Raw genomic sequence first — 70,930 nt, 5'->3', positions numbered from 1 at the left:
TAAACTAAGGTAATGTGACCTAATACCTTGTTTTCATTCCAAATAGCAGAAAAATCCATTTTCCCTCTAATTTCTTCACTAAAATTACTATAATTGTGCTTGGATCAAAAGATACCATAGAGAATACTCAAGTAATGATTTCTAGAATTTAGCACTATTTTTTTGCAATCCTTATCATTTTAAGGCTCACAAATTTGAGCTAATCAAAAAACAGAAACTCAAAGGGCTATTCCTTGTTTTTTTTCCCCCCATATTTTTCCTAATAAAGGGAAGTTTTTCATTCAGGACATTTTTAACAGGATATTTTAACCAAATCAAATCTAAGTTTTATATAATAACTGCTAAATCCTCTTCTATTTACCTTTGTAAGAAAGACCAGAGAAGATCTATTAGAAGCAATGAAAAGTTTAAAAAAAAATAGATACTTGGGGACAATTTGAGAAGTTGAGGCAGGAATCACTCTCCTCATTCTACTTAATTCTAACAAATTCCTCAAATCTTTCTCTTACATACTAGAACTTTCTCCCTTAAATTCTATACCATTCTTCAGGTGGTCCTGACACTATCCCTGTGTTATTCTTTCACTAATTCTCTCCATATCTTAGATGCTTTTACATACTTCACTCTAGTTTTGGCACACAAATGCTGTTAAACAAAAGTTAATAATTCCCCAGTTATGTAGTAAGATTTCCCCTCAGACAACCCTTTCTCACTAATTTGCTTACTTATAGATCGTTATCATTATTTTTCAAAAGATTGTGACTTTGTATTTATTCTCTTGCTTTTTCCTAAGGCAAGAGACTGGGTGGGAAGGAGAGAAAATTTCCTTTTTTTCTACTCAATTTCTAATCCAATATATAAAGAAGTTTGTGGAATAAATTCCTTTTAAAAATCCATTAAGATCTAGCTGGGTGACCCTGGGCAAGTCACTTGACCCCCATTGCCTACCCTTACCACTCTTCTGCCTTGGAGCCAATACACGGTATTGACTCCAAGATGGAAGGTAAGGGTTTAAAAAAAAAAATCCATTAAGATGTCCGTAATTACAAAATCTTTAAAAGGCATAAAATGAGCCACATTCCTGTGGAGCACAGGATTAGTTTTTAGCCTTTTTAGTTACAGCGCAAACTAGCGAAATTAATGCTTACACAGAATATTTTCCAAATTAAACTGTACTCTTTTTTTCTGCTCACCTTACAGAATCGGAAGAGAACTAGTAATCTAAATTGATAGCATCTAAGAAACTGATTACATTTAGAATCCTCACTTTCCTCTGCAGCTGCAAACACCTGGCCCCGATACAAGATACCGTGGAGAACAGAATGCCATTAGAGTGCAGAGCCATATTAATAAATAAATAAATATTAATACACACTTTAGTTTTGGGATTCAGCTAAACCTTAATTTTACAAACTTTTTTTAAAAAAAATAACTTTTCCAATTTAAAACACAAGTTTTCATTCCCAGATAAAAGTAAGAGGGCATGGCGGGGAGAGGGGGGGACAGGAGCTACAGTCCTCACCCTAGTTCCCTCCTAATGAGACCAAGAGTTTCAGCTGAGTGAGAGAGCATTTCATTAATGATAAGCTGCTGGAAAGGAAGGGGTGTTATCACAGTCTGGCAGCTTGGCGATAGCAGGGAGGGAGATCCAAGGAGGAGGCATGGTCAGGGGAGGAAAAGAGGAAGAGGAGGAATTTTGAGGGGTCCTCAAACTAACTGATTAAATCTTAGCAGTGGGGTTGATATTGACCATTCCTCTTTAAGGCTCTGTGGGGTTTAGGGGCTCTTAAAACCCAGAAAATTTTCTGGGGTCCTTCCTGAAAACTGAGTTCAATATGTCTTTTCCCCTCTGGGAAGATTCCTTCCCTAAGAAATTAGACCAATGTGCCTTTGGGAAATATTTTATGCCCATTTTGAGTCCTGGAAAAGGGAAAAATGCCTCAGTTTCCCCCAAATGATACCCACTTATTTGGCATGTTCTTATATACACACACAAACACATATACAAATATGTTCCATGATTTTCTCATGGGACCATTTCTAAAAGCAAAACTAATATGTTCTTAGAATTATTATTCTTTCCAATTAAATACTTCCCTTTTAAAAAGAGATCTAAGTCCAAAATGGTGAAAGACCTAGCGCTCTAAGTTCTGAATGATTAATTTTCAAAAGTTAATTTAAAAATGCAAAAGACTCATATACAAAACTGATGTTTTACCCAGGAGTGCGTGCCAGCTCTAAGTAGGATATTTTAAAGCTGCAAGTTTATTTCTTTTATTTTTTTTGCTCTAAAAAAAATTCTTTATTTATAAGAAAAATAAAATAAAGTAAAACAGAGGACAAGTAGACTCACTATATTTCCCTAAGCTCTAGACTCTAGGATAGCATGTGAAAGTAAAGCACCATACTTTAAGCCTGTTAGTTCCTGAATAGAATAAGCACTGTCATGGAGGCTCACTTCTACTTCTAAGTTGACTTGCCATGTGGTGGCTGTCATGGTGGCTTTTGTGATGGCCAGCAGGGCAGCTTTTATGGCAGACTTTGTAGAACTCCCAGAACTCTAGGTTCAGAAAATGCCAAATGGTGAGTACTTCACTACCCTCCACTCTTTTTTGAGAGTCGGTGCTTGTGTTGAGGTAGTTCATCCCAATAAAGTTTATAAAATATATATCTGGGTAGAAATATTATTTTAATTATTACATGCTGCCATGAAGGATTAAAAAAAATTATGAAAAGTCCTTCAGGGGGAAACATCTCCCAATCCTATTTCAAATATAGATACAACAAAAAGAGGGGTGGACACAGAGCTGCCTTAAGAAGACGTTTCCCCTTTTTCCCAATCCCCCAATGTAATTTGGGGGGACTCTAAGTTCCAATTTGAAACAAAGATACAAAACAGAGGAAACACACAATTACTCATCCACTCTTCTCTTTCCTGAGAGAAGATCTGACCGCAGTACATCAGGAGAGTCTATCCACAACCCTAGATCGCCTCAACCCAAAACTCTCCCTTTAGGGAAAAATTTGTCTCTCCTTTGGGTCCATGGATTAGAGAGAGATTTCTGGCAAGGTCCCCAAAATTGTTGTGCCCAGATTTTAACCAATAAAGAATATGAAGTCATTTCCCCAAGAATAACATTGCTGATCAACAGATGCATGCATCTGCTACCAAGAATGTTTCTTTTACCACCTTCTTCAGTGGAAGAAGTTCAGTCCAACCTCATTTTTGCTTTTGATTGACTTACCGGTTCAATCTTTGGACCTCCCCTGACAGTCACCATTGGTGGATATTTTGAAAGAGGAGATGGAGTTAGAGACCTCAACACAGGGGAGGTGGATCCTTGCATAAATCAGGAAAATGGCAGACATACTCTGCTTTCACCAGCAAGGGAAACATGGTTTAATCACCATACCTCCAACAGCTAGAGAAACATGGGTGACATGCCCTTCTCTGGCATGTTAAGAAATTAAAAGTTAGGGAGCCTATGAAGATGCTTTTCTTCTAATCTTTGACTAGAAAATACACGTTGACTCAAACAGGCTTTCAGTGGCACTTCCTAGTTATTCCAAATCTAAATTATGTATTTAGCAAAGACAAAGAGGGCTTATGCTTTTTAAATGCTTCAGAGTTTTTGATTATTGACAAAGGAATAGGTCCTCCCCATCCTGCCTCCAGTGAGAGATTTTTCCAAGATGGGACATTTTTTTTGGAATTCTATAGGAATGAGGGATAAGTCTGAGTCTCAAAAAGAAAGCTTGAAAAATAGAAATAACTCAATATTTTAAAAAATCCTGTTAGCTAAAAAAGAAGAAACTTAGGAGGAATAAATATAGTACCTGATATTTCATTCGTTTAAAGAATTCTGGGTAGGGAAACTTCCCAAAGGACTTTGAAGCCTATTAGATGGAAGAATGATTAAGACTTTGCTTGGTCTCAAAGAATAGATCTAGAAGCAATGGAAGAGCATTACACTGAGGTAGCTTTCAGATCAGCATCAGGAAAAGCTATTATTCCTACAATGGAAGGGGCTGCCTCAGCAAATAGTGGGATCTCCCTCTTCAGGGAGAGATTGGCTAACTACTTCCCAGAACATATTCTCTGGGATAGAGAGGATTCTTCAGGCACAGGTTGGTGGTTGGTCTAGGACAGTCAGATAATCTTTGGTGTTGGTTCCAACTCTGAGACTCTGGGTGAAATCCTGGACTGGTTCTTCAAGGGAGGTGGCCATATTCCTTCTCTGGATATTTCAGAAGACAAAGAAAACTGGATTCTATATGGCTGGTACTATTTAGAGGAGTCCTGTACAAAGGAGGAGGGGGAAAGACAGAAATTATGAGCTCCAGTGGGCAGGAACTATCTTTTGTCTCTTTTGGTATCCCCGAACATTTAACATTGTGCCTGGTACATGGTATACTCTTAATCATGTCAGACCTGAAAAAAATCAGAACTTCTAACAAAATTATAAAAGGGTAAAACAGATCAATTAATTATTCATGATCAAGGTAGACAGATTAATTTGGGGAGATGCACAGAACCTCAATCCTGGGACTTCCACTGAACTGCAGAAGAATGGGGACTTAGATCTTGGGAAAGGGGGGGAAGGACAACTGCCTGGCATCATGAAGTCACCCTAAAGGGACTTGAAATTGATTCTCTTTAAGAGGCTGGTATGAATTGGGAGTAAATCTCCAGTTCTTTTTCAAAATCAGTCCTCTGGGACAGAGAAGTATTTTCTGGGAGCTGAAACTATTGTTGATTCAGCCCAATTTGGTCTTTTTGTTTTAGTCTCTGTGAGAGTCAGTAATGGGATTAACTAACATGATCTTGTCAATCATTTGTGTCTCTTGATTGATTCATTATTGATTGAGAAGCTTCAAAAGGTCATTTTCCTCTTTGGATGTGTTTCATTTATAGAAAATCATTAATGATCGACTGGAGTTTTATCAGCAGCTGAAACAGAAAGGGGTCAAAGTCCCCCCCCTCAACCCGAATGAGGTTGCTACTGCCCCCAAGACCAAGAAGGGCAAGTAACATCTGGGAAGTAATATCCACTCTGGAAAAATCTCTTAGGATTTCTTCAAGCAAGTTGAGTCAAAGAATCTATTTTGTATATAATGTATTGTGTTTTGGTATCTTTGTTTTTTAAATCCAATTTCTGGGACCTCTGGCTAGGATGGACCCAGAAGTATGCTTAGGATGTTCAAGGGTTGTTCCTCATTCCGGCAGCTGAATTTAACCTCCCACTTTCTTCTAGGGATGCTCTTGGCAGATAACTAGTACTGTTTCCCTCTCCTCCACCCCATTCCTTGTTTCTCTCTTACCATTCACTCCCATTCTTCTGTCTCAGACCTTGGCTCTTTTCCTTTCCCTTTCCACATTACTGCCAGTTCAGTTTGAGTTCCTCCAGTCCTTCTATTTTTCCTCTGGTTTGGACCCTAAAGTCACATGGATCAGGCAAACACTCTGAGACCTTCCTCACTTATCCCCTAAACCCCATTCCCTTTGGATGTCTCAGTGGATAGAACCCCAGGGTCTGGAGTCAGGAAGATTCATCTTCTTAAGTTCAAATTTAGACTCAGGCATTTACTAGTTGTGTGATCCTGGGTAAATCATTTAACCCTGTTGGCCTCAGTTTCCTCATCTGTTAAATGAGCTGGAGAAGGAAATGGCACACTCCCACTTTTTTGCCAGGAAAACCCCAAATGAGGTCACAAAGAGTTGGACAGGACTAAACAATAAAAATAGTGTCAGCCAGGGATTTTTAACTGCAGGTGGATGATATGAGGAAGCAGTAGGAAAGAGCCCTACAGAATGAGACATCTCATTGGATAGTATATTAACATTGATTATACCAAAGAACTACCCAAATAATTATGGAAGTATAAATGTTTTTCATTATTATTATTCTCAAATAACTTCTATTTCTGAAGGCCCTCTAAAGATTCCTGCTCTTTATTCCATTAAAATTTTTTATTATAATTTTTTGTTTTTATATCACTTTCATTTCCAAATATGTTCTTCCTCTTGGCCCTTCCCAGAAAACCATGCCTTCTAACCAATGTGGCTCTGTCTTGGCCTTTCTGGGGCAAGTCAGATATAGCAATAGACCTGCTGGCTCCCAGAGTCCTTTGGTGTTCCATGTCACCCACCAAGGGGTCCCTGCTGTTGTAAGGAAAGTGGTGACATTTTGCAGATATTGTGGGGTACATCTCTGGAAGTCTATCCTTTCCTGATTTCCTGTTTGCTGTTTGTCATCGAGGCAATCCCTGGTGAACCTGATCCAGCTACAAAGACTGTGAGATCAAGTCTGGATCTGGATCTAAGACCTTCCCTGGCCTTAGCAAATCCTTACTCAGACCCTTTCCTTAATTCTAACCAAGGGGGGGGGGGGCATAGTTAAGGGTTAATTAAGATTAGGGACCATAGATTTGGGTGAGGGAGAAGTAGAGAAGGGAATTCTCTAAGAAGAAATCCTTTTGCAGGGATTATTAGATCTGGTGGGGATAGATAGATTCAAATTAGATTAGATAATCCCAAATCCCTTTTTCACCTTTCCCTTATGTATTAAATCCAAATTGTCCTGAAAAAAAAATATATATATATGTATATATATATAGTCTGTGTTTATTATTAGCTCAGGGTCTGGCTCTGCCTGCCCTTGACTTGGCTACCCTTCCCAAACCAGATTACTGGCCCTAAACTATCCTACCTGAACCTAAAAGTTAACCCAGTTATCTGAGATAGTATATATAAGTGTAGAAATAGTTATATCACCGCTTCCAGAATTAGAACTGGGGATGCCTGTCTTCTAAATTAAGGGTTAAGACTTTTTCTCAATTTCTCTAACTTATGTTCCAAGCCTAGAATCATGGGGGAAATTCATTACAGCTTAAGTTTGGCTCACGTTCACAGTCCTCTCCAATGGGAGCTGAAAGGTTCGCAATGTGCGATATGAATCAGGTATAGAGCAGCTCCTTATTTCTTCTACCATATAAGAAGAAATTCTTAGAATACAAAAGATGTATAAATGCACAATGACAGAGCCTTAAAATGGGAGACGTTAACCCATCACTCTTATTAATAGTCTTTAAAAAAAAATTAAACCCTTACCTTCTGACTTAAAATTGATACCAAGTATTGGTTCCAAGGCAGAAGGATGGTAAGGGCTAGGCAAAGGGAGTTAAATGACTTGTCCAGAGTCGCATAGAGGTCAGATTTGAAACCAGACCTGGCTCTCTCTCTATCTAATGAGCCACCTAGTTGCCTGATTTTTAAAAAAAGAGCTACTCTATATATTTTAGTGTATATTAGAATTTTCTTTTCTTTCTTTTTTTTTTAAACCCTTACCTTCCATCTTAGAATCAATACTGTGTATTAGGTTCAAGGCAGAGGAGTGGTAAGGGCTAGGCAATGGGGGTCAAGTGACTTGCCCAGGGTCACACAGCTAGGAAGTATCTGAGACCAGATTTGAACCCAGGACCTCCTGTCTCTGGGCCTGGCTCTCAATCCACCCAGTTGCCCCCTATATTAGAATTTTCTTACTCTTTTCAACCTCCTTGAGGTATGTGCCTAACAGAGAGATCTCTTTTTTGGTCAAAGGGATGATAATTATTTTGATAAATTTCTTAGCAAAGTTCCAAATTTCTTTACAGAATGGTTAAACCAATTCACAGCACTACCAGCAGTCTATTAGTGTGCCTGCCTTTCCACAGTCCCTCCAACACGAATTTCCATCTTTTGCCATCTTTGCCAGTACACTAGTGGGAAGGGGAGGGAGGGAGAAGGAAATCCCTAGAGCTACTCTAATTTTCATTTCTCTTATTATTAGTGATCTGGAGAAATCTTAGCTAATAGTTTATGTCTCTTCTGGTGGGAATTTTTTATACACAATCCATTGTTTCCTTTAAAATTCTACCTATGCAACAACGATATGAACATTCTCCTGATTTCTCCCAGCTGCTAGTGTCCTCTCTTCCCTGCCAAAAATTACCTAATTTAAAAATAGAACTTATTTGTGCCAATTTATGTACGTGTTGTTTCTCCTGATAGAATGTAAGCTTCCCGAGGGCAGTGACATTTTCATTTTTGTCACTGAATACATAATGCCTAACATATCACTAGTTCTTAATAAATTATTATTGATTAATTAATTAATGATCCAAGTCCAAATCTGTGTGACCTTGGGCAAGCCACTTAACCCCAATTGCTTAGCCCTTGAGGCTTTTGTCTTAAAATTGATATTAATAGGGGGTTGAGGGGAGGGGAGGAAAAGAACATGATTTTTGTAATCCTGGAAAAATGCTCTAAATCAATAAATTAAATAAAAATTTAAAAATTGATATTAAGTTAGAAGGGTTAAAAAAAAGAATAAGTGAATCTTGGAATTGTCGAGCTAGATGAGGCCACCTTGAAAATTCTCTGATTCAACTCTATCACTTTAAAGATGCAAAAATGTATGACATGGACATATCATCTTTATTTCTCCTCCATTCATGACATTCCCTCCCCTCCCTTCCCACATTCCTGGAATGCACTCAATTCTTATTTCTGCAACTCATCCCTAACTTTTCCTCAAGGTTCACACTTCCTACAAGAGTTCTTTCTGATTCCTTCCCTTATTCATGCTCCCCACATTTCCCCACAAAATTATTTGGTATTTAGGTTCTATATACTTAATTTTCTTATCTGCAGGTATGCTGCATGTGCCCTCCCTCCCTCCCTCCTTGAATGCAAGTTCCTTGGGAACAAGGGCCTTTTCACATTTTTTTTTCATTTCTCTAGTGCCAAGCACCTTTGTTAAGTTGGGCTTATTCAGTCCTGCCCCACTCTAATTCATCATCTCCAGGATTTTCTTGGCAAAGATACTGGGGTCATTCGACATTTCTGTCTTAGTGTGTTTTGATTTTCCAGATGAGGAACAAATAGGGGTTAAGTGACTTGCCCAGAGTCACACAGCTACTAAGTGTCTCAAACCAGATTTCAACTCAGATCTGTTGAGACCTCAATGTGCTTTTTGTGTCTGAGTGCAGGAGATCTTTTAGAAATCATTTACACTTAGTTTTCAGATCATCCGGGCTTCTTGGCCAGGGTGTTCCCATCTCCGCTGATCCCATTTCTAATTCCCTCTCTGCCTATACCACAGCTATAGACTGTTTGTCCAGACCCAGCCAGCTCTCTCTTAGAGGTCGTGAGAAAGATCAGAAAATAAAAGGTGAATGGCTCAACAGCACATTCCCATTAAGAGAAAAAACAAGCGAAATGACATTTGTTCAATCATTCATTCAATAAACTTCTCAAGTGGTGATGATCTTAAATTTGGTTATTTAAATACTTAAATTATATTAATATTATTTATCTATTAAATACCTTATAAACATTATACTATAATAATAATACTTTTTTGCTAAGTTGTGTTTGGTACATAGTAAGATTTACTCTTAATATATCTGCCTTTTCGTTTCTTTGGCTTCCTTCAAGACTGATCAAATCAGGGCAGCTAAGTCAATCAGTGGACAGAGAGACAGGAGGTCTTAGGTTCAAATCTACCTTAGGGGAGCAGCTGGGTGTTCAGCAGATTGAGAACCAGGCTCAGAGATGGGAGGTCTTAAGTTCAAATTTTCCCTCAGACTTCCTAATTGTGTGACCCTGGGCAAGTCACTTAACTTCCATTGCCTAGCCCTGATTGCTCTTCTGTCCTAGAATTGATGCTTAGTATTGATTCTATGACAGAACATAAAGGTTTAAAACAACAAAAAACCAGAAAGTAGAGGTAAGTTAAAAATAGGCTGACCTGCAGCCTAGATTGGATGAGGGGGAGAAGGGGAGAGAGAGAGGAGAGAGATAGACAGAGACAGATAGACACAGAGAAAGAAGCAGATTTCAGTGTGTTCAGAGGATGGAGAAGTAGGATCCCATTTCCTAAACTTCTACAAGGCAAGTCAGTCTCAGAGGAATATGAATCACTCATAAATGAAGTCCTAGAAGCTGTCAAAGGATACAATTGTGATGAGGAAAGAGGAGCTGTCCAAAAAGACCAATGTAAGTGCAAAGGGAACTCATCAATGTAGATTTTAAAAAGACATTATATGATCAATCAATCAGTCAGTGGGCCAGTCAATAAATATTTTTAAGCATCTACTATCTGCCAGGCACAGTGCCAAAAACTAGGGATATTAAAAAATAAGTAAATAAAAGACAGTCCCTGCCCTTGAGGAGCTCCTAATCTAATCAGGGAGACAGATAACATGCAAGTAACTATCCAAACAAGCTAGATAACAGGATACATTGAAAATCTGATGTGGCAGATGGAAACAAGAGTAGGTAATGGAAAATGAATAAAAATGTTTTGGGAAGGTCCTGTAACAATAGTGTCCAGAATGTTAAAGCTCAGAATGGGTGGAATCTGACCAATCTGATCAATCTGACTGGGAGTACAAAAGGAGGTATGTATTGCTTTTTAGGTCTATTGGGTGGGTGGATTGGGGAGATAATCCTGAGCTAAAATAACTCTCTCCTTTTTGACCAGATTGCTAAACTAGTAGGTCAAGAGAACCCCAAAGCTAAAATTTATGTAACTTCTAGCCAAATGTTAGGTAAAGCTAGCTTCTATCCAACATATCTCCATTTCTTCCACTAGGATATCACAGGATACTTTACCAAACATTTGGCATCTTAATTTCCAACTTAGAATTAATACTAAATCTTGATTCCAAAGCAAAAGAGTGGTAGCAAGGGCTAGGCAATTGGTGTTAAGTGACTTGCCCAGGGTCACACAACTAGGAAATCTCTGAATCCAAATTTGAACCCAGGACCTCCCTTCTCCAGGCCTGGTTTTCTATCCACTGAGCCACCTGGCTGCCCCATAATCCATAATTGGTTGACTGTCCAAGATGCAAAGACTATCAACTATTGGTTTAATGTCAGCGTTGAAAGAGTGAAGTTCTCCAGGATTTGGTCCTGTGGTGTTTGCTTCACCTTTTAATCAATGATGTGAATAAAATGATAGATGGTGATGCTTATCAAGTTTGCAAAATCCATAAGACTCATAGAGGCAGACAGCATACTGAATAATGAAATTTTCAAAATCTCAGCAAACTGGATCATTGGGCTAAAACAGATAAGGGGAAATATAAGAGGAATAAATGTTAAGTCATATACTAGAAAATCAATTTCACAAATAAATGGGGGAGATATGGCTAGGCAGCAATTTAAAGAAGATCTGAGATCATAGTGGGCTACCAGCTCAATGTGTGCCAGGATTATAATATGGCAGTCAAGAAAGGTAATGTGGCCAGAGGATGCAATAGGGGCTGGCAGAGTTAGTTGCATTATATTCTTCCCTGTTCAGACTTCAGACCATTTCTCTGGGTATTTTGTTTGGTTTGAGCTATCTTTTTTAGGAAGGACATTAGTAAATTAGAAAATTTGTTCTATAAATAGAAGATCAACTCGGAATTAGAGAAGGGAGGAAGAGGAAGGGGGTAGGGGGAGAGAGAGAAAGGAGTTGAGGAGAAAGTTGAGGAGAGATAGAGAGAAGAGGGAAGAGGAGAAAAGAGACGAAGAGACAGCAGAAATGGAGAGAGTGAAAGAGGAGAGAGAGGAAGAGAAATAGAGAAGACAGATCAAGAAAGTGTGAGAGATGGAGAGCAAAAGGGAGAGAAAATAAGAGAGAAGAAAGAGATGAGAGACAGGGGAGCGAGAATGTGAAATGGAGAGAGTGAAAGAGAAGAAAGATAAGAGAGTCAGGGAGAGAACACGAGGGAGACAAAAGACAGAGAGAGAAAAACAGAGAGGGGATGGGAGGAGAGAACATTTGTTGCAGCTTTACTACATTTTGGTCATGGTGGGGGTTACCCATACAAGCAAACACAACTATCACTGTCTCCAAGGATCTTAAATTCCAAAGGGGAAGACAGTATAAGGGGAGCTGGAAAAGGGGGAGGAAGAAGCATGCCTTGATGGAACTGAACAGGCACTTGTTGAGTACCTTGTAGATGGGATTCTCTGCCACAAATGTGTTTGACTTTGTGGCCCCCGAAGTCTCTTCTGACTCCAAGATCCCATAATCTATTCTCATCGTCTTTGCCATATCATCCTTGAACTTAAAAAATGAGTAACTAAAAGAATCAAAGCCTCTGCATACTTAACTGTTACTATATTAAGCTCATTAAATGCTGCCTGAGGACATGGAGAACCTTTCTGGTTCTGAGATTGGTTGATTGTGAGGTACAGGAATAAAGGACAGAGTGTTTCCTCCCTAGCTTCAGCTCAGTGCTCCTGGGAAATTATCCACTTTCACCCACCTTCTCTCTCCCCAGTTTCCCCGCCTCCCATGAGTCTTGGGACTACTGCATTTTCATCATGGGCAACAGACATACAGACACACACAACATATACCCAAGTACACATGATGTATGTGTGCAGATATGTAGATATACATACACAGAAGACACATGTGTAGTAGGAGGGTACTAGGTCTTTGACCAATCTGTGTAATCAGAGAAAGCAAAGGAGCCCACTTAAAAATATTTTCCTAATTAAATTTGAAGGGAAGAGGGCAGCTAGGTTGCTCAGTGGAATAATTGGTGGTCTAGAGATAGGAAATCTTAGGTTCAAATCCGGCCTCAGACAATTCCTAGCTGTGTGACCCCTGTTGCCCTGGAAAAAACACAGAACTATTGAATAGTCAGAGAAACTGCTCTAATCAAGGAAAAGGGGTTCAGTGTGATAATAGGCCTCCACACAGAGCTGCGCACTATCAACCACACAGGTCCGAGGATTGAGCTCTGGATGCTCTGGACACTGACCCCTGGGAGAGCCACCAAGCTAGATGATGACTTCAAGGAACAAAAGAATTTGGGGGACCTCTGTACCATTTGGGGGAAATCCAGGGGCAGGGAAAGATGATTGACATCACTATAGCTACAAAGAAAATGGGAGTGTTCAGACTATACAGACAGAATTCCATCAAGGTGAGAAAAGAATCATAGCTAGAGGTTAAGGTGTAAGGGAAGGGCTGCTTACCATGGATACCTGCCCAATGTGGGTCTTCTTGGGAAAGGGTGTCTGATACAACAGTGAAGACTACCTAAGACAAAAAGGGTCCTTAGCATATGCATAGTCCCACCTAACCAGAATCAATTTTTACCTTAGGGTCCATTATTCAGTCTGGAACTGCTAGTCTGAGATTCCCTTCAGGGTGGATTCTCACAGGAACAAGTACAAGCTTTGGGGTCTCCAACTTACAAGCTAGTCCCAAGAGTTGGGGTTCATCAGATCTTACTAGGCTACAAGTTTGGGGTTTCTAGATTCCATGTTGACACCCGGACAAGCCACTCAACCTCAATTGCTTAGCTCTTACTACTCTTCCTCCTTGAAACTGATACCTAGCATTGATTCTAAAATGGAAGGTAAGGATTAAAACCATCTTTTTTTAGGGGAGCCTGAAAGTTGGCCAGTCCTGAAAGCAACTAATCCAGTTTGACAGTTCAGAGAGCCCCAAATCAGAATGGCTTTGTGGCATGTGACCCCCTATGCTCATACCAGAGGGCAGTGTTGTGGGGAGGGGAATAGGGAGAGAGCTTTCTTTCTCACCTCCCTCCCTCACAGGATATGGTATCTGGAAATAGAGCTATGCAACCAATGGGGTATAAGAGTGTTCAGGGAGGACTAGTGTCCCTTCAGGGGTGCTCATCCTCCTTTGCCAGTAGCTCTCAGCAGTGGTTCCAAGAGGCTGTAGCATGTACAGTGGCCACATCCCAGTAAAAGCATCTCAGCCCGTGGAGGATAACTGATAGCCCTCAAACCCATTAATAAGTTAGGGAGATGTCTACCTCAGGCACGTGAAGACTTCCTCCATTGGAAGGGGTGGATGAGAACAATTTGCCCCAGCTCCATGAAGGCTACAGAAGCAAGAGTTTTGGAGTGCTTGGAGCTTGGTTAGACATGGAAGAAGCCAAGGTCATCCACGGCACCCAAACCATCACCAGTCATCTCGACTTTTGTCTTGCCACTGCTGGCCTTGGATGATTCTGGAAGAGAGAGTGAGGCTGACAGCTCTGCCTTACTTGCATCCAATTTATGGCAAGTCAGAAGACATCACCCAGTGATGATATTTTGGTCCTCTTTGAGTACAAAGGATACCAACCAACTCAACCAAGAGGGAACACCATCCAGCAGGAAAAAGAGACATTCACTCTTCAGACACACATGGACTTAGAGACAGATGCTTAGGTAGGATAATTTTATTTTTAAACCTTTACTTTCCATCTTAGAATCAATACTGTGTATTGGTTCCAAGGCAGAAGAGAGGGGAGGGCTAGGCAATGGGGGCTAAGTGACTTGCCCAGGGTCACACAGTTAAGTGTCTAAAGCCACATTAGAACGCCCCCTCTCTAGCTCTCTCACTAAGTGCCCTCTAGAGGAGGGATTCTTGCTCAATACAAGTAGTCTGGATCTGGTCACTGTGATATATAGTTTTAATCCTTACCTTCTATCTTAGTATTAATTCTAAAACAGAAGAGTGGCAAAGGATAGACAACTGGGGATAAGTGACTTATCCAAGGTCACACAGCTAGGAAGTATGAGACCATATTTGAACCCAGGATCTCCCGTCTGTCTCTAAGCCTGGCTCTCAATGTACCACCTAGCTGCCCCCAATCATCAATCATTTAAGAGAGGTACAAGCATCAATTTTACTCTCCAATCGCAGGCAAATGCATGCTCTCCAATAGACCCTTGGCAAATCCCCAATCGACCTACCAGGGCGGAGACAGAAACCTACCCAAGCTTGTCCCCTAACCCTCGGTGAGCCCCTCGGGAAGGCAGCTCGGCGGGCGGCCTGCGCCCCTATCTCGAGCCTCTTTTAAGCCCTTCTTCCGCAGTCCGGGAAGGAGAGCCCGCGGAGGGGACCCACCCCCTCGCAGCTAAGCGCCTCAGGCCATACAGCTGTGTTCCCTCTCCCCTCTCCCTCCCTCTACGGGGCTGAAGAGTTTGGCTCCAGGCTGAGCTGGGAGGAGCCCAAGAAGGCAGCCAAGTTTTGCCCCAAGCAACTTCCCATTTGCTCAGAAGTGCCGAGTCAGCGCTGGCCGCCGCTGTTCCCATTTCTGCAGCCAGGAGCCCGAGGGACAGCCCCCGTCTCCTCCTCCCCCTCCTCCTTTTTCTCAGCCTCCTTTAATCCCAGGCTGCCACCCCACGCAGAGCAGTCCAGCGAGCAGAGCAGAACTGAGCTGAGCTGGTGGCCTCCCAAGAAACCCCCCAGCCACTTCTGCCCAAGGCCAGAGACGCCCCAGAGGAATCTTCCTCCGACCCATCTCTTGGGCCGCAGCCGGGGGGCGCGGGGGAGAGGGACAGAGTCTCAGGTGAGAGAGACTCAGACAGACAGACAGACAGAGCGCGCAGCCCTTCCGCACCCAACACCGTCTCCTAAGACCGACGAGACTCTTGGCGTCTTCATCTAACCGGAGAACCACAGCCCTTGATCTGGGCTCCGCTCTAAGGTAAGGGCCATTGCTTGAGTCCGGTAGGAGATGGGGGCCCGGGGAGAGGGGAAAGCTTCGTGCGTAAACTCAGCCCTCCGGCCCGGAGGAGCTGTGCCTTGGCCCCGAGCCCAGTTCTTCTGTTATCTCCGTGGCCCCCGTTGTGGCGAGCTCCCGCGGATACGCTAAAAGGCTCTGTGGGACCTCGGTCAGCTCAGCCCCGTGGGTCTAAGCGGTGCTCTGGCTCCTTTCGGCGAGAGATGAGGCAAGGGGAAGAGAAGGGGGAGACCCGGGCTTATTAAACAGACTTTCTTAAAAACGTAATTTGTGCCGAGTCCTTTACCCATATTCTATTTGATTCTCTCAAGCACCCTGGGAGATAGGTGGATCCTATTATTATTATTATTATTAATCATTCCCTTTTCACAGTTGAGTAAACTGGGACTTAAGTGACTTGCCCTCAGGATTACAGTTAGGAAATAGCTAAGAGAAGATTTGAACTCGGGTCTTCCCGACTCCAGGGAAGGAGAGGGGGATAGATGAAGGGGGGAGAGAACCCGCTTTTACCTTGACTCTCCTGAATAGTTCAGATTCTAGAACTACGTAGCCTCCCCTCGCTCTTTGGCCAAACTTACAAGTGAGCATTTACATAGCTTTTTAAGGTTTGCTTGTGAGTGATCTTCACAGCCACCCCGTGAGATAAATGCTCTTAATACCCGGATTTTAGCGATGAGAAAACTGAGGCAAACATGTGAAGTGCCACCCAGGATCTAGGCAAGATTCAAACTCATGTCTTCCTCACTTCAAAGTCCAACATTCTCTCCCTTGTGATGTAAGGCTCAGCCACCCACCTCCTACAGATCCCGGAAGCTATTTGGTACAACTTGTACCAGAATTAATACCGGATTCCTTCCCTGTTATCAAAAGGGCTCAATCCCAAACCGGGAGGGGGTCTTCGTAGCCCCGAGCCCACTAGACCTTCCTTTCAGCCTTTTGCTGACCCTGGCTCTCTAGAGCCTTCAAGATTTGAGATTATTGTGTTTTTTTTAATTGTCTGTCTCTTCCAAGGCCCCCTTTGAGGTTTTTCTTAAAACTTTTGTTTGTATTTAGATACTTTGTCATTTCCTTCTCCAGCTAGGTAAATGGTTCAGTGACTTGCCCAGGGTCACATAGTAAGTGCAGGAGACTGGATTTGCACTCGGGTGTTGGCACTCTATCCACCGTGCCACCTAGCAGCCCCTGGTGTTCTTTGTGGCTCCTGTTTGTCCTCTGCCTAATTTCTGCTCCTTTCTCTGGGCTGCCCTTGGGGAGCTGGGTGGGCATGATCCCAGGATTGTTGGGCTTTATTTTTGTTTCTACTCCCAAAACCAAATCCATCCTCCAACCCACTTCAAAAGCCGGAACTAAAACGGGAAGATGTACACCACATTCTTTGGGAATTTCATTTCCAGGCGCCATGTTGGATCTTCCCTTTCCTGGCTCTCACCAAATGCCGGGTTAGGCAGTCCTTTTCTGTTTTTAAGCTCGGAGACCTGGTGTGCATTAAGGAGCTGCCTGGACTTTAGTTCCAGACACGTTGCTATATGGCTGAGTGTGACAGACTCTCCAGGACCCCCAGGTCCCTCCATCCAGATCTTAACTCAGCATCTTTGAATTCTGTCTTAGCAATCTTACAGCAAACTTCTGAGGCAGTCTCACTCCGTTTCTGGGCCTCAATTTCCTCATCTATAAAATGGATATAAAATACCTTTCACTGGCTGGGGGGAAAAGTGTTTTGTGGAAGGCAGTCAAATGAGCCTGTATTTGTGGTCTGCCATTTATCACTTGTTTGATCTTGAGCAAGTCTTATAAATTCTCTGGACCTCTTGCATGATTAGTAATGATAATAACGATAACAATAATAACTAATTAGGGGTAGCTAAGTAGCTATGGTGGTAGTAGTAAGGTGGCTAGAACTCGAGGCCTGGAATCAAAGGTCCTGGGTTCAAATCAGGACTCAGACACTTCCTAGGCAAGTCAGTTAACCCCAGCTGCCTAGCCCATGCCATTTTTCAATAACAGCTAGTGGAGGTTGGGTGGGTGGTAAGAATGGAGACCAGTGGGATTCCTACACGTATCCTCCATTATTACTACAAGATTACAAGGTCTTCCTCCCTTGGCACAGACAAATAGTCCCTATTCCCCTTAGCAGGGAATTTAGGTTTGGGACAATCAGATGAATCACTCCTTTACTGGATCACCTACAAGATAAGAGTTAAGACTTATAGGGATTTGTCTTCCCTGAGACCAAGGGTGAACACCCCTCTGAACCAGGCAACTGAACCTTCCCCCATTAGCCCTGTGTTTGCTGTTACCTTCAGTGTAAGAAATAATGAGATCTACAAGAAAAGTTGCCTTTGTCCAGGCTTCCAAGCCTTGTCCTGTTAATATGGCTCAATGCCTTTACCCATTAGTCCAGGCTCCTGGGTTCTCCTGCTGATGTGGTCCAAGGAAATGTCTACCCATCCCTAGGCTGCCACATCCTCAATTCTTGGGCCAGGTAAACAACTTTCTGATTGGTATAGCCTGTGTCTTCAGCCTACCAGCCTGAGTTGGAAGTCAGTTACCCTCCTACCCTCCACCGCACACATCTAGGGAAAGAAATGCTAAATTTAGGAAGGGAAGGGAAGGAAGGGCTATCCTTTTATACCAATCTTTAAAAAGTGCTTTAAAAAGACAGGAATCCAAATCCAATCAACTATTGTAATAGCCTTAGAATTGGGCTTCACAATTGTTACCTTCTGACCCACCTTCCACACCCCTGCCAAAGATCTTCCTAAAGCCTAGTCCAAACCTTCCCTTGGTCCTTATTGTCTCTCAGATAAAATACAAACTTTCTTGACCTTCTACAGTTTGCTTACAAATCCAGTTTATCCATGTCTATCTTATCTCTTTCCCCTCCTCCCTTCCCTTCCCCATCCTATCTTGCCATTTCCTCCTCCCTTCCTCCTATTTCCCTTTCCTTTCCCCTTCCCTTCCCTTCCCGTCCCTTCCCGTCCCTTCCCGTCCCTTCCCGTCCCTTCCCGTCCCTTCCCGTCCCGTCCCTTCCCGTCCCGTCCCTTCCCGTCCCGTCCCTTCCCGTCCCGTCCCTTCCCGTCCCTTCCCTTCCCGTCCCTTCCCGTCCCGTCCCGTCCCGTCCCTTCCCGTCCCGTCCCTTCCCGTCCCTTCCCGTCCCTTCCCGTCCCGTCCCTTCCCGTCCCGTCCCGTCCCTTCCCGTCCCGTCCCTTCCCGTCCCGTCCCGTCCCGTCCCGTCCCGTCCCGTCCCGTCCCTTCCCTTCCCGTCCCGTCCCGTCCCTTCCCGTCCCGTCCCTTCCCGTCCCGTCCCTTCCCGTCCCGTCCCTTCCCGTCCCGTCCCGTCCCTTCCCGTCCCGTCCCGTCCCTTCCCTTCCCGTCCCTTCCCGTCCCTTCCCGTCCCGTCCCGTCCCGTCCCTTCCCGTCCCGTCCCTTCCCGTCCCTTCCCGTCCCTTCCCGTCCCTTCCCGTCCCGTCCCTTCCCGTCCCGTCCCTTCCCGTCCCGTCCCGTCCCTTCCCTTCCCTTCCCGTCCCTTCCCTTCCCTTCCCTTCCCTTCCCTTCCCTTCCCTTCCTAGGTATTTAGAATGGCAATAACATCAATAAAAATAGGAAAATTAGGAATCGTAGGCTTGGGGGTGGTGGTGGAATCATTCTATTTTACTTAACATGTTAAGTTTGATTATCCAGATGGAAAAGTCTGCCAGGCCATTAGGGATACAGGTCAGAGAGAGGTTAGGGCTGGATATTTAGACTAGAGAGTCTTCTATGGAGAGATGATCATTGAGTCTAATGGGAGCTGATGAGATGACCACAAGAGGCTCTATAAAGAAAATAGGTCCCAGGCTTGAGATCTTGGGGGATGCCAGTTCTTAGGGGCCAAGAGACACTGACAGACCTCAGCCAAGGAGACTGAACAGTGGCCAGGGAGGTAGGTGGAGGACCAGGAGAGAAGATCCAAAAGGCCAAAGAAGGACAAAGTAGCAGGAAAATGGGACAGTCAACAAGATGGCCTTAGGGTCATCGATTCGGGTCTGGGAAGAGCCTCAGAGGTCTTTGGGCTTGAGCTGACCATCCAAGGCTACCAGTACTGTTTCTTTCCACACAAATGTGCTTCTTCACCTGAACTAGGGGGAGGTCAACTAGGGAGAATAGAAAGATTTTGAATGGAGCCGCTGGCTAACCCAGTGGAGGGAGCACCAGACCTAGTGATGGGAGGTTATGGATTCAAATGTGGTGTCAGATACTTCTTAGCTTTGTGAGCCTGGGCAAGTCAATTAACCTCGAATGCCTAGCCTTTGAAGGAGTGTTAGGAGGACAGAAGGTAAAAGTTTTTTAAAAAGAGATCACTGGAGAGAACCAGGGTGGTAGCTGTAAACCTCAAAATTCCTTAGACTTATAAATGTTGGAAATTTCACCATTGGGATATTTCATACTTGGGAAAATTTCTTACTGATAGTCTATTGGAATGGGAACCCCATTGGCATGGGAGGTTCCTCCTCCTCCCTTCTTAAGATTACTTTAGGACAGAAACCTTTTGCTGAACAATGGAAAGGACTTTGACCTATGCTTAAGCATAGAACAGGAATTTCTTTGAGTCTTGATTGATTTTAGAATTGATACAATGGAGATACTTGGAATCAATCTCACCCTATTCAGTCCTAATAGGATTGAGTAAGGGCTGCAGCCTAGATCAAAATTTAATTATTCCAATCTCAAGTTAACAGGATTTAGAAAGGGCTGTAGCAAAGGAGTAAAGATTTAATCATTTGAAAATATGACCTTCAACAGACATGTGCAAAAGCCAGAAACCTCTGGGCGGTCCTGGGTTAAGCTAGAGCCTCCATTGACAGGGAAATTGATGAACAGTGATTGGTAGATGTGAGGACTGAGGGGAGGCAACTTGGAGGTTTTCCTTAAAGATAGGAGGGTCTGAAGACTCAGGGAGGTGGTGGAGTTTTTGGTCGGTGTGGTTCGTGTGGGCTCTGAGAAGGCTTGCTCTGAAGGAAGCTGAAGGTGGGGGCCTCTGAGACTGTTTCTCCATTTTGGTCACGTGAGTAATAGGGACTGATCTCTTTTCTTTGCCCCAGCTATCTAAGGGCTTGGGCCTTTTGGCCCAGCCTAAACAGAAGGGGTATTTAAGCCCTATTCCCTTCTCTCCCTTTTTCTCTCTCTATCTCTAATTCCCTTCTTACTCCTATTGTAATTAAACTCCAAAAAAGGCTGACGGCTGACTTGAGTTTTTCATTTAGGAATTACATAGCTGATTCCTTGGCGACCTTAAATTAATATATATCAGTCTTTTAAAGTGATTCCCTTGTTACAGTATAGGTAGAAAGCTGGCCCCAGTTCTGTTCTACCTCTGTCATACTGGAGTGGGTGACCCTGTATAAGTCAATAAACTTCTTAATACCCAGGCAACCCAATAATACTCTGGTTGCTAACATGCCCAAATGTTCCAAGGAGTTTCCATGTTAAATTAAAGTGGACAAACATTCATTAAGCACTTACTGTGAGTCTAATATTTGGCTAAGAACTTTGTTATATCTTCACAACCACCTTGGGAGGTAGGTGCTATCTTGATCCCCATTTTACAGATGAGGAAACTGAGGCAGATGGGGTAAGGAATTTGCCCAAGGTCACACAGATACTGAGGCTAGATTTGAATTTGAGCTATGTTGACTCCAAATCCAGGGCTCTGTTTACTAAAACACCCAATTGCCTCTGAATGGAGGATATGAGGCAACCCCTGGACCAAGGAACTCATAGGTTGGGTTAAAAAAAAAAATTGACACAGATAAAGAGAAGGATCAGTGGTAACCTGGGAAGAAGCCGATTCAGCAGAAAAAATAAAAACCAAGACTTCTTCTCTAGGCAAAGAAAACTTGGCCAAGGATTAAGAATTGCCAGAGGGGGCAGCTGGGTAGCTCAGTGGATTGAGAGCCAGGCCTAGAGACTGGGTTCAAATTTAGCCTCAGACACTTCCCAGCTGTGTGACCCTGGGCAAGTCACTTGACCCCCATTGCGTAGTCCTTACCATTCTTCTGCCTTGGAGTCAATATACAGTATTGACTCCAAGACAGAAGGTGAGGGTTTAAAAAAAAATTGCCAGATACAGATATAGGAGCCTGAGAATAGGGGCAGCTGGGTGATGCCTCATAAAAGTATCAGGCTTGGAGTCCAGAAGACCTGAGTTCAAATGTGGCCTCAGACACTTAACTCTCTTTTGCCTCAGTTTCCTCTTTGAAATGAGCTGGAAAAGAAATTGGCAAACCACTCCAGTATCTTAGCTGTGTGACCCTGGACAAGTCACTTAACTCTTGTTTGCCTCAGTTTCCTCCTCTCAAATGAGCTGGAGAAAGAAATGGCAAATCATCTACCAAGAAAAGCCCAAATGGGTTCAGGAAGAGTCAGACACAAATGAGACAACTGAACAAGAACAATAGAAGAAACAAGGTACCCCAGCTGTCTTGGTTCATAGAAGCTCCCTTAGTGTCTTAGTAATTTTCTTCCCACTGACCATTCACCAAAAGAAATTCCATCAATTCAGTTTTTTTTAAAGTAAGTTAGGTCTAAATAAACTAAATAATTAATATAGAATACATCAATAAACAATAATAAAAATAACAACTAAATAAAATTTAAGGCCTAATAACTTAGTTGCCATTTGAAAAAATAATTCTTTAGTTGAAAAAAAATTTCAGTCTTTATCACCATTGTTAATGGGATGCAGGAGCCCCGCACAGGTTCTAAAACCGTGGAATCAGACAAGACTGAAGGCAGGATTGACTCTCCTGTAAAGATTTAAATTAATTTACAATAACTAAATATTATATTTTATAAAAGTTTTATTAATAAGGGTCAAAAAGAGGGGATGGGAGGAGCATACATCCACTTAAATGTGATCTCTCCCACATGGAGACACAGGAGAGATTGTAGGGAATTTTGGGAAATACTAAGGACTTCTGGGGAATGAAGTCAAAGGTTCAAAATCTCCATTTATACCCTCCTTGCCTATTTTTTAATCAATGGAGACTTGAATTCTCCCACGGGGCTCATAGTTTAGTCAAATCCTTTATTAAATTCCTTATAAGACACCGCCACATGATTTAGTCTTCTCAAGGTGTTTGCTTTTTATCACCACAAGAACCCCCAGCTCTGCAGAGACAGGACATCAGAAACAAGAGTCTCAGAAGTTGATGGCCTCCTTGCTGCAAGTACAAGAAAATTAAAATACCTTAAAACATTTGAGGAACATCAAAAAGAGAGTATGGTATCTTGGTGTTCAAGTATCACCCTATTTCTCTTGAAAATTGAAAATTCTGGGGGCCCCTTAGAACTAAGGAAATAAGGTTCTTTTATCACCCTTCAGTCCTGTCTGACTCTTAGTGACTCCATTTGGAGTTTTCTTAGCAAAGATAATTGGAGTGATTTTGCATTCTTCAGCTCATTTTACAGATAAGGAAACTGAGGCCAACAGGATGAAATGACTTGCTCAGGGTCATGTAGCTAGTAAGGTGCATTTAAGCTGGGGAAGATAAGAATTTCTGAGTCTCCCTCAGTGCTTGATAAACTCTCACTATCTATCTGCCCCTTTATCACTAGAGATCTTTAAAACCAGGAAGAATGACCACTTTCAGATTCCAGGACCCACTATGCTATTCCCTCTGAGTTACCCCCCCCCCCAAGTTATCCTATCTATATCTTATTTGTGCAGAGATAGCTGTTGGCAAGTTCTGGAAAACAGGAACATTTTTCACCTTTCTGTGCACCCCTAGGGCTTGACATGGCAGCTGCCACATTTAACAAAAAAAAAAATAAAATCTTGACTTTTCATTGTTCATGTGTGGGATAGACTAGATGGCCTCCAAGGCCAATTCTAGCTTGGCCATTCTGGGAATATAATGGAATAGAGCAAATGAGATAAAAAAATCAATCCTCCTCAGCATCTGGAGAGCAACCACCATATTGGTCCTTCCCAATTGGCTTGACTCCCATATTGGTCCTTCCCAGTTGACTTGACCCCCATATTGGTCCTTTCCAGTTGACTTGACCCTCATTGGTCCTTCCCAGTTGGCTTGACTCCCATATTGGTCCTTCCCAGTTGACTTGATCCCCATATTGGTTCTTCCCAGTTGACTTGACCCTCATTGGTCCTTCCCAGTTGACTTGACCCCCATATTGGTCCTTTCCAGTTGACTTGACCCTCATTGGTCCTTCCCAGTTGGCTTGACTCCCATATTGGTCCTTCCCAGTTGACTTGACCCCCATATCGGTCCTTTCCAATTGACTTGACCCTCATTGGTCCTTCCCAGTTGGCTTGACTCCCATATTGGTCCTTCCCAGTTGACTTGACCCCCATATTGGTCCTTCCCAGTTGGCTAGCCCTGGGCATCTAGTACTTTATAGAAAATGGGTGGTTGCTTTGGCTGGAAGGAAAAGGAGATTAAAAAAAAAAAACACTTGAGGGGAAAGAATTGAAGATGTTGGCAAATAATGAAGAGCATTCCTCTTGGAAGAACCACCCAAATTTGCCCTGTGGTTAAGGTGAGGCTTTGAATAGTGTATACTAAATCTCCCCCCTCTGAGTTATCCATCCCTTTGGGAGATGTTACCAAGTCACCCTGGGCTGATTTGAAGGATAACTCTTGGACCTGGTCTCTGGAAAGCTTCCCCACAAGAGAGATCTGGTTCAAGCCCCAGCCAACTGGCTGCCAGTGGTGTTTAGTACAAGAGAGACCACCATGGATGACAGACTCCAACTGTATAGAGGAAAATAGCTTAAACATAGGGCTCTCCCTGATAGTTGTTGTGGGAAGCATCTTTCCCTAAAATTTGAAATTTCCAAGAATACAATGCCATGTTTTAGGGTCCTGGGAAAAGGATATTTGTTATGGTATCCAGTGAAGGTTATTATGGAACTCACATCTTGTAAAGCCTCAGCTCAACTCTAAATTACCTCCTTCTGTACAGGAGACCTCAGTGAAGATCCGAGTTCAACTCCTAGCCCTGCTGCCCAATTCTGTTCATTACCTGTGTGACCTTTTTCTCTGTGTACCTTCATTTCCTCCCCTGTAAAAAATGGAGGTAACCATAAAACATATAACCATAAAACCAATTTCCCCAGGGTTATTTTGCAAATAAGATAACTAATATTTGTGAAGTGCTTAGCCAACTTTGTTATTTAAACTCTAGTTATTATTCCCCATCACAGCTGCTAGGGCTTCCCTCAAATTATCATTTTTTTTTGTAAAGAGATTTTATTTTATCAATTACCTGGAATAACAAATTTCCAAAGTTCTATGATCCAAATTGTCCCATTTCTTGGAGCTGGCAAACATGTATCAGATGATTTTTTTCATGAGTTTTGAATAGATTTCTATGTGCATATATTTTCTCTGGTCTGAAGATAAAAATTTTTTTAAAACCTTTTCATCTTAGAATCCAAGGCAGAAGAATGGTATGGTCTAGGCAATGGGGGTTAAGTGACTTGCCTAGCTAGTTGGCTTGACCCTCATATTGGTCCTTCCCATTTGGCTAGACCTGGGCATCTAGTACTTTATGGAAAATGGGTGGTTGCTTTGGCTGGAAGGAAAAGGAGATAAAAGAAAAACACTGGAGGGGAAAGAATGGAATATGTAGGCAAATAAATAAATAAATACCCAGCTAGGAAGTTTCTGAGGTCTGATTTGAACCCAGGACCTCCCATCTCTAGGCCTGACTCTCAATCCACTGAGCCACCCAGCTGCCCCCCTGAAAGTAAATTAAATTCTTTAAGTGCTGGAGCTGTTTTATTTTTGTCTTTTTTCTTACTTTTAAGTGCTTTATAACTTGTTGAATGGAACTGAATTCCAGACTCCACCCATGTGCCCTAAAGGATCTGGGGATAGATTTCTCCATTTCTCCTGTGATGGGCTGTAATCCCCTGGAGGGCAGAGATTGGTTTATATTGTCTTTATACTCAGCTAGATGGTACAGTGGATAGAGAACCAGGCTTGGAATGGGGAAGACTCATCTCAGACACTTGTTAGCTGTGTGACCCTGGGCAAGTCACTTAAACGAGCTGGAGAAGAAAATGGCAAACCAGTCCAGTACTTTTGCCAAGAAAAGCCCAAATGGGGTCTGAAAAAATTGGACAAGACTGGAAAATAACCCCTACATAATATGGAAGGCACTTGATCCTTTTTCAATGGAACTGAATTCCAGCCTCCACCCATGTGCCCTAGGAGCATCTGGGAATGCTAGATTTCTCCTGAGATAGTCTGTAATCTCCCTGAGGGCAGGGATTGGTGTATTTTTTTATAAAGTCCTCCTGCCAATTAAACCCTTCTTCCCTGTGTTTATTGAAGTCAAGGTGACTTGACCTCTCCTGGCACAATGTTTTTCTCTCTAGCAAGTCAACTCACTTGAGCCAGATGCTTGCTAAGTAAGTGCCAGGCACTGTGCCAGACACAGGGGATGTATAGACAAGAAAGAAGCAGCCCCTGCCTAGGAGGAGCTCACATTCTAGTGGGGAGGACACTATGTGGATACAGATAAGTAACCAGGAAGCCTAGACCCAGAGGACGGGATCCCTGAGAGTGACAGCAGGGGTAGAAGTGGGGAGGATGAGGGAGGACTGATGGAGAAGGTTGTGGAGGGACACTTGAGAGGCTCTTCTGCATCCCCCTCTGCAGTGACACCATAGCCTGGCTTCTTTGAAATCAAAAGGAGGAAGGGAAAATGGTTTTCTCACTCATTCTGTCTTCTGCTTGGGAGGTCCACTGGGTACCCCAAGTGCCACTTGTATGCTAAGTTGGCATTTGGGGAGACAAGGGACCAGGAACTGAGCTGTTTCTTTAATCTTTGGATTTTGAAGAAGGTCCTTCCAGAACTATAATATCAGAACTAGAAGGTCTCTTAAGAGATAACGTAGTTCAATATCCCCATTTTACAGATAAGGAAGCTGAGAAGCAGAGAGGACAAATAAAGGAACAATTGTTTTCGTAGAATCTGACTCTCTGTGACCTCATTTGGGGTTTTCTTGGCAAAGATAACTGGACTGTTTGCCATTTCCTTCCCTAGATGCTTTTACAGATAGGGAAACTGAGGCATAACAAGGTTCAGTGACTTGCCCAGGGTCACCTAACTAGTATCTGTGACTAAATCCTATCTGTTTAGCCACCTTGCAACCCAGCTGTCTCTTACTCCAGGAAAACTTGAGGCAAATGAGGTCACAGAATTGGATTCAAATCTGAATGGACTCCTGTGCCTGTGCCCCATCACAGCACCATGCTATCTCTCTCCATAGATTTCCTTTCTCCTCTGTGCCTTGGGTATCTGGGAAAAACCAATCCCAAACCCACATACATAACACCCCTTGAAGCTGCCTTTTATCCAGTTGGCTTCTCCCTGGAGGGGAAGAATCTTCGCCCTTTTCCCCCAGAGGTCCTTCTCTATACCCAGAAAGATCAATTATGGCTTCTAGGCAAATTCATCATTTCCCTAGGAGGCTGGTTTGGACACTAGCCTTGCCCTGCCAAGTGGTTGTGGCAGCGTGGCCATTTGGTAATGAAAGCAGGGATTGCTTCATTCTGGCCCCTCCTGGGTTTGCTCACTGACCCCTGGAAGAAATCTGCTCAGGGCAGGGAGAGATAAGGGCCTGGCTTGTGTTTGGAAGGAGATGATGGTCCTAGGCAACCTAGGAAGGTTGCCACACACCATAGAGCATGGGCAAACCCATTCGTTCAATAGACTTTGTCTAATGTGAGTGAGTGCCCATACTGCTGAGGAATCAGGATGCCGTGGCTAGAGTTCTGGGGGGCCAGAAGTGACCTGTTTTAAATTAGATCTGGTGGTCAGAAACCACTTTGCAAGCCTCAGTTTTCCCATCTGTGAAATGGATGTAATGATGTCTTTTGTACCCATCTCATAGGATTGTTTTTGAGGCACAAAAAGCCATTACATTGGTAATATGGTTTTCACCTTAAAAAATGCTCTATAAAAGTAATTTTGAAGGGACAGCATGGTGCTAAGACCGATGGTGTTAGAAAGCAAGGAAGGGAATAAACAATTATGTAGCACCTATTGTATGTCCAGTAAGCTTGACTAATATTATCTCATTGGATCCTCACAACATCCATGAGAGATAGATGCTATTATTATTATCATTTCCATTTTAGAGCTGGGAAACTGAGGAAGGTAGAAGCTAAATGTTTTCTCTAGTCTTAAGCTAGTGTCTGAAGCTGGATTTGAACCTAGGATCTCCCATCTCTAGGCCTGGCTCTCAATCTACTGAGCTACCCAGCTGCCCCCTGTCTAGACTCTTCAGCTAGTGTCTGAGGCTGGATTTGAACTTGAGTCTTCCTGGCTCCAGTCCCAGTCCTCCATCCAATGTGTCACCTAATGGTCTCTGGAAGCAGCAGGCTTTCCATTGCAGTGTTTGGATGGAGGGATGGCTAGGAGGAATGTGATGGAAGGGATGGAGGGATGGATAGATAGACTTATTTGCCTAGAGTCATAGGGTCCAACTCATCAAACACAAGGCCTAAATCCAGGTATTCCTGGCTTCAAGGCTGGTTCTTTAACAGCTGCACTCAGCTACGTCTTTAAGAACCTACCGTGTGCTAGGTGCCTGGGACTTAAACGAAGACCAGAGGATCACACTGAAGAGGTAGGTTGGAGTCAGGTTGTGAATGGCCTGAAATGGGCAGCAGTGGGGAGCCAGTGAAAGTTATTGAGGCCAGAGGAGAAAGGAGTGTCTGGTTACATCCTGCTGGTTTTCTCTTCTGGACTTTGTAGCTAAGGACCAGCCATCTGAGATGGAATGAGGGAAGGGATGGAGAAGACAACCTGGGAGAAGATTAGCATTTGGGCTGTTGTGGAGGTGATGATATGGAGGTGACAATGTTGCCCTAGAAGGCAGGAGTCCCAGCCTTGTCCCTAACTTGCTCTGTGACTTTTGCCCTCCCCGTGCCTCAGTTTCCCTCTCTGTCCAGTGATGAGAGGGGGTAAAACAAGATGGTCTCTTCCAGCTTAGACATCCTGGAATTCTTTCAAAACTCAGACATCTGGCTTTGACCTCATGATATCCCTCATTTTCTCAGGACTTCCTTTCTTCCCTCCGACTATGGTAACGACTTCCCAGTTGGCCTCCCTATTTCCTGTCTCTGCACCTCTTCAGCCTGTGTCCTTGGCCAAAGAAACTGGCTAAGGAGTGTTTCAGGGAATTGCTCAGACCTCACGTGGCTCCTAGTCTGCAGGATAAAGTCCAGATGCCTCCTCAGAGCAGAATTCTACCTCCCCTTCCCCCTTTCCCAGCCCTGGCCCCATCCAGCCTTACCTCCTAGAGTCCATTGCTGTGGCCCTCCAGATTTCCAGAGGACCTTCCCAGGCTAACCATCCTAATTTGGGCCACAGAAAGAACTTGCCACTATTTAGAGCCCATTAAGGCAGAAATGGGCTGTCTGGGACAGCTCAGTCTTAAGAATAACTACAATAAAACTGGCATTTCAGTGGCACTTTAAGGTATTTATTCGGTCACTTGTCCAACTCCATTTGGCAGAGATCCTGGAGTGCTTTGCCTTTCCTTCTCCAGCTTATTTTACAGATGGGGAAACTGAGAAAAAAAGGGTTAAATGACTTGCCCAGGGTCACACAGCTAGTAAGTGCATTTAAATGAAGTATCTGCTTAATATATACCTTAATTATATACACAAATGTAAAGTCTATACATAAATAATTGTAAAGTCTATACATAAATAATATTACTTATTATATAGGTGTACATAGATCAATTTAGATAACATAATCTAATTTTATATAATGTATAAATTTATGTTACATATAAACAAATTATATAAATGTTATATTTATAACATAAACATTAACTTGTTATAATAATATATTAATATACTTTTATAATATGATTTTCACATGGGATCACACATACCATACATATGATTACATAAATATTACATATGTGGTCACACACATGTAATTAGTACATAATTCAATTTGATCCTCACAACTCTTGTGGGGTTGGTGTTATTATTTTTAAAAAACTCTTATCTTCTGTCTTAGAATCAATACTGGATATTTAGGCAGAAGAGTGGTAAAGGCTAGGCAATGGGGGTTAAGTGACTTGCCCAGGGTCTGGGAAGTGTCTGAGGTCAGATTTGAACCCAGAACCTTCCATCTCTGGGTCTGACTCTCAATCTACTGAGCCATGTGGCTGCCCCCTAGTTGTCCCCATTTTACAGATGGGAAACTTGGGTGAGTTGAAGGAACTGATACCAATGTGGTAATAGTAAGTCTCAGAACCCCTCTGTGGAGTCCAGGTCCAGCCCTCTTGCCAATACACTGCATGGCTTCATTATTTTTTTAATTCCCCCCACGGGAATTCTTCCCAACAAAACTGACTGACTTTTTTTTAACGGAAAATTTTATTTAATTAATTTAGAATATTTTCCCATGGTTCCATGATTTCATATTCCTTCTCTCCCCTCCCATAGCCAACGCTCAATTCCACTGGGTTTTACATGTTTCATTGATCAAGAGTTATTTCCAGATTATTGATATTTGCACCAGGGTGATCTTTCAGAGTCTACCTTCCCTGATTGACTATTATGGTTTCTCATTCATTTCACTGGCCTTGGATTCCAATCTCTACCACTTGGGACCTGTGGGGCTTTGGGCAGCTCATTTCCCTCTTCCTGCTGCCTCAGTTTCCTCTTCTGTTAAATAAGAGCATTTAGACTAGCTGGGCCCTGAGATCCTTCCAGCTCTATCACACAGCTATGATCTATGGTCTGAGGAGTCTATGATCTTTATTCTACCCCTCTGTCTCCTGGGATTTCCTCCCACCTTTTCCTAATGATCTAAGTCCTGGGTCCTTTAAAGCTTTTTATGTCTTCCAGGAAGCTTTCCTCAACTACTGGCATTCACAGATCTCTGGTCTCCTCCTATAGAGTCTATTATTAGTTACTTAGGTCAATCAGTTAATCAATAAATATTAAGCACCTACTATGTGCCTGGAACTGAGCTAGGGACAGAATACTCTGTATTCAGAATTCTGTTCCTATTTTAGAATAGACAGAAAGGAAGGCAGAAGATTCAGTCCCTCAGTCTATTGTCATGCCAACAACCAGCCCAAAGTAGACAAGAATCAAAGGATTGTGCTAGCATTCATTCAATGAATAAACAATTTATTGAGCCCCTTCTGTGCTAGGCACTGGCAATACATGAAGAAAAAGTTGAATCCTCAAGAAGCTTCCATTCTACTGAGAGAAAATGGATAGATAGAAAAGTAGGTAAACCAGGCTTTAGGGTGTCCTAAAATTCTGTCCCCCCAACTAGATGGAAAACCTCTTGAAGGCAGGGACTGTGTCTTAGCATCCCACATGTTTCATACTCTGCTTCAATTCAGCAAATAGCAACCGAGCACCCACTAGGAAAAAGGGAGCCTGTGAGCATTTGTTGACTGCTAGATTGATTCTCTTCGAGTCTTTTCTTTGCAGCAACCAGGTAGTACAGTGGATAGAGTGCCAGGCTTGGAGTTAAAAAAACAAAACAAAACACCTGAGCTTAAATCCAGCCTAAGACTCTTACTAGCTGTATGATCCTGGACAAGTAGCTTAATCCCGTTTGCCTCAGTTTCCCTGTCTGTAAAATGAGCTGGAGAAGAAAATGGCAAACTCCAAATGGAATCAGGAAAAGTCAGTGACATTTTCTTTGCTGCTCTCTGGGAAATGACGATGAATGGATGATAAAAAAGGGATGGATAGAAAGAAAGAAGGAGCTTTGCTTTTAAAGGGTAGGGAGGAAGAGGGGATATTGTCTCCAACCCCTTCCCAGAGTGCCAGGTCAATGGGATTGGCCAGTACCAGCCTTCTTCTGGCATCCCGAACTTTTAGTTATAATTCTTATTGCACTGGCCCTTGGCTTCCCTCTCTCCCAGGAGGAGGCAGGCACAGAAGACTTATCAAGCAAGAATGTACTTATCAGAGTTTGGCAGCAGTTTTGCCCTCTCCCTAGCCCTGGCTGCCTCCCCTGTGCAGGCTGACAATATTCCACTTGTCAGAGATTAGCACCAGCCTTCTCCCTTGCCTGATAAGCCAACAGTGGACATAGGAGTGCTCAAAGGGGGTGGTGGGGGGGGGTTAAGGGGAAAAGCCTTTGAGGCTTAAACCTCCTAGGCAGTTGTTCAGTCCTGACTCTATTGGGATTTGACATTTCCTTCTCCAGCTCATTTTACAGATGAGGAAACAGGCAGACAGGGTTAAGTGACTTGCCTAGGGTCACACAGCTAAGATCCTGGAGGGGTTTGCTATTTCCTTCTCCAGCTCATTTTACACATGAGGAAACAGGCAGACAAGGTTAAGTGACTTGCCCAGGGACACATAGCTAAATACCAGAAGGGTTTTTCATTTTCTTCTCCAACTCATTTTACAGATGAGGAAACTTAAGGCAGACAGGATTAAGCAACTTGCCCAGGGTCACAAAGCTCTAAAAGTTCCAGCCAATTTGGCTTGACTCAACTACTCCTAACCAAATCCTTAATTTCATCCATGAGGGTGGCATCCCTTCTATCCAAGCAGATCACCACCTATCCCAGCCTGGCCCTGACTTCCCATGAATCTTTGATAGCACATCCATCATGGGTCCCTCACTCATCATGTTTGTTCACTCCTTATTTCTGTGATGACATTTTTAAGCCAAAACTTGTTTTTAATGTAAAATGAGGCTGGGATAGATGAATGAAGCACATTTTCATTTTGTGGAAGAAAAGAAAGAAAGGAAGAGAGGCTCCTTCTTAGGTTTAAATTTTTACAAAGACATGTCAAATGATTAAAGAATAATACAGAGGATAGCTAGATGGTTCAGTAGATAGTCTTGGAGATGGGAGTTCCTGGGTTCAAATCTGGCCTCAGATACTTCCTAGCTGTTTGACTCTGGGCAAGTCACTTAAGTTCTGTCTGCCTCAGTTTCCCCATTTGTAAAAACCGTAAAAAACCACCTACCTCCCAGGTTTGATGTGAAGATCAATTATTGCAAAGTACTTAGCACACAGTGTCTGGCATATAACAGAGTTCTAGAAGCATTAGCTATTGTTAATGTCTGAACATTCTCCAAATCAGATGGAAGGAGCTAGAACCTGGGGGAGTGGGGCGAACAATGAAGCAACCCATTAAGTTTGAGTGAGAATCTGGATATCTTGACTTCTTTCAGCTGGCTAGGCGCTGGCTTCTTGGACAGTGACAGACATGGGATGGGAAAGGTACAAGACTAGTTCATCTGCTCAGGTCAGGCCAATGAACCCCCTTGCTGACTTTGTTTTTCCATCTGGGAAATGGACCTTAGAATGGACCCTTAGAAAGTTGTGTAACCCTCTGACTGATTACTCCCTCTTCAAGGCCGGCCCTTTCTCACTCACTCCCACCTTGGAAAGATGGAACCCCAGGAGAGCGCCGTCCAGTACAGCCGATGGAACAACAGCCAGGATGAAGTCAGCATGAATGTGTCGACCCCAGAGAGCTCAGGCTGTGAGCGGTAAGGAGTCCCAAGACTCTCCCACCCTGGGGTGGGCTGAAGGGAAGGGATACTCTTGGCCAAATTCTCTAAAGCTCCCAATCTGGGGTCAATCTCAAAAGGACCCTGCCTGGCAGAAACAAACAGCTGGACTGTTTCAATTGATTCTACACTGGCCAGCACGGTCGTGTGCCAAGAATTGTGTCATGAGCTTCTTTGAAGACACCTTGTTTTGGTCCCCTCTGCTGCTAGGACTTTCCTTCTGACATTTTCTGCCTTCTCTGATATAAAGCTCTTTACATATTCTTTACACTCCCATTGGAGTGTAAACTCCCTGAGGGTCGGGGATTTTTTTTTTTTTAGACATCCCTAGTGTATAGCACAATGCCCAGCACTAGGAAGCAGCTAGGCAGCACAGTGAACAAAGAGCTAGTTCTGGAGTTAGAAGGTCCTGGGTTCAAATCTAGTCTCAGATACTTCCTAGCTGTATGACCCTGGGCAAGTCACTTAACCCTGATTGCCTAGCCCTTACTTCGCTTCTGTTTTAGAATTGATAACTAAGATGGTAGGCAAGAGGCTTAAAAAAAAACAACAACTCAAAAGTAAAAAATAAATGCTTATTGACTGACATTAGTCCTCCTTTCCCTGCTCATGAACCCTGGACAGCTCCCAATGGACAGCTTCATTTGGCATTCAAAGCCCTTAATCCCTCTCCCCCACTCCTCATTCTCCTAATCATTCATTTCAAGCCACCTTCTCTCCCTCTAGCTATGCCTCTTTATGACCTTTCTTCATGGTCTTTGCCTTCCAGAAATGGCCTTCCCTTCTCATACCCTTGCCCTTTATCAAAACCTTGCTCTAGCCCATGTTGCTTTCTCCCTTCTCTGATTTCTCTAAGCCTCAGTGGCTGGCAGTGGTGAGACTGACTCAGGCAGCTTTGCATGGTGTTTGTGCCTTAATGAGGGTCTGTCCTGATTCCCCCATCCTAGGTAGGATGCAAGCTTCTCCCAGAGGGCAGGAAGCCATATCTTGTAGATCTTCTTCATTTCCTTAATGCCCAGCAGAGTAAGTGCTCTTTGGAAACAAATATCTATTGTGTACCTACTCTGTTCCCCTAAGGCAAAAATGAAAAATCCCTATCCTGGTGAGGGGAACTTTGAGCCAATTGGATCTACCACTGAACACCTTGGTGATCTTGAACAAGTCACTTAAATTCTTTAGGGCTCATTTTCCTCATCTGTAGAATGGACCAGATGGCCTCTGAGATCCTAAAGAAGTATACATTCTCCTGAATCGAATCTGGGTTAGAAGTGGGCACTTCCTGAGCCATCTTTGTGGTTCTGGAGCCCATTGGCTCTGCCACTTATAACTATGAGCTGCGTGATATTGAGGGTGCTGCTTCCCCTTTGTAAGCCTCAGTTTCTTCATCCATAAAGTGGGGATAATCATTCAGAAGCCTGGATTCAGATCCCAGCTCTGGTTCTTGGGTGACCTTTGGGCAAGTTTCTAGCCTTAGTTTCTTCATCTGTCAGATGAGGAAGGTGCAACTTCAAAGACTCCCTTCCGTTTCTGGACCTAGGATCTCGGTATCTTTCTCCACCTATTTCTTAGGGTTGCCATTAGGAAATCACTTTGTTAATCATGAAGAGTCATAGAAATCTGAACAAGGGTCAGAGGTCCCAGAGAGATAGAAGAGACCTGCAGGGTAATGTGGGTCAGTTTGACAGATGAGGGAACTGAGGCCCAGAGGGGATAGATATCTAGTGCTGCCATTTGTTTAATCTGTACACCAATCTTTTATTATCTCTGGGTATGACTCCTGCACCTAGATCCCCTGAATCAGCAGAGAATATCTCTGTTCCACTCTAGTCTACTTGCATGAAGGCTGATGAAGGTCCAGTCCAAGCCACTGTGGGGATCGATTTGTGTCTGTGTCTCTCTGACTCAGTTGTCCTTGGGTGGGGGCGTGTCTTGTCTCCTCAAACCAGGGTCTACAATAAACTATGCACCGGGAAGCTGGGCATCGCTATGAAGGTGGTAGGCGGAATCGTTCTGTTCTGGGTCATCTTCATCATCGGCTACATCACTGGGTACTACATCCACAAGTGCAAGTAGCACTTGTCTGAGCCTGCTGGACACCTTTTCCGAGGAGCCCTCCACCCACCCAGAGACCTCTTACTACCTGGCCAAGACCATCAGGCCAAGGCTGCCCCCTGGGGGCACATACACCTATAGAGATAGACACACACACACATATACACACACAACGGGACAAATATAGACACAAAGACTCTTTTCAGAGAAAGAGAGGATATGCTGAAACAAATACAGAGGCAGACACTGGATGAGAGAGAGAGAGCAACACAGATACACCAAGCCAAAACATTGGCCTGCGAGAGACTAGAAAGATGAGACAGATACTCTGCTACAGATACACAGAGATGCTAAGAGAGACATACATACAATTAGGCACATACAGGCTAATTTACTGAAAGACAGACTCAGAGAAACAGACACACACTAACAACAGAAACAAATCTCTTCTCTCCTGCCCCAGGATAGAATTCCAGACCAAGCCATCCATAACCCAGCCCTCCCCTGCCACATTCCAGCCGCAGCACACTCAGTTATTGAAGCCCAGGATGGCAACTCTCATTCCCACCCTCCTTGGTCACTCCTGGTTCTCCTCACCAACCCGATAACCTCTCCTTTGGACCTGTGGCTGCCCTCAGATAGCCAGAAGTCCAAGAAAGATGAGAGAAGCCAGGAGACAGTTTTATCCTTCAGAAACCTTCCCAGGGATGACTTATGTTCATGGCTACAGTCAGACCCAGAGTCCCGATGCAGTGTCTACCCATCCCTACCCCATATTTGGTGAAAGCAGGACCTAGAAGGGAGAGAACCATTTGGTTGGTGAATGCCACAGTGGGAACTCATTACCAAACTGGCACTCAGAATGGGAATTAAGGCCACTTCTAGGGTTCAATTTCTGCCCATCCCTGCTCTAATCACAGAGTGGGGAAGTTAAATATGTCTCTTGCTGTGAGTATTCCTCCTCCTCCCCTCCCTCATTCCTCCACTAGTTCTACTACTTGAGAAACGACCCATTTTGAGCCCAATTTCTATAGAAATTTGTTGAGGAAGATAATGCCATCTCCATCTCCAGCAAGATTTTTTAAAAGGAAGGCAGCATTGTGTGTAGCAAAGAGGGACTTTCCCCATCTATAAAATGGGATAGACTAGATGACTTTGAAGGTCCTTTCCATCTATGGGAGTGATTCAACATGGAATTCTAGCAAAGTCAAAATTTTCCCATGGTTCCCAAAAGTCAACAGGGAAATTCCTAGCCTTACCTCTTAACTCCTTGTTCCAGCTCCAGGATCCTCCCTGAGGCTAAGAGGCACCCGCAGCTGTGTCACTGGTCTCTGTGTGTATGTGTGTGTAGGGGAAAGGTGTCAGCCTTTCAGCCCTGGGACCATTGTAAGTTATCCCCTCTGGTTATTGCTCTGCCCTTACCTGGATTTGCCCTCAATTGCTGCACATAAGTCCCAGGGAATTCTATTCCCCTGGCCTGCCCTGTCCTGAAGGTAGAAAACCCCAGTAAATCTGAATTGGAGGGCTCTGGTGTTTCTGATGGACCCTGGTCACCAGTTCCACAAAGACTTGGAGCCAGGAGAAAGCGGTTTCTATCCTGAGGAGCCTTCCCTCCTGATCCCTGACCTAACCTCAGAGGCAGGGGCTGAGCCACGGAAGACTGGGGTGTCCTGGGTGTTGAGCCCCAGCTTCCACATTCCCCAACCCCCTTCCACATGCCTGCTATTCTTTTCAGAGAAGCAGAATAATAGAAAGAGAAAGAAGAAATAAACACTAGATGGGAAGATTTTAATAAACAGACACTAACTTGCTGTGTGACCTTGGACAGTTCCCTCTCTGAGTCAGTTTATTCTTGAAAATTGACAAGATGGTTTCTAGGGTGGAATCATCATCACTGTCGATACTTGCAGGAGTGGCTGCCATGGAGGTGGTGTGGTAGTTTGGGGGTGTAGTTGGCACATGCAGCTGCCAGGGGGATGCCACAAAGTCTCTTTGATGCTGAGGTGAGTGAGAGGAGGTACTCTTGGGACAAGACTGCTACTGGTGTTACTTGGGGTGGGACAGTGCTGTTGGCATCTCCCCCATTTCCCACTCCGAAACAGGGTTCCGGTCACTCCCTCTGTGTCCTCTTCTGAGGACCCTCTCAGTGTGGACATTCTACACTGAGAGTCTACCACAGTTCACAAATCCTTTAGCAATGGTTCTTTTCCTTCCTCCTTTCCTCATCCCCTGATGTTCCCTTGTTAGACCTTGGATTTCCAGAATTAGATAATTGAATGCTAGGGACTAAGAAGCTGGCAACCTGGCCTGTAACTCCGTACCTGTCACCAACCTGACCCACCTTACTAAACTTTTTTGGAGACTTCCTTATCTGTAACCTGGGAAGGTGGGTCCTCCCTCTACCTACCTCACAGGGCTGTCCTGAGGACCATGCATGAAAGTGGAGGAGGAAGCTTTGGAAAGGACAGGGCTGTGGCTTTCTCTCTAAATTGGGTCACTCGCCTTATTGGTCTCCATGGAGTTGGCCCACAATGCCTCGTCCATTAGGTGAAGTTCTAGTAGACTGGAGAAGAGGGCCCGGGTTATATCACGATGTGAACTGAAGGGAAGAAGGTATGGGGTAATGGATCCTGAAGAGAACACACAAGAGACATCTCATCTCCATCTTCCCAGAAAGGATGTCATGTGGAAGAGAATACAGCTGACTGCCAGTGAGGTTCCATATCAGGAAATACTTTCTAACGACTGGAGCTGTCCAAAAGTGGGCGGCCATGGGAGGTGGCAGGTTTCCCCCTCCTTGGGAGTCTTCAAGAAGAGGCTGGATGACTACTTTCTGGGGATGTTATAGGGAAGACGGAATGCCTTCAAAGTCCCAATCGGGTGCCATGGTGACCCTTGGCACAAAGTTGATCCCCATTGGAAGGGCAAAGCACGATCAGAGAACAGTTAATTCTACCCCCAGAATTTGTTCAGTCACATACAAGCCATTATGACCCCATGGACTATTGTCCATGTTTTCCCATTCCCTTAGGGTGGGAAAGGAACTGGGTTTTGCAGTGTGAGTCCAGGGACCTTGGTAGAGACTAGAATGGTTTGCTGGAATGGGATTCCCTTCTCTAATGTGCCTCTGTTCTGCAGATGAGGAACTAAGGTAAATAGGGGTTAAGTGACTTGTCTAGGGTCACACAGCTAATAAAAGTGTCAGACTGGGTTGGAACTCAGATCTTTCTGATGCTCTATTCGTGACATACCTTTGCAATGATTTCTAAAGTTTCTATAACTTGTGTTTCATCTCCCCCATTGGGATATGAGCCCCATGAAGGTAAAGACCATGACTTTTGGTGTTTATTTGGTCTTATTCTCTGTATCCCCAGTGCCGAGCTCAGATCCTGGCACCTAATAAGCATTTAGATATTTATTGCACCCCACTGGAAGACCTAGCCAGAGAAGGAAGAGGGTGGGCGGGATTCCTGGAAGGCTGCCCAGTATTATGGAAAGATCTCTGGCTTTCACCTTCAGGGGATCTGAATTCGAATGCCATCTCTGCCACCAACATTGGACAAGTCTGTAAAGTGAAGAGTACCACTTTTCTGCCTTGGAGCCAATACACAGTATTAATTCTAAGATAGGATAAGGTTTTTTTTTTGTTTGGTTTTCAAGTATTAAAACACCCCTCTCTGTTCTAAGACATTTGTCCTCTAGGATCTTATTGGAATGATTTTCTAACAATGTTCTATGACTCTAAAGGGCTCAACCACTTTGGAATGGGAGATAATCTTTGATGAGCTGTTCAATGTTCATGCTCAGGTCTATCCCCTCACTTCCTCTCCTCTAGACTCTCTCGCAGGAGTCTGTATTGGAAACTCCAGGGCTCCAAGCAGGCAGGAGTCAAGATGCCCCTAATGTGTGCCCCCTCCCCTGGGGTGGGAAAGGAACTGGTCTGGCAGTCCACCCATTTTTGGACAGTTCCAGTCACTAGAAAGTATTTCCTGATATGGAGCCTCACTGGCAGAAAGAGTTGTCTCTTCCACATGACATCCTTTCTGAGAAGACGAAGTCCAGGGAGTCTCTGTCCTGGCATGAGGCAGCTCTTTGGGGCTATCTCCAAACTGGCCTTTGCTCAGGCCTAGTGGGAAGAAGTGAGCACCCAGAGATGCCAACGGTGACATCTCAGAGATTCCTGCCTGGCTGAGGAGCCTTGCTGGATGGCAGTGCCCTCGGTGGGATCTTGGGGACCTAATGCCCCATGGCAAAATGGGTGACCAGTTTGACTCCAGGTCCTAGAGGAAGAAGCTTCAGTGGTGGTTCCTTTCTGCTCTTCAGCAAGGGAACAGGCAAAATTCATTCAGGAGCATTGATTGCCATACTAAGCCCTTAGTGACTCAAAAGACAAAATGGCACAGCCTCTACTTCCAAGAAGTCCATGGTTTGTTTTTTTAAACCTTCTGCCTTAGAATCAGTACTACACCTCTTGGATCCAAAGCAGAAGAGTTGTAAGGGGGAGCAGTTGGGTAGCTCAATGGGTAGAGAACCAAGCCTGAAGTTAAAGAAGTCCTGGGTTCAAACAGCCTCAGACACTTCCTAGTTGTGTGGCCCTGGTCAAGTCACTTGACCCCCATTGCCTAGCCCTTACTGCTCTTCTATCTTGGAGCCAATAGGTCCTGGATTCAAACTTGGCCTCAGACACTTCCTAGCTGTGTGACTCTGGACAAGTCACTTGACCCCTATTGCCTTACTACTCTTCTATCTTGGAACCAATGTGTAGTATTGATTATAAAACAGAAGGTCAGAGTTTAAAAAAGAAAAAAGGAGCCTTTGCTTTATTGGGGAAGGAAGTCAAGAAGTCTGAGCAAATAGAAAGCACTGTAGAGTCCTGGGTGGGAATTCCATTTCACCTTGAACAGGTTGCTGCCTTTCTGTGCTGAAAACCTTAATGGGATGGGGCTGGCTGATTTCTAAGGTCTTCAGCTCTTTAAAACCTGTGAACTCCTCTCTGGCTCACTCCCCAGGAATGTGTGTCCTGTCCAAGCCCCATCCCCAACCCTGCTAAGGAAGCAAAACAAGCGTCTTCCAGCAGCAGCCAGAAGATAGGGCGGGCCTGGGCCTGGAGCCCAGTACACTGAGGCCTTTGTGGTCAGCCTGACTGCCCCCAGAGAGAGATAGAACTCAAGATCTGACCTTAGGGGCCTCTTCTAAGGTTCTCTTTATTGGACCTCCCGATCCCCAGGGATTCTGGGCACCCCCCCCCTTCCTCTCCTGGCACTGCACTCTATGTTGGGATGGAGTAGACCATTTCCCCCCTCTCCCTCCTGCTACAGACCAGAGCTGAAGTCTTGGGCTTTGGGGCTGGAAAAGTCAGAGTATCCAGGCTGGGGGAGATCCCAGCTGGGACTCTGTTCCATGACGCAAGGCCTGCCCTGTCCCATAACTGGAGTCACTGGTTTCAGCAGGAAGCCAGTGTATTCCACTCCAAACCAAACCCAGACCCTCAGGGGAGTGAAGAGAGGGATGGACTAAGCTGAGGAGGAAGAAAGGAAGGCACCACCCAGCCCATTTGCAGGTATCTGGGGGAGAGGTATTGGAGCCCACCCTGGAACTCACTGACTACAAGTTTCCAGCTTCTTGAAGACCTTCAGGGACATTCTTGAAGCAACCAATTGCAACTTTGTTGTTTAGGACTTCTAGTAGCATTTCTTTGTGACCCCATTTGGGGTTTTCTTGGCAGAGATACTGGAGTGATTTGCCATTTCCTTCTCCAGCTCATTTGACAGAGGAGGAAACTGAGGCAAACCAATGATACTTGCTTCTTTGTGACTCCATTTGGGGTTTTCTTGGTAAATATCCTGGAGGGGTTTGCCACTTCCTTCTCCAGCTCATTTTACAGAGGAGGAAACTGAGGCAAACAGTGACTTGCCCAGGGTCTCACAGCTAGTATCTGAGGCTGGATCTGAACTTGGGTCTTCCTGACTTTGGGCGTGATGTTCTATTCACTGTGCCACATAGTTGGTATTCAAATTTTGGACATATCTAATTATTGGAGTGTTTTTCCTAACATCCTATCTGCACTTGCCTTTCTATACATTCCACCCTTTGATCCTAGGTCTGTTCTCTAGGGTCAAGATGGAACAAAGCTAATCCTTCTGTCCCAGTGTCATCCCTTTAGAGTTTTTGAATACAGTACTCCTAACCCTAATCCTCACGTAAAAAAGCCCCAGTTCCAGTTGGTCTTTATTCTTCATATGACAAATCTCTGATCCCTCTCTCACCTTTGATTGGGCTCTAGTGTGAGAATGTCCTCCCCCAAGTATTATTTCAGAGTCCAGCACTCTAATAGTAGTAGTAATAATAATAATATCTCATTTATGGAGGACTTTGAGGTTTGTAAAGCATCTTACATCTATTATCCCATTTTGGCCTCACATTAGACCAGTGAGGTAGGTGGTTTTTATACCCATTTTATGGAAGGGGAAACTGAGGCAATCATTAAGTGTCCAAGGATGGATTTCTATTCATTATTTCCTGACTCTAAGGCCAATGGACCCCAAAACCTTTCTGACCAGGGAACAGGGGGCAGGTCAGAGAGCAAAGGTGTTTTCAATGCCTCAGTAAGAACTATGGGAAGAGGGGCAACCAAGTGGCTCAGTGGATTGAGAGTCAAGTCTAGAGACAGGAGGTCCTGTCTGACCTCAGACACTTCCTAGTTTTGCAACCCTGGATAAGTCACTTAACCCCATTGCCTAACCTTACCACAATTCTCCCTTAGAACCAATACATAGTATTGATTCTATGACAGAAGGGAAGGGTTAAAAAACTATGAGAAGAAAGGACCTATTGATCTATCCCCCATCTCCAAAGAGAGAAGCCTGGACCAAAGGAACCACCATCACCTGTTGGGCTCTGGTGACAATCCTCAATGCTGAGGAACCCTGCCTCCTCACTCCTGCCCATTCTTTTTTGATCTAATTGAATTAGTTCAGGGTAAAGTTGAATGCAGGATCAAATCTAGGCAGTGTGATGTAATAGAGAGGCTTCCATCTGAAATCAGAAGACTTGGCTTTGAATTTGTTAATTTTGCTTCTGTATCACCTTGGTCAAGTACCTGTCCCAGTCTGGGACTTGGGTTTCCTCAGATGTTAAAAAGGAGGCTTAGACTAGATGTAGATCTGTGTCCTTTGTTTTTAACTTAAGGTGATTTAAAAAAAAAATTGATATCCTGGTTTTTTACATCCCATCATTTCCAAGTACATCCCTCTCCTGTTTCCTACCCAGAGGGAGCCCAAGCCATCATCTCCTGTAACAAAGAAAAGGGAGGAGGCGAAGCCCAGTGTCCCACTTCTTCAAAGAAAGGTCACCCACAGCAGCTGATTCTATCAGGTTTCACAGAACCTGAAGGACCGTCACAAACAGAAACCCAAGAGAGAAGAGAGAATTTTAATTTTACATTCTTGATGATGTCACTGGAGAAGCAGTTCTGTAAGACAGAAAGAGCACTGGCTCTGGAGTTGGAGATCCCGAGTTCAAATCCTGACCATGACATTTGGTGACTTTTTTGCTTGTCTGGGCCTTGGTTTCCTCACCTGTAAGAGAAGAGTGGCTCAAACGCCTCTTCTAGCTCTAGAGCTATTGTCCGATGAACAAGGAATCCAATGAATGGCCAACCCAGTGAAAAATTAGCCCATTTTGGAAAGGATTTTAAGGTACAAAGTCTCTTTAAAAAAATCCTTACCTTCTGTCTTAGAATTGATACTAAAAATCTGTCCCAAGGCAGAAGAGCAGTAAAGGCTAGGCAAAAACTTTGGGGTTAAGTGACTTGCTCAGCATCACACAGCTAGGAAGTGTCTGAGGTCACATTTGAACTCGGGTCTCCCATCTCCAGACTTGATTCTCTCTTCATTGAGTCACTTAGCTGCCCCAATAATAATTTTTTAATCTTCTTCCTTTTTCTCTTATTTCATCTCTTTGTCACTTTATTCATCTCCAGTCAAATGGCTGTGGGTGAGAGGAATTACTTTCCAGGGGCATTTTAGGATCTCTGGGTTGAGAAATTCCCCAACACCCCCAAATGTAAACCAAGTCATGTTCCCTACCCACTCCTGATCTCCCACGGTCAGCCCACAAGCTTCTGGCTCTTCCTGGTTCTCTCCATCTCAGGTCTGAGGTCCCAAGAGCCCAGGGGCTTCTTAAACCCAGCAGCCCAGTGGATACACTTCTCTGTGGCTCCTGGGGGTTCGATTGGAAGCCCCAGGATCCAGTCTTTGGGGCTGAGGATCCAGGTTTTACAGTCACAAGACTTCTGGAGTTAGAAGACCCTGGTACCTTCCCCAGGATACCCAGGAGTAACTCTAGTGGCCCCTGGAGGCAGCTAGTTAGGAAACAGCCAGAGCAGTAGGGAGGGGAGGACAGCTCTCAGAGGGAGGCTAACAGCTGAGTCCACTCCCCAGGCTTGAGGACTCCTCCTAGGGGAGGCTGGACAGGCCATGGACCAGCAGGAGGGGCTCGGAGGTTCTGAAGGGGAGGGCTCCGCCTCATCCTGGGTCTTTAAATCTCCGTATCTTCTGGCAATCAGGTAAAGATGGTGGCTTCCAAGTTTCCCACCATCCAGACAGAACAGTATCTCAGGTTTGGGACCATTTAACAAGGCACAGGGCCCTTGTACAGACTGGCACTGAGGGAAGTCTTTGGGAGTCCACAGTGAGGAAGGCCAGAGGCCCATGGGGTGATGTCCAGCCCCAAGAGCCCCCGATTCAGGGTCCAGCTAGCGGGCCTTGGAGCATCCTCATTGGTCCCAGTATGGCTGGTTTGCCAGCAGAGATTCCCTCAGCCTGGAAATAAAAGCCGGCATCCAAAGCTACAAGGGGACCATAAGCAGCGGGCCTTGGAGGCGAGAAGCTCCGGGTCTGCTAAGATCGCGGGAAAGCCTCCCCCGGCTGCCAATGGAATTCTCCCCAAGGGAACCCCAGACCCCAAACCCCAAACCAGTGCAGGCTTGGAATTTCTCCAGCTGCTCTGGATATTCCTGCCAGTGCGCACTACAAAGCCCCGCTCCGAGTAGGAAGGGGAATGGGGTTAACTGTGTCTCTGCCCTGCTCCCTGGAGTGCTGACCCCCTTCGCAAAAGGAGAGCAATGAAGCCTCCATCCCCTGGGTGAGGAGGGAAATCGAAGCATCTCTGGCTTGGGTCCTTTTGAGCACTGCCAGGGAGCTTCGTGACCTTGGGTGGAGAAGGGGGGGGCATCTCTCTGGGCCTCAGTTTCCCCGTCTGTCAAATGAGGGAGTCACCCTCCTCCCTTTCCGGCTCTGACATTCTGGGATTCCAAGGCGGGGAGGGCCAGGGACCCCCGAGGGAGCGAAGAGACTGCGGTTCACCTGGCTGATCCACTCGCAGATGCGCTTCTCGCTGTAGTAGCCCTCCGAAGACGAAGGCCCTTCACGTGGGCTGTGGTTTCCCAAAGGCCTGGACCAGCCGAGCTGCGTGGCCGAGGGCGGCCGCAGCAGCAGCACCGACAGCTTGGCTCGCTGGGCCGGGGCCCCCCGGGGCTGCGGGCTGCGAGGTCGAGGGGCGCGGCGGGGAGATGCCCGGGGGTCTGAGCGCTGCCGCAGCCTGGCTGCGCCCAGCTCCCAGACGCGCGCCGCTGCGGAGCCGGCCAGGGGAGGCAGCCTGGGGCTCTGGGCCGGTGGCGGGAGGCGGAGGCGACACACGGGCGCCGTAGGGACCGTCAAGGAGAGCGAGCCGGGTACGGGGCCGCGCTCCGGGGTTCGGGGGCCGTCAGGGCGCCGTCGAGGCTGCAGGCCGCCGCCCAGGGCCATGGTCTTGGCCTCCCGCGTCCAGAACCCACCACTGACCGCCTCCACGGCCGCTCACTCTGCTGTTAGGGCTCCCCGGGGAAACTTGTGTCCACTGCCCTCTTGGCCGCCACCCCGCTCCTAGGAGAGCCCCACCTGCCTGGAAAGGCTCGGGTAACAGGAAGAGCTGCGGGTTTCCAAGCCGGGAGCCAAGGAGGGGGATGGGACTGAGGGGAGGGAGGTGGACAGGTCTGAAGGACTTTCCTCTCGGGAGCGCCCAGCCTAGTGTCTGCCTTTCCTGCGCCGCCTGGGCTGGGCTGGGCTGGCCGGGGTATGTGTGCTTGCCTCGGGATGCTGCGGAGCCCAGTTAGCCCCCCGGGAAGCACGGCTTTCCCCGTATTTCAGATTTCCGCCAAAAGGCAGCATGCGTACACTAAGCCAGGCGAGTGCGGGGCAGAAGGGTGCGGGCGGGCTCCCTCCCTTCAGGGGCATTCGCAGCTCAAGGTATTTGGGGTCTGGAGACCGGTGGGCGCCTGCTGGGTCCGAGGCCAAGGGGGCCCCCAGGGAAATCCCTGCCCCTCTTTTAGAAGCCGGAAGGGGCCTTGGAGGTCATCCAGTCCGGCTTCCTTGCACCGCCTGGGGCCAAGTTTACTTTTTGAGGAAAATGTTATTCCTTTGCGCTCCAGCCATTGCGGGGGGTGGGACTGTGTACCCATGGAAACGGATGTGCTTCGTCAAGCAAAACCCGTTCCCGCGTTGGCAGAGCCGGAAAGCTTTTGTATCTTCTCAAGCTGGGGGGGGGGGGGGGGGGGGGGAGGGTGCTTGGCCTGAACCCGCACCACATTGACTGCAACTTGTCAGAGGTCCGGGCTGGTATTAACTTCCGCCTGGATCCAGGGCGTCACCCTGGATCCAACGTGTCCGAGGTCGCACTTGAACCCAGGACCGACCTCCTGTTTCTGGGCCTGATTCTCAATCCACGGAGCTGCCCCATCGTTGATCTTTAACTTTAACCCAGGTCGCCCCTCCCTTTGAATAGCATCTCACATTAGGGTAACTTCTTCCTCCAGTTAGGGAAGGCCAATCCCCATTTTACAGAGGCCACTAAAGAGTGTTGGGTGGCCCAGTGTTGCCTGGTTGGGCACTTTTTCTTCTGTCTGACTTCTTCCTCTACAGCTCAAGGTTGCCGCTTCTAAGTGAGCTAAGCCAGGTTCTCTTGCCTTCCCGTCAATCCCCAAACACAGGGCGCCTATGTGCCAGGCTTATGCTAAGTGCCAAGGGCTAAGATTTGGGACCCTCCAAAGACCTCAGAGCTATTTCATGAACACTGCCAGGGCTGGGGAAGCTTGTCTTCAAATAAAACAGGCTGGCAGGCAGTTGGCACGCTGGTCAGCACTTGATCTGGAGCCAGGAAGCCCTGGGTTCAAACCCAGGGGGAGAAGTCATTTTTGCTTCTCCTAGCCATTTCCTCATGGTGAAATGAGAGGGCTGGATTAAAGAGCTTTCCAGCCTCCTTCAGCTCCCCAGCCAATCCTGTGCCCTAAGCCTCAGGGGCTAAGGCTCTCCAGGACATTCTGGCCTTTAGGAGGCTCCAACAGGAAGAAGAGCAGCCTGGGGAAGGGGGCTCCTTGGGAACAGTGACCTTCAAGGCTTCTGTGAATTCAAGTGGCTCCTTTTGCTTCTCAGGAGCAATGCAAACTTCTCTGGCAGGTATTCAAGCCTTTCCCAGCCTAGGCTTATTTACTCTCAGAGCTCAGGTACCTATTCCTCTCTCTCTTTTACAAACTGTATGTTCCAGCCCAACTAAGACCAATTGTTCCTCCAGCTGGACATTCCCCTTCCCTTCACCAAACACCTCTTCCCTCCTCCTGAGCTCTGAATCCTTCCCCTTTTCTGAGGTTTGGCACAGGGATCACCTGGCCCCCCAGGTGTCAGGAGAGCCATTCATATTCTAAGCCCTGGGCAGAATGCAAGCCCTTATGAGGATCCATATCCCAGGAACAGAGCCAAAGGGAAATGCTAATAAAGAAAAGATTCAGTTAGTTTTGAAAGGGTTTTTATTGAATCCTTTTGATACAGAGAAGCCAAGTAGGGACCCTCTTTCCCCTCCCTCAGGCCACCTGTACAGGCTCTTAGAATGGCGCCAACTTTGGCCAGTTGCTTTGACATAACAGGCTGGTGATCCTCACACAGAATGCTGAGAAAGGCATATCTAGTGGCTCCCAAGTGGTTTTTCCCCTCCCGTCCTTCCATTTGGTGGGTCTTCCATCCAAAAATACTTTCTAGTCAGTAGACGGTGCTTATTAGCAGCCTTTATTTCCCACAGTGGGTAAACCATCATTTACATCAGCTGAGTTTGAAGGAAAAACAGGAAAGAGGAGAAACTGTAATTCAGATTAGCATGGACCAATTCAGCAGTTATGAGTCTTATTTTCTCAAACTTCTGCTGGAGCCCAGGACTTGGCCTGGGAGTCAGAATGTGAGCACAAACCATTTCTACTTACAGTGGGAAGAGCTAACATATGACTGGGGTGGGGGACTCAAGAGCAGGAGATTTGCAGATGGCATCAACAGTTAACGTTCTAAGTGCAGGCAAACAACGATCCCTTGTTAGGAAATGTTATTTGGTATTGCGTGTTACTAGGCTTGTCAACAAAGCCCAGGGGCGGATACTGGGCTCATTAATGACCTGACCATGGCACGAATGACCATAACTTGCCAGAATTTCACTGGCCAATAACCCAAAGGACACTAATTGATGGCTATATAGATGTATTTTTTTACTGAAGGCAGCCAGTTTGCTAACTGACACTAATTTTAAGGCAGCAAGCTTGACTTGCTTTTGCATACCCTGTTCTGGAACAAGTCTAGTCTCCAATTACTCCAGAACTTATAGATTTCTAGGTATCCAGACACACATTCTCTGCCAAGTTTCTCTTCTGTGGCACAAATGTGACCCTGGTCCTAAAACCTGTGCCAGCTGAGCACAAGCACGAAGGCCTGTCCGTAACCAGGCTGGAAAAGCTTCAAAGGCTGGGCCAATGACAGATCGTGTGTCTGTTACACGAGAACCTGGAGAGGCCCATCATCACAACGTTGGCCATTAAGAGATTCTATTTTCATTTTTGGCCACAGCGACTCACGAGGACTGTGGGAGGAGCTGCAGCCTGCAGCAGTGGGGGGGAGGAGGGACATATGCCCACACCGATGAAATCATGGCTCTTTTGAAAGTACATATACATATCTATGACTAAAGTGGAAAACTGCTCAAATATTCGGAGAAGAACCATTCAGCTTTGGGCATGCAGGCTTTGTTTATGATTTCTGGCTTCTTGGTACTTTTTAGAAGAGAATCTATTTTCTCTGCATCACTATCTAAGGGAAATAACTGCTTAATTGCTGTCTTTAATGAAAGAATATTGCATCACTGCTGAGTGTTTGAAAAGAGACAGAGGTGTAGGGTTCCAGAGTCTAAGGTGAGTCAGTTTTGATTTCATTTGAACATTAAGGCCTTCCTATGGTTCCTGCCTTAAAGTTGCACTGGTCTCCTACCATTGATGACCATGTGTTGTTCCGTCCATCTCTATCCTGACGATGTACACGTGCCAGTGGTCACCTCCTTTAAATATGGAGACACCAGCCCAGTGTCAAACACCCACAGGTGAATACCTGACTGCAGAGATGAGTTAGAACCACACCTGCTATCATTTGGTGACTGACAATTCTCTGACACTTTCTACCCCCAGGCTGTGCATTTCTGTAGTCACAGAAGGAACACCTTCATAGGTCAGTGCACTGAGGCTAACTATACCATTTGGCTACAATTTTTACAGTTTTCATAACTTCCCAGGGCCAAAGACATTCTTAATAGCAATAGTAGTTAAAGAATTAGGTCAAATGTAACTTAGTTTTCCTAATTCTTCCTTACAAACGTTATAACTTTTTCGAAGGTATGTCCATAGTAGGAAATTAAAGTTCAACTCAGTATTTGTAAACTGTACCAGCCATAATATCCCTGTCAGACTTTTAAAATCAAATGATCTCTAGTAAAAGAATAATTTTATACTTCTAAAAACCTTCCCATTTTAAACCTAAAGTTCTAGTCCAAATTTGCCTTTTTTTTTTTTTAAGACTCTTAGGCTGTGAAGTCATGATACCATTAACACAGACCTTGCTCAGTTCATTTCAAAATCCACTTAAATTTCATGAAAAGGATGAGCAAAACCAGGTCTTTGGTGCTATAAAACCAAAACCATAACACTGAATTTTACAGTTATAAAGTTACCTCAATGGCCTCTGAGCCTGTTATTTTTCACTTTTGGCATTAAGAGATAGCCTTAGTGTTACAAGAGGAGGAATTTAACAGACATAGCTTTGGAAACCGAACTAATATTACATATCTTCTTTAAAAAATTCTGAGGTGGAAAATGTAGTGAATAATTTAATTATACCATATACAAACTCCTGTAAAATATGCAAGAATGACAACAAAATATTTTACAAACCGTTTGGTGAAAGCTGTGGTCAGTTACATCAACGGATGATAGTTATATGGGAAGCAGTTATGTCCAGATCTGTTTTAGAAGGATACAAAACTTTTAAGTTCCCTTCCATGTCCACAACCCGAACTTGCTCCACAATTAATGAGGAGTTGCCATCTTTTTCAGCATTCTGATTAGATTTGAGATTAAATGGTCCAGAAACACTATCAGCTTCGGTGTCGGAAAGGGACTGCTCCTCTTTATTTTCTAAAGTGAATTTGTTGAGCTCCGCCATTTTCTGCAAAATAAGTACTATTTTAACTGAAAGAATGAAGTGGCTTCTAAAGTCCCTTCCAGCTCTAAATCTCGGAACCCAAGTAACTAACATTTCTCCAAACCAACTTAGGAAACAAAAGGTCAAATAAGAATAAGAAAGTCAGAAGACAAAATTTTCTCTCTCTCTGTCCCCCTCCCCCCCACTTCCCTCGTTACCTTCCATCTCAATATTGTGGATTTGTTCCAAGGCAGAAGAGCAATAAGGGCTAGGCAAATGTGGGTAAGTGACTTTCCCAGTATTACACAGCTAGGAAGTGTCTGAGGTCACATTTGAACCCAAGACCTTTTGTCTCTAGGCCTGACTGTCAATCCACAGAGCCACCCAGACTTCCCCCTACCCCCTCACTTCTAAATATACTTCTCATTCTCAAAGACAATCAATGGGCTTGATTTAGTAGGTTTCTTACCAAAATAAGAGAGTCCATAATATCTTTACAAATTTGCAGGCTGGTAGCACTTGTCACTTCCAGAAATAAATCAGAGGTTGTTGTTTTAATCTAAAGAAGTTGCAAAATTTCAGAAAAAAATGGGTTGTGAAAAATGGGTGACAACACCTACAATTTCACTCAAAAAGAAAGAATGCAATTCTAGAAGCCAAAAGAGTTCCATCTCTCCTAAAGGAAAAACATTTGTGAAATAATGTACTATAGATTTTTCTGTTCCTCATTGACAGTTTCTAAGGACAAAGCTTTTCTGTGCCTCAGTTTAAATATGGTTGTGGAATTTTAAGAATGCTTTAATCATCAAGTATTAATAACTATTGAGTAGATTCATTAACCTATCCATGAAATAATGGTATAAGACATTTATAGTATGTTTCTGATATCATACATACCTTTGTCTTTTCACTGTTTGTTATTGGTGGGAAAGAAATAACCATATCATCTGCATCTACTAAACAAGGATAGTTTTCTTTTCCATCTAATAAGTGAAGGTATCTGCCAAAAAAAAAGTTAAATAGAAACAATCATAAAGAACTAAACAAAGATAAAGTGCTTACATTCTAATATGAAGAGATGGTATAGCTATGCCCTCTCTGAACCCTATCATCATCAGAGGTCACAGAAAGGAGTCTTAATTAGATAGAAGACCTGGGAGTGTTCTGTTATATCCGGAAAGGAAGAGCTTTTATAATAGAGGAAATTATAGGTAATATTTGAACCTCACTCATCAGAACTAGTTCAAAGAAGGAATAACAGAAACACACACACGTGTGTGCACACATGGTTATATATAGAAATATAAGGAAAATAGGAGGGAAAAGAGATAAAGAGAAGGGGAGGATGTTAAAAAAGGGGAGGATCAATTAAAGGAGGCAATATTTAGAAGCAAAATAAATCTTATGGGGCAGCAAGACAGATACACAGACAGAAGGGGAGAAGAACAGAATATAACGATATAGAGGAAAATACTGAGCTAATAATCATAACAATGAATAGAATGAGCTCACCAATAAAATGGAAGCAGAAGGGATTAGAAACCAGAATCCAACAATATATTGTTTACTAGAGACATATTTGAAACAGAGAGACACATACAAAAGCAAAAATAGATCCAATTAAAAGAGATAATCAAGGAGACTATATTTTACTAAAAGGTACCACAAACAATGAATACCAAAAACTTGCACAGGAAGTTTCACTGATAAAGACTTTATTTCTCAAATATGAACTGAGTATAGAACTGAGCCAATTTATAAAAACAAGAGCCATTCCTCAACTGATAAAAAGAGTTAAAAGATATGAACAGGCAGTTTTCAGAAGAAATCAAAGCTATGTGAAGTCATATGAAATAGCACTTCAAATCACTACTGATTTTAAAAGAAATACAAATTTAAACTATTGAGGTATCACCTCATACCTATTAGAAATGACATGCTAGAGGAAGATGAGGGAAAAATTGGTACACGAGTAATGAGTTGGTCCAACAATTCTGGAAAACAATTTGGGAACTACACTCAATGGGTTATAAAACCATTCATATCCTTCGACTCAACAATGCCATTACTAGGTCTGTACAGCAAAGACATCGAAGAAAAAGGAAATGGACCTGTATGTACAAAATCCAGGGGATGTCATCAGTTGTAGAATAGTCAAATAAATTACAGCATATGGTCACAAGACAGTTTTTACCACTGTGCTATAAGAAATGATAGGGGTAGTGGTTTCAGAAAAACCTGCTAAGACCTATATGAACTGATGCAAAGTGAACTGAGAAAAACCAAGAGATCATTGTGTATAGTGGATGAACAACTGAAAAACTTGACTACCCTGATTAATACAATGATCCAAGGCAATTCCAAAGGACTCATGAGAAGACAATTACTATCTACCCCCAAAGAGAAAACAGATAAACTCTGACCACAAACTGGAGTATAATTTTTCTCACTTTATTTCCTGAAATACGTTTTGTATGATTTCACATGTATAATAGATACCATATTGCTTGTCATCTGTGGGTGGAAGAGGGAGAGAATTTGGAACTCAAAATTTAAAAAGAATGTTTAAAATAATAAATTAAAACATTAAAAAAAAAGAAACACGCTACTTAGGGCAAAACGAGACCTACGTAAATGCATACATATCTGAATGTTCCTTTTGGACACGGCCAACTTGAAAATGTATTTTACTTGATTATATCTGTTTGTAAAAGGGGTTTTTGTTTTTCTTTTGTTCTTGGTTGGAGGCTGGGGAAGGGGGGTTATTACTAATTAAGAGAATCCTGGACCTTCATTTTTTTTTTAAACCCTTACCTTCCATCTTGGAGTCAATACTGTGTATTGGCTCCAAGGCAGAAGAATGGTAAGGGCTAGGCAATGGGGGTCAAGTGACTTGCCCAGGGTCACACAGCTGGGAAGTGTCTGAGGCCAGATTTGACTGGACCTTCATTCTTGACAGTATGTGCAATTTGTAAATGAAGCACCCTCTCTGAAACTCACCTCTCTTCCTTTAACTCCTTCCCTCCCTTTCTCTCTCCAACTGGCTGTGGGGGGAAGGGGCAGGTACTGACCTGTGCAAACCGGACACATTTTGCCGTTTCTTTTGCTTTCTCTGCTCCTCAGCTTCAAGTTGTAATTGTCGGACAAGGTCCTTTGCTTTGATCTCTTTCCTTCCTAAGGGGATGATCTACCAAAAGGGAAAGCAACAAAACAAAAAAGTTAATACTGCCACTTGGAGAAATCAGTGGCTCTAACCAAGGATGCTTCCCTACCCTCCTCAGGATCTCTGTGTTCTCTCACACCTTATTTAGTTTTTCTATGGTAGGGGAAGCATCCCTCTGAGCTGACAGCAACCAAGACATAGGCTTGGAGAAGGCACTGGAAATGGAGTTTGGAAGACCAGAGTTCAAATCCCAACTCACATACAAACTCAGTATGATCCAGAGCAAGTCATTTAACCTCAGTGCCTCAATTTTTTCATATGTAAAAACAAGGAGTTTGGATTCTATGGCTTAAGGTCGCCTTCTAGTTCTAATCTATATTATTAGAATTTTTTGGTTTGTTTTGTTTTTTGATGGTGCAATGGGAAAAGTGCTGGGCCTGAAATCAGGAAGACATTTTCCTGTGCTCAAATCCAGTCTCAGACATTTATTAGCTGTGTGACTCTGGATAAGACATTTAACCTCTTTGCCTTAGTCTCTCATCTGTCAAATGAACTAGAGAAGGAAATGGCAAACCACTCCAATATTTTTGCAACAACAACAAATCAAAGCCTAGTATGAAGTTTTACTCAGTCAGAATCATAGGAAATCCATGAGTGCTTTAGGAAAAAAAAAAACCCCAAACCTAAGCTCTGCCTGTTAGGAAATCATTAACAATTATGTGCAGTTAACAAATGGAAAGAAAATACCAGAAGCCTGCCACTAGATCTCTGACACAACCTGTCTTTAAAACAACTAGCAGGCACATTCCAAACAGTCTTTCTGGAGAATTTCAATTTCCAAACACTGTGACCTAAGGTACGAGAGGGGAGTTGGATATGGATACCTTTCAAACTCACCTTAACCTGGAGGTAAACATGTTAATGAATTCCCAAAGGTTATCAGATCTGAGGAAGTAGGACTGAAGGAAAAAAGGAATAGCATAGCTTGAGCTGGTCAAGTTAGGTGAAGTATGCCCAGGAGAAACAATTTCTCTGCCAAAACCTCAAGTATCCTTAAGTAACCTGATGGTTTGTTAGGGAAGAATTTAGAAGACAAGAGGCAGATTATGAGAAAACCTCTTAACAGAAGGGTGGAGTAGACCAAATTAGAGGGCTGTGAATGTAGAATAAAAGACCAATCACCTATGAGTTTTTTCTTGTTTCAAAATGAGCAAAAATGTGCAAGAAAATATTACAAGAGGAAAAACCTTACTTTGATTACTTTGTTCAGAATAGAATCTGGTAGCTTAAGCAACTGATTTCAAAGTCATCCCTGAACATAGTCCAGTGGGATTTGGGGGCAGTGGAAAAGAAAGGAGTGGGTTTTTAAGCACACATAAATGCACACACTCCTCTAATGGTAGGATTCATAGATGAAAATATTTAGATTTTCTCAGGAATATGTGATGGATAGGAAATGTAGAGGGGATAAAGTGCTATCTAAAACTAAGTTGCAGCCAACTCTAAAACTTGAAGTGATAGATGGGTTGTAATCTGCACTGTAGGAGGTAATTTCCATACCAACAAAACCCCAGGCTTTTGACATCCAGGCTAAGTGTCATCTGAAGACAGCCTGCCCTAACATTTTGAGTGAACATCAGAGAAGCAGTCATGCAATTTGTTACCTTTAGGTCTTGGGGAGATCTTGCTCCATAGACCAGAGGACCTTTGATCAGCTTGAGGTCATGAGTTGCAATTGTTGCTGCCGTTCTTTTCTCACAGATATCTTCATGGAGTTTGGTCTAAAACACAAGTTCAAGAGGATCATCAAGACAAAGATGTTCTCAAAACAACAAGAGGGTCAAAGTCATCTTTAAACCCAAAAGGTCCAGACCACCAACTCAGGGACTAACCATTGATAACTAGTTTCCAACACCCTCCATTTTGACAAGCCTTCTCTACCACCACTGAATGGTTTTTTATTGAGAAAAAAATGTAAAATAATAATAAAAATTAATTAACATTAACAGAAAAAACATCTTATAGGTTCACTTCATCTTTAGCACTACTATTTAGAATAGAAAACAGCATGTGAGGTCTCAATGAACCCACAGTGAACTATGGCTTATGGCCAAAACAAAATAGGCCCAAAAAGGAAAGAGTCAGAAAGTAGTTCTTTCCCTAAATATTTATCTTTATGCTCTCAAAAGCAAAGTTTCTAAAAACCTGTTTTGCCAATCACTGTTAATCCAACGAAGAGCCATGGTAAATGTGGATTTATAATCTATGTTGCAAAACTATTCTAGCCACCTAGAGGTCAAGCAAAGATGTGTTAAGATTTTGTTGGAAGATTGTCAGATTCCTTTAAAAGCCACATATTTTTATGCTCAAAGATGTAACTTTACATTCTAGGGGAGAGAACAAAAAGAACAAAAGAAATTAGGCTGAGGGGAGTCCAATCAGTTTAAGAACACACACCCTCAGGATTTTCAACTAAAAGTATACCTGGGAGCACAAAATTAGAAAATCAACAAAAATGTTTAACTTTATTAAATTCACCTTTTTTGTGTGTGGGAAAGCTATGAAAACTTAACCAACAAAAAGGGATTTTCATGGGCAGCTAAAGTGGCTCTGTGGATTGAGAGCCAGGACTTGAGTTCTGGGTTCAATCGGGCCTGAGACACTTCCTAGCAGTGTGACCCTGAGCAAATTTTTCCTATCTCTTATTGCTCTTTTGCCTTACAATCAATACAACGTATTGATCCCAAGATAGAAGGAAAGGGTTAAAAAAAAAAAAAGAAGGGCGCTTTCCAGTTTTTGAGGGAACACTACTGTTTTTCTACAAATGGATTCCAGTTGAGATTTGGGACTGGTTTCCTTCATCTCATTTTCCTAAGTGAGTTTTTAGCTGGTCCCTGCTCTAACCCAGTTTGGAGTAAAGGGCTTAACACTGAGGGTACAACCTGCATTGAGAGGAATCGTTTCAGAGCATTTCCTGGCCTCAGGTTCATCCCTTTCACAACAGCACACACGATGTAGGGACGGACATCTTTCACCATTGGGTTTACTTTTACTGTCACAGAGATGGGACTGTCAGAGACATGCAGAATCTTGATGAGAAGCTTGTTTACTTCCTCTACTTCTTCTTCCTCACCATCTCCACTCTCCTTCTTCTGCTTTCGCTCCCTCTTTTTTCTCCTGCTTTCTTCTTTTTCGGAGCCATCGGTCTTGCCCCTCCCTTTGCCCCGTCCCCCAACTCGCAGATACTCCAGAATGGACTTTGGTTGGCAGCCATTCACCATTTTCTCCAGGCGTTTATCTTTCAATTTGTTCCCTTTGAAATTGATCTCCTTGAGTTTGGGGCAGTCAGCAAGTTCCCCGGGAATTTCACTTAACTGGTTATTGGCAAGATCCAAAGTCTGAGAAAGCAAAACAAACAAGATTAACTCGAGATCAAGGAGACCTAAGCTTACAGGATCAAAGTTTAGAGTTAGAAGGGAATTTAGGGGTCACCTAACCCCACTTCTCTCCTCTGCCACCTCCTTGGCTCCCTGCAGGCCTCCATCACCTCCCCCACTCAGTCTAGTGCAATAGCTGCTATGGGCCTGTCTACCTCATATCCCTCTACTCCAATTCATCTCCAAAGGCATTTCCTTAAAGCCAAGGCTTAATCAAGTCACCCTTTACTCAAAAAATTCCAGGAGTTTCCTGTCACCTTCAGGAGCAAATTCAAAATGCTGCTGGCATTCAAGTCCTTCATACCTCATCTTCCCTGTAGAGTCATCTTTCCAGACTCCCTACATCTCACTCCATAACACATTCTCTTTGGGTGACCCTGGTCTCCTAGCTCTCCCATGACCCAGACCCTCTATCTCTGCTCTGTCCCCCATGCCAGGAATGCTCTCTCCTCATCTCTTCTTCCAAGTCCCAATGAAAACCTCACATTCTACAGGAAGCCCTGCCGATCCTCCATAATCCAGCGCCTTACCCCTGTTGTTTATCTTCAGTTTACCCTGCCTATTCCTTGCCTGTACATGGTTGCTTGCATGTGGTTCCCAGATTGTGAGCTCCCCGAGTGCAGGGGCTATTTTTTGCCTCTTTTTATCCTAAGCCCTAAGCGCCATGCCTGACACATAGTATAAGTTTAGTAAATGCTGACTAATTCAATTCCCTCATTTTATAGATGAAGCAACTGAGAGTCAACAAACATTTATTAAGTACCTATCATGTATCAGGCATGGTGCTATGGCCCGTGATGCAAAGGGAAAAGGTCATAAGGCAACAAGGTCCAGAGATAAGATTCGAACTTGGGTCCTCTATCCCTGAGGCCATTGCTGATTATCCTAACTTCTCTTTTCACTAGCTGGCTCTATTCTTCATCCACACAGTTTAGCTATGCTGAGGCTCAGGCAGGAGATAGATCGTGTAGGGAAAGGTCAATTCAATATGGATTAGCATGCATTTGGACCTGAAAGAGATCTCAGTTCTCAGTCCAACCCCTGTTCCCCATTTTATAGATTAAGAAATTGAGGCACAGAAGTGAAAATGACCTGACCATGCCTTTGCATTTTGGCTGGAATACACTCCCCCAATCTCAACTCTGCCTCAATAAATCCTCTTTCCTTTAAGACACAGATCAAGTACTGCGCTTTCCCCCCTCCTCACCAAACTGCTAGCAGCCTTATCTCCCAAACTACCTGGCACTTGTTCTCTTGGAAGTCTATATGTCTGTCTCCCATTTAAAAGGTAAGCTCCCTGTGAGCAGAAGTTTCATTCTTTACATTTATAGCTCAGCACTTACCATATAGTGAACAATTACTAAATGCTTATGGATCTGATGTGTCTATTTTAAACCTAACTGCTATGTTCTTCCCATTCCTCCTGTTCTGGCCTCCAGGGCCAAATTTAGCCAAGTTCAATCCCTCTTTTATAACTCGTGAAACTACTTCAATAGAACTCTAATCCCAGTGTCTAACTTATAAAAAACACCCCTGAGGGGGCAGCTGGGTGGCTCAGTGGATTGAGAGCCAGGCCTAGAGCCAGGAGATCCTGGGTTCAAATTTGACTTCAGTATTGTGAATGCCCTGTCAATCATTCCCTTGCTACACTTCAGACACTTCCTAGCTGCGTGACCCTGGGCAAGTCACTTAACTCCCATTGCCTACCTCTTACTGCTCTTCTGCCTTGGAACTAATACACAGTATTGATTCTAAGGCAGAAGGTAAGGGTTTTTATAAAACAAACAAACAAAAAACACTCTTGGCTCCTCCAAGCCCACCTTGCACGGTACCACTTTTTAGCTGCCTCACCATGCTGGTGGCTTTGTTTTCAATACTTTCTGGTTTTATGCAATAAAATGTGTTGTCTAGACCCAAACACTACAGGTATGGTCTAACCAACATGACTACAGTAAAAGGACTACCATCTCATGATCTGTACCTTTTTGGGAATGTTATACTATTCTCATTGAACTTGCTACCCACTAGAATCCTTGAATCCCTTAAATAAACTACTTCCTACATCTTATGCTTGCAATTGAAAGATCAACTCCTTTCATCTTACAGGGGTATCATGGTGTAGAGAGATGGTCCTGAAACTATACCATTCAAGCCCTGTGTCTACGATAAACCAGCTCTGTGACCCTGGGCAAGTCTCTCTAATACTCGAGGGTGCAAAAAAGGTGCTTTTATAGGAGGTGAGAGTACCTTATGCCAAGGAAATCCTAAAAGTCCAGGCTCTATATTTCTTAAAATTAAATTAGATTTGGACATTGTTCAAATCTTTTTTTTTTTTTGCATACTGTCATCTTGTTCGTTAGCTATCTCTCTGAACTGTCAAACAGAAATTTGATGAAAGCAACCAATCTTTTTCCAAGCTGACTTAGAACCAACAATGCCTAATCACTTGGTATTTACAACCAGTTCCATATATATCAAACACATAAATGAAGTCTAATGTCTAATCCATCTTTTCCCACCTTTTGCAACAAAGGGTGATATTTTATCAAATGCTTCCCTACAATTGAAGTAAATTAGATCTATAGTTTAATTAAAGAAGGCAATGAAGGCAGACCAGAATGATTGTTCCTGATGAAACTAAGCTTATTATAAGTTCTCATCCCAAGCTTTTTTAGATTTTACCAAATGATTCTTTTATAGTTGGCCAATGTACTGATCAGTTTTGCTGAATGGCTTCCCCACCCCCCATTTATTTTAGGTGTGTTACAAGGGTTGATTCACTGGATGGGGGAGGGGGCAGGAATATTCAGAAATTAAAGATACAAAAGCTAAAAGGTATCAATAAAAACAAAACAAATTTGATCTAAAATTTCCTGGCTTCTCCACTTTCAACTTTAGTGATAGAGAATTTTTCTAGTCTGAACTGTCATCACTAAAATCCTACTCATCCGATAATTCACCATCATGCTATGAGGTAATTCTGAATCATATACCTATGGGGCAGACTCCAAGGTTCAACTTCAAATGCCTCTTTCTCTTGAAGAGGAAAATGACATACATACTTGCAGAAGGTACCTGAGTTAGGACTTGAATCCAGAGCTCTAATTTCAGTTCTAGGGTTTCCTATTTAGCTCAAAAATGACCACAAGGTCTAACACTGTGATCCTCTTTTTATTGTACCTAACTACATAATAATAAATCAATAATAAATATAAAAAGTTATCATGGACTCCGGATTGAAATGTGGACATTCTGCAGAAGATTTAAGATCCAAGTCAGGCAAAGCTTCTGAACAATGGGGATTGTTCCACAGTACAATGCACTGCCTCAGAGCCCTGGGGACTACTTTTCCCCTTGATAGAGGGAAAAGGATTATTTGTCCATAACACAGTGAGGGGATTCTTGTACCAGCAGTAGGATTTAAAACACTCCTGTGATCCTTTCCAACTCTAAGACATTGTCATTTGAGGAGCTTGAGATGAGCACTGGTTTTAGAAGACTGCACTGATCAGAGGCAAGGGCCTTCTCTACGATGGTCTGTGAGAGCCAGCATGAAATAATGAATGAGCATTTATTAAGCATCTCTACAAGATGCTGGTGGATACAAAGACAGAAGAAAATCCATCCCTAACCTTAAGAAACTTACGTTTTATCAGGGGCAACAACACATACAAATATAGGTATTTAAAAATCATATGTAGATGAAAAGAAATCTTGGAGGGGAAAGGCTCTAGCAGCTGGCAGGGTAGGCAAGTCAGAGATTCCATCAAGTGGCAGAAATGAGGGAAGAGAATTACGGGCATGGGGGTTAGCATGGGCAGAAGGCCTGGGGACAGAAGATGAGAGTCTCATATGAAAGGAGCAAGCAGATGAATCTGGCTAGATGGCAGATGTACCAACCTGTGGAGGGGAACAATGTATAAGGTAAGAAGAGGACACACTATGAAGTTTTAAATGCCAGAGGAGTATTTCTTTGGTCCTCAAGATATGAGTCACTGAAACTTATTGAGGAGGGCAATATGGTCAGATTTCAGTGAAGAAGATAGCTATATTAGCTAAGTCCAATTGGTTCTAGGTAAATCGCTGGGAATAAAAAGCCAAAACAGGGATTCTTGAACTTCATTTTTCTTCGTATATAGTATAGAATTATTTGTATAAGGAACCAGAGGATTACAGATTTAGAGATGGAAGAGACATTAAAGGTCTAGTTCAGGAGACTAGAATTTGTCATTCTTTCATATTTTGATAACTGCATTTCAATGTAATTAATTTGCTTTGTAACTGTACCATTTTATTCTACAAATTTAAAAACATTAGTTTGATAATGACTCTTAGATCTCACCAGACCCTGTACCAAAGGAGTCATGACACAAAAATGATTAAGAATCCAGTCCAACTTCTTGATAATTACAATAAAAAAAATGAGAACCAGGAGATGATGACTTGCCCAAGGTCATTCACATAAGGCAGGATATGTGTGAATGTCCTAGGATTCTAAAACTAGTGTTCTACAGTACTATGAACAACAATAAAAGGTTTGCCAACAAAGGATTCCTGGGTAGTTAACCAGACCTTGGGATTCCCTCTGTAGAAAGGATTCCCTTTCTACAACTCCATTCTCTTGCATGAGGCCACTTTGCACCTTCTCAGATAAATCCAAATAAAGTCTCAAAGTGGGAAAATGTTTCTAGGGATTCCCTCTGGCCCAGATCTTCTTGATGGGACTTTCAACTCTAAATCTTACAAGTCTCAGCAATGGCATTTATAAGCCATGTAACTATGGTAGGCCTTAGTTTCATCAGTAAACAAACACTGTATCCACCACCTGACAGATTAGGTGCCAGGGATACAAAGACAGAAATGCCCCAAAGGAATTTGCTTTCTCAGAGGAAGTGGAATAGACTTGCAAGGAGTGACCTTGCTGGTTTGCTTCTTTTTATTTGCTTTTTAAAAACCTTATCTTCCATCTTAGAACAAATACAAGTATGAGTCCCAGGGTAGAAGATTGGGAAGGCCTAGGCAATGAGGGGGTTAAGTGACTTTCCCATAGTCACCAAGCTAGGAAGTATGTGAGGCCAGACTCTCAATCCACTGTGGCACCTAGCTCCCTACTCCTTTTTCTTTAAAAGAGACTCTCTTAAATCTTCTGAAGTCTCCAATGCCAATTACATGCAAAGTACACTGGACAAGAGGAAGTATTAGGCTGGGTTCCAAGAACCAGAGCCCTGTAAATTCCAGGATTTCATGAAGTCTTAAACTGCCACTTCCAAGATGGGTGACTTTGGGCAGGCCCTTTCCCCTTTTGGGGCTTTAGTGTCCCTATTTTTAGAGGACCGGAGCTGGATCCTTGGAGCTTTAAATGTTAGGATCCACAAAGTCTAAGATGCCACTTCTAGGAAGTAGGACTTTGAGCAGGCCCCTTTCCCTCGTGGGGCTGAGATTCCCCATTTACAGTGGAATCCTTGGAGCTTTAAATGTTGGGATTCAATTTAGTCTAAGATTCCCCTTAAAAGCTGTGAATGCACAGCAGCCCCAGCTGGGCCGCTTCTGGTAGAAATGAAACCCTAGGAAGTCTCAGCTCTCAGCTCCAAGTTTATGCCTTAGGCTTTTTTTTTTTTTTAAAAGACTTTCCCTCTTCAAGTATCACGTTTTCCACCATTATTACCAGTGGTAAGTTTCAACCCCTCCCCCCCGACTCCAAGGGGTCAAGCAACCCCTCCTTCAATCCCTGTGTCTCAGTCTCCCCAGACAGTCCCTCCTCCCGTGCCTTAGTTTTCCCGGCAGGCACCTTGAGCGCCGAAAGCCCCGCCACCGCAGGGCTGAGCTCTTGTAACTCATTGTCAGCGGCGCCAAGCTCGCTGAGCAGCTGCAGCGCAAAGAGCTCGGACGGGAGCGCGCGCAGGCAGTTGCGCGCCACGTTGAGGGTCTGCAGCCGCGGCGCGCATCGGGCCAGCTCGGCTGGGAGCGCGCGCAGGCGGTTCGCACTCAGGTTGAGGCTCTGCAATTGTGGCAGCGCCGGCGGATCCGCGGGGCCCAGACCGCTCCCCGGCGGCAGTTCCTCCAGCGCGTTCCCGGACAGGTCGAGAACGCGCAGCGCGGGCAGTGGGCCCAGCTCCGGGCTGAGCGTGGGCCCGAGCGCGTTGCCCCGCAGCACGAGGCTGCGCAGGCGCGGGAGGCCGCGCGCCAGCCCCGGGCCCGGCTCGCGCAGGCTCGCGCAGCCGCACACCTCCAAGGAGTGCAGCAGCGGTAGCGAGAATACCCGCGGCGGCAGCCGCCCTCCCGCCGCCCGCACGCGCTCCTCCAGCGCCGGGCCAGTCAGCAGCAGCTCCCGACGCTGCTCCCGCTCCACCAGATCCACCTCCGGCCACGGCTCCGGCATCTCAGCCACCACCGCCGCCGCCGCCATGACGCCCGTCCGCCTCAGCCGGAGGCCGCCTGCCGCCACCGCTTCCGGGGCGCCTCGCCCCGCCTCCTCTGTGCGTCACTTCCGCGGGCAAAGCTAACGAGAGACGCGGGAGGCCAGAGAGTCGTTTCGTGGGCCAACAAAGAAAAGCTAGAGCGCCACCAAGAAGAGGTGATGGTTTCCGGAGGGTGCTGCATTGGCCCATGGGGGAACAATAGAGTTGTAGGTGGCTAGAGAGGCCACGCGTTACTGAGGGGAAAAAGAAAAAGGGCTAGAGCGCCACTATTAAAATGGCACCAAAGGCTGTCCTATCATGGCCAATGGTGTAATACAAGTTTTCTGACGGATGTCCAGAGAGTAATTCCCCTAAAGGATCCACCATAGAGAAAACTTGGAAGCTAGACAGGAACTCCATTACCCACCGGAAGTTGTGGCCCCATTAAGAAAACAAAAACTGGAGTCATGACGGGGGGGGGGGGGGGGGGGAAGGGGAGCTTTGGTGTCAAAGGGAACTCAGTGAGTGATTAGGTAGGGCCTTTTCCTATGAAGAACTCCAAGAAGAGGCTAGAGAATCATACCTTGAACCATGAATAGTAGAAGTGCTTTGACCATAGAGAATTCCAAGGGAGGCTAGAAAGCAATACCTAGAACCACGAATAAGAATTGGGCATTTGTCATAGAGAATGAAGAAGGATAGAGGAGCCATATCATTAGCCCTGTGATAATCAGAGGAACTTTAACTATAGAGAAGTCCAAGAGAGGCTAGAGAGTCATACCACTGAACTCGGCCCCGCCCCCTAAAGGGAGTTTCAGTTACCATGGAGAGCTCCTGGGGGAAAAAAAGTTTGATAAAATAGTGTTACCTGAAGAGTGTCCCAGCTGGCACACTAGGGTTGTCTGTTGCCACCCAACTATAAAATAACGCTAATAACATAATAGTATCTCATTTCTGTTGTCCTTTGAGTTTTTACAAAGTATTTTCCTCCTTGAGATAGGTATGCCATTTTACATAAGGGGAAACTGAGACCCAAAGAAGGGAAGAGACTTCCCAAAAGACACACATTAAGAAAGTGGCCCAGTCAGGACGCATGGCTTCAACATTCCTTTATGCACAAAATATGTGCCTTTTGTTGAAGGTGGATTTTTGAGAGAATATAAATATAAGTATAAAATCACTCCATTTTGTGCTATATTTGCCATTACTATGTAAATGTACTGAATGTCTCCTTCAGTACTTCCCTTCCCTAAACACTTTAAAGTTTGACACTAAAGAGTGTCAAAGTTTAGAACTTTGTCATAAGTAGGAACTTAACAAATTTTAATTAACTGGTTGATAAAGAAGATATTGTTTTCTTTGGTCTGATATAAATTGATATGCTAAAAAGCCCTTGTAACAGTTTAAGCATACTTTTTTTTTTGGCTAAAATTGTACTTTTTCCTGTCTATGTGCCCTATGTGATCCTACCCCAAACTGCTTTCTAAGCTTACGTACATGACCTATTTGGTTTACCCAAACTCTGAGTCACATAGCTGAGTTATATTCATGCAGTGGCTAGTAAGAACCCTGAAAACTCTTGCAACATGGTACATTTTTTTGTTGGATTTTTAGATCCAGAAAATGTTCAAAATGTCTTACTTAATCATCTTTGAGAAGGGAATCTGTCCCCTTTTCTTTTTACATAAGGGAAGATTGGAGGCATACTGGCAGCAAGTGATTTACTCAAGGCCACACAATCAGAGAAACAGGCTTTCTAACTACTACTCTTGTACTTTCTTATGGGTTTTCATACTGCTCCCCAAGACATTCCCATCCACTGGAACTGGCTCTCAGCTTTATATGAGAAGTGACTCTTGAGATTGCGCAGGCGTCTTTTGTGATTGGATGGGCCTTGATGGGTTTGGAATCTAGTCTCCCATCCTCAAGGGATGTACCTTTGAATAGCCCCAGAAAGAATCACATTTACAAGATGATTCCAGGCTCACTGTCAAGACAACCCTGTTTTGAGGAGGGGCATAGCAACTCTGCACAGACTTTATTTTGGGTGTTCCATACACCTTCTCTTAGTACAATGATCTCTAAACTTTTTTGATTAATTTTATCAGTAAAAATATTGAACATCCATTCCTAATATACTTATATTTACCTATTAATTGTACATGAGAGCATTGTATAGAGAGTTGGCCTTGGATCCATGAAGATATGAATTTACCCACATCTGCTAGATAATGGCTGTGACTTTGGTCAAGTCAAATCAGTATTCTGGGCAATTCTTTAAGAGCATAAACTCTTTATTTATGCAAATTACAGAGAAAGTATAGACCATATTGGTAGAAGGGCTCTCCTCATTTAGGAGTCCACTGTACTGATTACATCACAGATCTAGTCCCTAGAAATTATGTACATGCCATACTGTACAAATGATTATGTATATTATAAGACATACCAAAAGGAGAGTTTTTAAAGGATAAGATAAAGATGAGGTAATACTTTAAAAAACAATATTTTAAGTGTGTAATATTTTTGCTCTCACTAAATATTAATTATTATTCATTATATTTTTCCTGAGAGTAATGTGTTTGAATATATTTCATATTTTTAAATTTGAATTAAAATTTTATGATAATGAAGTTTAAAAGTCTGTTCTATATTTAGTTTATTTTGAAGATGCATCAAGCTATGTAAATTCAAGTGGATGAAAATGCCTCATTGGTTTTGCTTCTCAAATCATGATGTTCACTTTTCAGTTTCATCCACCAATTATACAAAGATTTGTGTTGAAATTAGGCTAGTAAATTTTCACTTACTCTGCTGACAATCAGTTTGGTTTAAAAAAAAAACAATAAGCTCTTGCATTTTTTTATTTTAAGCATCATTTTGGAGACCATTGTCCTAGGACATGACAAGGCCGGAAGAGAGAAAGAGGATGAGGGAGATAGGAAGAGAGGCAAATAGGGGAAGAGGATGAGGCAGAGAAAGAGAAAGAGGTGAGAAGAGGGAGAAATAATGAACCCCAAACTGAAACAAACTGCTTTTATTTATTTATTTAAATTAATACTCTTACCTTCCCCCCTTGGAGTCAATATTTATGTATTGGTTCTAAGGCAGTAGAGCAGTAAGGGCTAAGCAATGGGAATTACATGACTTGCCCAGGGTTGTACAGCTAGGAAGTATCTGATTATCTCTAGTCCTGGCTCTCAATCCATTGAGCCACCTAGCTGCCCTCTAGATGCCCCCAAAATGCTTTTAATGACTTTCCAAATACTAATTTTTCTCTTTTACTGAACATAAGTTAAATCAAAATTATAGATGTGAATTATGGGGCATTATGATCTCTGAAGATTGAAAATTGCACTTTACCCCAGGGAGGGTGGAGAGATTCATGGTGGGCATAAGTAAGTTAAAACATGCAAGCAGCAATGATTTGCACAAATGAAGTACAACATATACCTTTAATAGCAACGATAACAGCAGTACTAATATTGCCCATCAATGGTCAATGTGGCTGACTTAGGGCATGACTCCCATCAACTCCCCATTAATCTAAACATAAGTGGAGAAATAGGTGGAGAAAAAAAGCTATAGGAATCCTTGGCATAGTGGCTAGGCTATTTGGAGATAAAGAGGGTTTTAATTTATAGAGGTCTCATTTCCACTTGATTTCTTTCTGAAAAGCTTCAAAAAATCCCCACCTTTAAAACACAGATTGTAAATATAACTTATAGTATGCTTTGAGCCTCCAGGCAATCTGTTAATTGTCAAGCTGGATAGAGATCTCCCTACCACTTGAATTTAGCCTAGTCAAATCTATTTTCCTTCTCATTACAAAACACAGACTTAATACCACTAAAATTATCTTGTTGAACCAATGTTTTGAAAAAGGAAATAACTAGGAGACAAACTTAAATGTCAATGCAAGCTTTAGTTTTTGTGTTTTTGTTTTTGTTTTGTTTTTGTCTTAACTAAACCTATTGTTTTGGGCAATAACACAAAGTGGAGAAACTGAAAGTGGAGTTGATTCAACATTATTTCTTGGTTTTCTTCAAGAAGCTAGACTAGTGATCTCTGCTGAATTTTCTTAATAAATGTTATGGTAGAAGTTACAGAAATAGAAGTGAGTTTGAGTGTAGTAAAGAGGCTAGCATGATTTCAATATCCACCTACCTCAGTGTACCCCAGTATTTCATAAACTGTGATGTAGCTATAAACCAGAAAAAGGGAAAGGATCTAAATGTGAAGCTCTTTCTCCTGGGACACTTCTATTTTTGTTGCTGTCATCTCTGATCTTTCTCAACAACTCCCTCTTCCTCTCTACATTTCTTGTCTTTGAGATAATATAGTTTGCATGGATGAAGAGTGTGTTTTGGTGTTATTGCTTTTTGCTCTCTTCTAGATTGCCGTTCATTCTTATATATTTGCATTCCCAATCAATTTTCCTTTATTTTGTTTCTTTGGTGAGATTTGACATGGCAGATTCAAGTTTTTCTATTTTGCCAATTATTTTTGCTGCATAGGCCATAAATCTAGCTTTCATAATTCCCATTTCTCTTTTAAGCTTCTCAGGAACAGCATATTGTAGTGGTTTCATCTTCTCTTCATATGATACAGGTTCCTCTTTCTCGTCAAGTGTTATATCACTTTCCTTTGTTTTATAGTATTTATTCACAAATATCTGACCTGGTTTGCAGTATCTTGAGAGCATATTTCCTTCTGCTATTAATATTTTCCCTGTTGATTTCTTTGCTTATGCTCAAGTCTTCTTCCTAAGATCTTTGGTAATTTCAGATTCTTTCCCCTTATTTTCAACTATTACTCTCTTTTGACTACTTCCCCTCTGATGATGGTTTCCCTGAAGGCTGGATCTCAAAGCTTCTCAGCCTCCTCCCAAGCTGGTCAATTCATGGTTCACCAGCCTAGGTCTCTGCCTCAAGTAATTTTTGAGAGGACAGAACTGGCCCTAGATGTTGCTGGGCTATTTCTCTTCGGCTTAGTGGAATGCCATGTAGTCCCTCTTCCCCTCATTTTTTCCACAGTCCGCACACCTAATACCCTATCCTATTTCTTTTGTTCTCCAGTTCTCTGGCCCGATTGAGAGCCCTGCCACACTGTGCTGTTGTAGCCTGAGATGATTTCTGTAGTTTGGAGCTTGAATTTCTATAGTACTGGGAAGAAAGAGGGATTATGGGGCATGAGGATACTCTTTGTTACAAGCCCATGGGTCAGGTCAGTGTTCAGCTTTGTCAGGGAGAGTGATAAGTGGTCAGGGAGGGATTATTGATTGAAGGCAGGTTAGACAATAGGTCATGGAAGTTTTTTTTAACCTTTTTTGGCACTTGGTGCCCTAGATGGTGGAGACAGCTGAAGTTGCTTCATCTTTCATGTATGGTTTTGGAGAAGTTTCAGTGGTCTTGAGGACTGGAGAAAAGGTCTAGTCCTCTCTTTTGTTGGTTATGTGACAGTAGTCTTTCTCTTTCTTCTCAAGAAAGCTATTTGAAACTCCTGCTGTACCCAAAGCTCTGATCCCACTATCAATCCTCTCTTCTACACTTGGAAAAACTTTAACTCCCAAGTCTCTAGAGACTTATGCCTCCTTGTAGGCAATTAATCCAGACTTGCCAGAAAAGCTGTTATATTAATAAGAAGAACACATCCAGAGCAATTAACACCTTTGTAACAGTAGCCTTATCTAGCTTTTGGAGCAACAAGATGGATGGACAGTGAACTTAGAAAATATCAAAACGGAAACCATGTAATATTTTTAAAAATGCAGACTGGCCACTCTAAGGCAGCTATAGTAAGATTAACATGCCATTTTGAAAAAGGAGGAAGAAACGAAAGATGTTCTCATGATAAATAGGTTCAACTTTGACAGAAATATTTCCTGAATAAATAGATACAATTGCTCAGAGCCATAGTAAAAGCAGATAATAGAAATATGTCTTTGGAGTTATTGAATTTAACTTGTATTAGTCTTGTAGAAGAAGTTAGTTTGGTGGGGCTTGTGATTTTGGGGGACACATTCCCGCGTAGAATTCAACAGAACAGAACTACAGGGTTGTATAAACAGAGATCCTCTGGCTGGCAAAGTGTGGAGGAACCTAATTTCTATCTAGAAATTTCTATTTAGAAAAAGGCCTTTACTATCTTAAGAGATCTCCTGCCCCACTAGGATATTCTGATGAGATTAACCACAGAGAAAACATCCCCACTAGAACAAATCTGGTCTTTGGAAACTCCAAAACCTCAGGGTTAACAGTTTCAAAAACAAGGTTAACACATTGTCTCCCAAATCACTTGACATCCTGTCCTTATGATTCAACTTTCCAAATAAGGAAAGGGGCCAAGCGGCCTCACCTTCTAGGCTCAGTTTGCTGCAAGAAATGCCAGCCCTAAGCATTTTTCACCAGTGTCAGCCCTAAGGCTTCCTCAGCCCTTCTATTTGTCTGTTATCTCTCTGACCATGGATGTTCAGCTGATGCTAATTAAACTTTTTTTTATCTTCTAAGCTTTCTCCTGATTTATTGGTCACCAGTCAAAGGGACTAAGGTGGGAGAAATTACTCTCTGGATGTATCTTTGGATGTATGCTTGAGAAATTTCCCCAACAGTCATTACCAGTTCTAAAAACAGAACCAAAAGAGCTTGAAGGGACAGCATTTGCACAAAACTAAACAACAATATGCCAGAAAAAAATTAAATAAATGGCAAAGTCAAGCACATTTGTTTACAGAGATAAAGGAGTTCAGGTTGGTAATACTAGATTAGGTGGCACAGCAGATAGAGCTGGTCCTAGATTCAGGAAAACCAATCCAGCCTCAGATACTTGCTAGCTGGATGACCTTGGGCAAGTCACTTAACTGTTCACCTCAATGTCCTCATCTGGAAAATGGGGATAGTGATAGCAATTACTATTGAAAAATGTGTTGCTTCATTGATCCATTGTTCCTAGTGTTGGAGGGAGGTGTCACAGCAATTTCCTGGAGATTTATCACATGGTCTGTTACCTGTGTGGAAGTTGTCACATGTGCACTCCCTCCCCGTCCCCTGGCCCAATTTCTTTTGCTGATGTGAACCTGAAGAATTATCTTTCTCATTATAAAAGTTACCAATATAAGCTGGTTGCTCCTTGAGATCTTGATCCACAGTGATCAGCCTGTTAACGTGTTGCTACTTTGACATACTTACAATAAACTCTTTTTAATATTCTTTGATTTGATTATCGGTTTGTTAATCAGGGTAAAAACCCACAAGAAAGAATTTTTCTTTCTACACTACCTCTTAGGGTTGTTATGAAGTGCAACTGAGACAAAAATTTTCAAGTATCGTACAAATCCCAAAGCACTATGAAAATAGTAGCTTTTATTATTCTCCCTCTCTATAAAAAATTACAGAAAATACATTGAAAAAAACCTATATCCTCCATCTTAGAATCAATGCTAAGTATTGGTTCCAAGGCAGAGAACAGTAAGGTCTAGGCAACGAGGGTTAAGTGACTTGCCCAGGGTCACACAGTGAAAAAAATACATTTGTAAGGAACTCTGACAATGACTGATTTGGACTTTATAAGGAAACAGGAGATCTTTAACAAATCTCTGCCAATTAAAAATACACCATCAAGTAGTCAGAATTATGCTTCAGAGGCTCATGATTCTTCATCTTCCTACTACAAATAAAAATTTTAGAGCATGTTAGAGAATTCTGAGAAATAAATCATGCTGGAATCAGGTTCTATCTTAGCTAAAACAAGCCACTTGGACATAATATTGATCCACAAGAATTTAAGAACCCTTTTCAAAATAGATTTTACCATAGTGAACAATAGTTATCTCGAAATGTTACACAATGAGAAGCTCTGAAATATAGAAACTTATTGGAAAACAGCAAAACCCCTTGGAAACGGGAAGAAATACAAATGAACCCAGTTGTACGATTTACTTCTGAAATTGTCCCAAAGATGCTTTCAGTGAATCAATTGAAGATGAGCCAACATCTCAGTACTTTTATTCAACTCCTTTAAAAAAAACCAACCATTTCTCCCTAGTATAATAGTTCATCGAACATTAAGCACAAGAGGATAAAACAGTATTGTGAATTATTCCAGGATCATTTCTGAATTCCATAGAACATAAAGATGAGAAGAAATAATAATTGCTATTTATATAGCATTTAAAATTTGTGAGTACTTTGTGTATATTATCATAAAGCCTCACTTCTTCCTAGGTTTCCTATACTTGATGATCATGATAATAACTAGTATCTTAGTATC

At 43.5% G+C, this 70,930-nt stretch overlaps 3 protein-coding genes across 7 annotated transcripts in view; 2 read left to right on the top strand and 1 right to left on the bottom strand.

Moving 5' to 3' along the window:
* The window catches only part of CCDC27 (coiled-coil domain containing 27), a 52,386-nt gene extending 47,270 nt beyond the window's left edge, over nt 1-5,116 (top strand). For 3 of the 4 annotated variants that reach the window (XM_056795957.1, XM_056795956.1, XM_056795959.1), the window contains one exon: nt 4,916-5,116. In XM_056795957.1, the coding sequence (XP_056651935.1) occupies nt 4,916-5,032 (117 nt within the window). In that variant the 3' untranslated portion in view covers nt 5,033-5,116. Of the gene's footprint in view, nt 1-1,200; nt 1,351-4,915 lie in introns of those variants that run through there. The other variant, XM_056795958.1, reaches the window with a different exon arrangement.
* A 9,942-nt stretch (nt 5,117-15,058) lies between these two features.
* Nucleotides 15,059-36,954, top strand: SMIM1 (small integral membrane protein 1 (Vel blood group)). The gene is made up of 3 exons (XM_003341068.4): nt 15,059-15,498; nt 32,919-33,054; nt 35,022-36,954. The coding sequence occupies exons 2-3, from the start codon at nt 32,954-32,956 to the stop codon at nt 35,146-35,148; spliced, it is 228 nt and encodes a 75-aa protein (XP_003341116.1). The 5' UTR covers nt 15,059-15,498; nt 32,919-32,953; the 3' UTR covers nt 35,149-36,954.
* Nucleotides 36,955-46,948: 9,994 nt separating this feature from the next.
* Nucleotides 46,949-65,192, bottom strand: LRRC47 (leucine rich repeat containing 47). Of its 2 annotated transcripts, XM_007492073.3 has the most exons (8): nt 62,053-65,192; nt 55,770-56,225; nt 54,492-54,608; nt 52,736-52,851; nt 50,562-50,664; nt 50,134-50,223; nt 49,415-49,688; nt 46,949-47,259 (listed from the first exon to the last, which is right to left on the bottom strand). In XM_007492073.3, exons 1-7 carry the CDS (start codon nt 62,668-62,670, stop codon nt 49,443-49,445), a joined length of 1,746 nt encoding a protein of 581 aa, XP_007492135.2. In that variant the 5' UTR covers nt 62,671-65,192; the 3' UTR covers nt 46,949-47,259; nt 49,415-49,442. The 2 variants fall into 2 exon arrangements, with proteins under 2 accessions (XP_007492135.2, XP_001376729.2); XM_001376692.5 differs by having other exon boundaries at nt 46,949-49,688.
* Between the last annotated feature and the right edge of the window lie 5,738 nt (nt 65,193-70,930).

Source organism: Monodelphis domestica, chromosome 4, assembly GCF_027887165.1.
Source record: "Monodelphis domestica isolate mMonDom1 chromosome 4, mMonDom1.pri, whole genome shotgun sequence".
NCBI lineage: Eukaryota > Metazoa > Chordata > Mammalia > Didelphimorphia > Didelphidae > Monodelphis > Monodelphis domestica.
The sequence above is the reverse complement of the archived record's forward strand: the minus strand, read 5'-3'. Positions and strand labels throughout refer to the sequence as shown.

What these genes read in the sequence shown, in the direction of transcription:
- SMIM1 (XM_003341068.4), top strand. Translation starts at nt 32,954, where the DNA reads ATGGAACCCCAGGAGAGCGCCGTCCAGTACAGCCGATGGAACAACAGC. An exon ending in GAGAGCTCAGGCTGTGAGCG is followed by an intron (nt 33,055 to 35,021) that starts GTAAGGAGTCCC and finishes TCCTCAAACCAG; the next exon opens with GGTCTACAATAAACTATGCA.
- LRRC47 (XM_001376692.5), bottom strand. Translation starts at nt 62,670, where the DNA reads ATGGCGGCGGCGGCGGTGGTGGCTGAGATGCCGGAGCCGTGGCCGGAG. An exon ending in CAAACAGTGAAAAGACAAAG is followed by an intron (nt 50,224 to 50,561) that starts GTATGTATGATA and finishes CAACTTCTTTAG; the next exon opens with ATTAAAACAACAACCTCTGA. An exon ending in TTATGGACTCTCTTATTTTG is followed by an intron (nt 49,689 to 50,133) that starts GTAAGAAACCTA and finishes CTTATTTTGCAG; the next exon opens with AAAATGGCGGAGCTCAACAA.